The 72,089-nt window shown below is 36.8% G+C and overlaps 3 protein-coding genes across 4 annotated transcripts; 2 read left to right on the top strand and 1 right to left on the bottom strand.

The window, feature by feature from the left end:
• The first annotated feature begins 38,480 nt into the window (after positions 1–38,480).
• Positions 38,481–55,195, top strand: LOC141668420 (uncharacterized). 2 transcript variants are annotated; one of them, XR_012553061.1, is made up of 7 exons: positions 38,481–39,724; positions 39,816–39,975; positions 40,361–40,456; positions 40,905–40,936; positions 41,017–41,092; positions 54,659–54,713; positions 54,975–55,195. XR_012553061.1 is itself a non-coding variant. In XM_074475302.1 (6 exons), the coding sequence occupies exons 1-5, from the start codon at positions 38,921–38,923 to the stop codon at positions 41,083–41,085; spliced, it is 1,161 nt and encodes a 386-aa protein (XP_074331403.1). In that variant the 5' UTR covers positions 38,481–38,920; the 3' UTR covers positions 41,086–41,092; positions 54,975–55,195. The 2 variants fall into 2 exon arrangements, 1 of the variants encoding a protein (XP_074331403.1); XM_074475302.1 differs by lacking the exon at positions 54,659–54,713.
• Positions 45,859–46,966, top strand: LOC141668421 (uncharacterized). The gene is made up of 2 exons (XM_074475304.1): positions 45,859–46,377; positions 46,460–46,966. The coding sequence occupies exons 1-2, from the start codon at positions 45,868–45,870 to the stop codon at positions 46,964–46,966; spliced, it is 1,017 nt and encodes a 338-aa protein (XP_074331405.1). The 5' UTR covers positions 45,859–45,867.
• LOC141665152 (uncharacterized) lies at positions 48,495–54,381 on the bottom strand. Its single transcript, XM_074471134.1, has 5 exons — positions 54,159–54,381; positions 50,786–53,958; positions 50,386–50,665; positions 48,668–49,449; positions 48,495–48,558 (listed from the first exon to the last, which is right to left on the bottom strand). The coding sequence occupies exons 2-5, from the start codon at positions 53,425–53,427 to the stop codon at positions 48,495–48,497; spliced, it is 3,768 nt and encodes a 1,255-aa protein (XP_074327235.1). The 5' UTR covers positions 53,428–53,958; positions 54,159–54,381.
• Positions 55,196–72,089: the final 16,894 nt, after the last annotated feature.

The raw sequence follows: 72,089 nt of genomic DNA, 5'->3' as shown, positions 1-72,089 counted from the left end.
AGCTGGCTAATACTCAGCAAATTATGCTTGAGACCATCCACTAGGGCAACCTCCTCAATGATGACATTGTCTTTAGAAATCAAACCATATCCCACAGTATAACCCTTGTTGTCATCTCCAAAAGTAATACTTGGGACATCTCTCTCCTTGAACTCTGTGAGCAGGGTAGAATCTCCAGTCATGTATCTTGAACTACCACTATCCAAGTACCATAGATTCTTTTTGTTTCCCTGCACACATCAAAACCAAATCAAGTTGATTTTCGTACCCAAGTTTCCTTGGGTCCTGTCTTGTTAGCTTTCTTCTTTTATTTATTAGGTTTTATCTCATTTGACTTGGAGATATCAGATTCATCCTTAGTCATCTGAGTTGGACCTTTGAAACCAGTCATTGAAACAGAATTATCACGCACATTTTGATTAACAGGAAATGGCATGCTATTCGCAAACATGTTATTCCAGTAGGATATGTTAAATGACATTTGAGGCATACTAAATGCAGCATAATAAGAATTAGGTGCAAATGGCATATTAGCAAATTGTGCATTCATATTCTGTGCAGACATTACATTCATAGGCATTGAAGACATAACACTCATGTTTGGAAAAGAAGGTGGAACAGATATGGGAGTATGCATGGCAAGTTTGTAATTAACAGACAAATGATTAGCATTACCACACTTAACACAGATTTTTCTTGGAGCATACTTATCAGGTGTGTAGTTGTTATGTTTGTTAATCCCTACTTTTCCATTTCTATTGTTTTTCCTTTTAGCCTCTATTTTAACCTCAATCTCTTCTAGTCTGTCATTCAATTGCTTGATGGACAGATGACCAACATTCACTTTCTTCTCCTTCTTCACATGACTAGATTCTCCTGAAATAAAGTTTTTGGAAACTGATCCATATTTTTCATTTAACTTGGCAAGTTTGGCTTTACTCACAGGTTTGCTCAAAATCGACGGATGAGGATTTATGTCACTTGATGGATAATCTTTTTGATTATCCGACGGATGACTCTCATCATCCGTCGAGTCTACATCTGTTAGCAATCCTTCAACCAAATTGGATTCCAGCTTCTCTTTACTCTTTTTCCAGGCTGCATCACAGAAGGACTCAATTCCTTGAACTTTGGTGATTTGAGCATGGACATCTTTAGATGATTTCCATGCCTTAATCACCTCCTGCTCTCGTTCAAGCTGCTTCTTCAAAATCTCTTCTTTCTTCAAGGACTTAATTAATTCATCCTTAGCAATCTTACATTCTGTTCTCAATTTTTCAAATTCAATAAACTGAGACTCTAGCACATTATTCCTCTCACTTAAAAACAAATTGTTTTCTTTGATTTTAGCATTTTCCTTAGTGAGGGACTTAAGTGTAACACGCAAATGATATAATTCTGTAGACATGGCATTAATTGCATCATTACACTCAGCTTTAGATAAATGTGCAAGATTAGTGGTGATTACCTGATTACTTAAAGAACTTGTCTCTGTTTCATCAGACTTGGCCATTAAGGCTAGATTGACATAGCTGACATCTTCATCCTCATCCAGACCATCTGCTGCCCAGTCATTTTCTTGTGTAATAAAAGCCCTTTCCTTTTGTTTGAACAATTCAAAATACTTCTGTTTATAATCCACAGGCTCAAACGTCTTCTTGCTGGAATCTGACTTTCTACACTCACTTGCAAAGTGCCCTGCCAAGCCACATTTGAATTTTGATTTATCCGCCATGTTTCCATTTGGCTTAGCTGCTCCAAAGTTCTTTTTGAATTTGAGCTTGGTAAATCTTTTAGAAAGAAATGCAAGATGTTCATCAATATCATCCATATCATCTTGGCTCAAAGAATCTTCATTTTTTGCTGCCAGCCCCTTACCCTTGTTTTCACAGACCTTTGAAGTAGACTCAACAGCTTCTACCTTCACCTCTTTCTCTTTCTCCAACTCAGCAACCAGTGCTATGGACCCTCCTTTCTTCTTTCCTTTCTCCATCCTCTCATCTTGCTCTATTTCAAACTCATAAGTTTTCAGGATGCCATACAGTCTCTCCAAGGTAAACTCCTTGTAATTCTGAGAATTTCTCAGTGAGACTATCATTGGTTTCCATTCCTTTGGAAGAGATCTAAGGAACTTGAGATTGGAGTCTTTTGTCTGATAGACTCTTCCATGCAACTTCAGAGCATATAGTAGTTTTTGAAACCTACTAAAAATGTCAGTGAGAGGCTCAATATCTTCACAATGAAAGTGCTCATATTGCTGAATTAGCAGTTGTATCTTATTTTCCCTTACCTGCTTAGTACGATCACAGATAATTTGAATTGTATCCCCAAACCTCCTTGGCAGTTTTGCAATTAATGATGTTATCAAACATATCACCATCAACTCCATTGAAAAATATATTCACGGCCTTCTTGTCTTCCCTGACTTGCTCAATATCAGGATCTCCTATCCCACTGAATCTAGTGTTGAAACAGACCATTCATGCCTAGGCTTAGGAACAGATGGTTCATTCCCTGTTGCAGCTCTCATTGGTACATGAGGACCTCTCTCTATGCAATCTACATAGTGTGACGGCCTCAACCCTGGGGTCAGGGTTTGACGTCATCAACAACAATATTAATAACATAACATAATCCAACTCAACATTATTATGTAAACATACCCCTTTTTCCAAGATCTTTTCCAGGTTTAAGTATGACTTAAGTTACAACCATCACAAAACCAAATTACTAAAGACAATCCAAACAATAATATCTTTGTTCAGCAACTCAACAGACCCACTTTGGTCCAACTCAACTACCTCAAAGGAGCCTGACACCGAAGGAACTGGAACTCTACCCTGACTACCACGGGAGAATCCCCTAGGCATCTGCAATACATATATAAAACATTTTGCAAGGGTGAACATTCAATTACTCAGCAGTACCACTATATGAATAATAATCAAAACAGTTTATGATAAACAATTATAGGAACATAATTCATAACTTGCTAGAAAACAAGTAAAACATGTATGAGCTGGATATCAAAACTAGCATGCTCTGTAAAACCAAATCATCAGTTGTGTGCTGTACATAAATATCAAATTTCAATTTTAGCATGCTTCTTTCATTTTCAAATCTTCCGTCCCATCGCAGGACCCATAAAACCATTTGTCCTGTTACGGGGACCCAAAATCATTTGTTCTGTTACGGGAACCATAAAACTTATCCCATCACAGGATCTATAAAACTTGTCCCATCATAGGACCTATAAAACCTGTCCCATCACAGGACCTATAAAACTTGTTCCTCTCCGGGAACCTCAAAATCACTTGCTCAGATATAAAAGTATTGGATGATCCCTGGTGAGACAGCTGATCAGGCTATCTCCACAGGATAATTCTAGCCTGGCTATCCTTTGAAAACTTGCTCCGGAACTCAGAGACTAGCTAGGTCCCTGTCACGCTGGGCTGGTGGTTATAATAGGGTGCGCAACCACTTCTCCTCTTATGCTAACTTCTAGGCCGTTACGGGCCCCTTCCGTACACTCATCCAATTATCTGATCAATTTTTATCCAGTTTTTCCAAATCACATACCTATCTCTTTTCAAAACCATTGTATCACAGCACACTTTCCAAAACATTTTCATTTTTATTCAAAATTTAGAGATAGACATTTTCAGAAGTTACTTTTCCCATCAAAACACAAGTTAACAAAACAATTTGAAACCCGGGGGATACATAACTTAAATCGTTCTGTTCCAGTACGTAAATTTAAATCAACAATTATTCATATAGTACTGAACCGTAAAAGATTTGTTCAGGGGTACTTGCCTTGCAGAGCTTTACAAATAGTATCAATTGACCTTGAGCCGACACGGACGCTCAGACTTTAACGTCTAACCACTAGATTACCCTGGATTCGACTCCAACACTCAGGTCCTTCGATTGGAACCTAACTGAGCTCGTCGACTGTCCACTAGGCTATCCAACGCCAACTCTTGGGCTTTCCTACTAGCACCTACAAAGTCGAAACACCCTAACTTAGACCTTCGATTATGTTTGACATATCCTCACTAACAATCTGCCCGAATGTTAACAAAACATGCCCCGTAACATACTTCATATAATAATACACGTATCAATTAGGGTTCACGTCTTCGAAAGTCGGTTCGGTGTTTGTTTTCAGAAAATAGGTATATTTATCCTTTTATGAAATTAGGGTTATCGATTTTCGTAAAGTATTTCATCACAACACATAATCAGATTTCATACAAAATAGTTACACATAACCGATCAACATTCCGATAGTCATTGGGTACGGCCTCGTGTTTCCGTAATTAAATTTTTCGGAAATTGGGAAGCACCTCCTTTAATTATCGGCTAACCCGACGAACATCACGACATCCAAACAAACACAACTACAATCAATCGATATCCAAAACCCAACCACCGATTTCAGCCATCAATATCAGTCCCAAAATTCTTAATTATCAATTGAATACAATTATTAATTATTAGTCATGTTTTTATGTTTTATATCATATTTTGTATTAAATCGTAGGACTCAGATTGAATCATCATAGTACACCGTCGGCTCGCCGATGCTCATTGCCGACGGCGATAAAATTTATGGGTTCCCGTAAATTCTAGGCATCCTACGTAAATTTCATCAATTAATAATTTAATTCTCGCATCAAAAATATTTTATTTCAGAAATCCATCAACTAATTTTTTTCCTGCAGAGAAATTAAAATATAAAATTGTAATTAGCACTGCAACATAATTCGAGCCAAACAGGGCCTTAACGGCCAGAAAAGAAACGCTAACAACAGCCGAGAGTAATCGGAATCACACACTGAGGTGCAAAACAAGGACAATAACAATGTTGCTATCACAGGGAACTACACAAGCAGTACACACAAGTACACCCACACACACAATCACACACGCAGAACACACACACAAAACACACACAGAACATACACAGAACACACACAGCGAGCAACACAGGGGAAGAAGGGGAAGGAAAACGGGGAAGGAAGAGAGGAAGAGAACGGTGGTGGTGGTGCTATACCGGAAAATAAAAAGGCGGAGAGAGTGAGACGAGAGAGAAAGGCGAGACGAGAGAGATAGATTTAGGGGCGCGTGAGAGGAATAGAGGTTGGGGGTGTTTTGTTTGTGTTATATATTATTATTACTATTTTTTTATCTACAACACTTATCTTGAAAGCCCGCAAAACACGAAACTGGTACCTTAACGAGCAAATTACGAGTAAAATAATTCAAAAATTTTACGAAAATAACTTTAGAATTACCACAATAATTAACAACTAACTAAACAAAATTTTCAAAGATTTTCAAATCATTTTTAGAACAAACAACATACCCGCGTTTAATAATTAATGATCCAAGTTGCACTTAAAACAAATTCATAAAATTACGAAAATAGCTTTAAAATGTCATAAATATCCCGAAGTTTACAAAAATATAAATTTCAAAATTTTAAAATAATTTCTGAAATGTAGTTTATATCCGCTTTTATCATTTAAACGAATCAACGAATGAGTGAAATTAATCTCAAAAATTCCCAAAATAATTTTAAAATTTTCGGAATATTCCAAACTTAAAGAAATATGACTTTCATAATTTTTAAAGAATTTTGGAATTAAATACGGATTTAACAAATAATTACAATCAGAAAATCATATGTGGCTAAATAATTAATAAAATGTTGATTTCTCAATTTTAAAAACTCCTAAAAATAATTAATAAAATTATGAAGCCATAAAAATGATTTTAGGGATAACCCAAGTATTTATGGAAATAAATCTTTAATAGAATCACCTTTAAATACAAAAACAAAACAACACAGCTTCACAACTAATTACACAAATCATCCTCGAACACCAATAATCATATATAAGTAATAACAATTTAATATCCAGCTGACGGAACCCACAGACATATTTTGTTTATGTAATTAATTAATAATTTCACATTTAAACAATATAAAAATATACGAGTCGTTATAATCTTCCCCCTTAAAAAGATTCTGTCCTCAGAATCTGATTTTTAACCAAACAAGTGAGGATATTTGTCAAGCATATCTGATTCTAACTCCCAAGTAGACTCTTCTACTCGAGGATTCATTCACTATGCACTATTATGGATATAGACTCATTCCTAAGGACTCGCTCATAACGATCTAGGATCTGGGTACATATATTTAGGGCTCAACTCGCCCCTTCTAACTAAGCCTAACTAATTTCTTTCAAGGTGAAATTTTGTCAATACCCACGATCCTACTTTTATATCCATACTCATTTGATGTAAATCCGTCTTCTTTCTTTGTCCATCCCAAGCTGCGTCAACTCTTTTTCAAATCAACACCACTACGTCCTTGGTGCACTGAATTTACTCAGGATCTAACAATATTTCTACTCCCACTTTCTCTCCATAGAGGGGCACTCACACTTATGCTCACACAGGGCTTCGCAAGGTAGCATTCCCTACTAACATGATAATTATTAACATAGAAGACTCGATCAATGGTAGGTGATTACCACAGTTTCCTTTTAGATTCAAACTATATACTCTCAACATATCTTATATTGCCTAAATCGTCCTTTCACTTTGACCCTTCGTCTACGAATGATAGGCGGTGCTCATTTTCAATTTAGTTTCCAAACATTCGAACACCTCTTGCTTCTCTCCATCAGTTAAGACTGGAAAGTAATCTCATATCTTCACTTCTTCTCACCTTCAGATATTTGAACTTCACAATCCACTTTTTCCCTATTCCTTTATTAACTTCTTAGCGATTTTATTCACATTCAATCCTTTCCTTCTATACAGTGCATCTGTTACTACACCGGCCTTGCTTAAATATTTTTTAATGGAATAATCGGAATCATTTGTTACTCTAAGCCAAAATTCATACTTGAAACATAATATATAGTTGCCTTCCTTCTAATCTTCGTAAGGAAATCCTTGGGCGTTCCACATGGACATCCCTGATCTTTGCATAGCTGAGGATGTTATCAATAAATACAATCATGCTTATCCAAGCACTCCTTATACACCATGTTCCTTGACTGATTTATTTGTTAATCCAAATGACATTACCAAAAATTGTGATGCCCATATTTCATTTTAACTGTAGTCTTTGATACGTTCTCAGGCTGGATCTTAAGTCAATCCCCGAGAAATAACACACTCCTTGAATTAAGTCACCTAAATAATCAATTCTTAGTAGGGTTACTTATTCCTATTCGTCGTTTTGTTAAACTCCCGATAATCATTAAATACTCTCATAATTTCATCCTTCTTTTCAGCAACAACTCTGGTGTAAACCAAGGAACTATATCTGGTATGTTCACTTTCCTTACTAATATCTTTACAATTATCGAACTAATTACTTCGCCCCACTGGCCTTCAAAGAAATTCCAAGGCAATTATATATTACTCAACTTCCTCCAACTTAAGTATTTTCTTCCTCGTATCTTTACACAAGGAGGATCTACTTTATCTCTTTAGCTTATTAACTCCTTTCTTCACACGATAGAAATAGCTTCTTATCTTGCTCCTTCCTTTAGCAACTCACCCTACTACTGGCTTCCATACACTTTACTATTCGCTTCTCCTGAATTAATATTTGCCTTATGAAAGGACAACCAGTTCGTTACTAAAATCATGTCAAACTCCTCTAGCTCAAAGGGTGTCAGATCAGCTGCACTACGTCCGAATTCTAAACGCTTGATCTTTTGGTCACTCTGGAAGTTCTACCTCTAACTGTGCTGGATGTTGGCCCTTGGGATGTAGTATTTTGAGTAATCGCTTCACAACTCCTTGTAATATTCCCAACCTTCCTACAATAGTAACGAATAACTCCTGGATATTCTGGATTACATTCCAACACATAATGACCCTTCTGACCACATTTGAAACATTGAACATTCTTTATTTTCGGATCTGAAAATCACATCAGAATTTAACTTAACCTAATTGGAGCCAACTTCTATCTAAATAACCATTAGCTGGTAAAATTAACCAATTCTTGCTTTTACTTAACCAATTGGAATATCAACCGAAACGCCAATAACACGCAATAGTATACGTTGTATCTTTAAAAGTAGGGTATTTTCCAAAAATTTGGGCAGCATTTCCTCTATATTACTGACTACTAGTCGGACTCAAGCCGACACCAACAATCAACCAAGAACCATATGAATCCATCAACATCAACTAAACCACCAACAAGTATACTTACCATCTTTCACCACTCAACTCCACGGTTCACAATACTGTGACACATAACATGTTAATAACCATATGTATCACTAACCAACATAATAAAACGGGGTTGGCTATTTCAGCCACCATTACGAACAAGCAACCTCGCAAACTATGTCAACTTAAGGACGTCTGTTAGGCCTACTAGTCCAAGTTTCAGCCAACCATTCTTCTAAAGGCGGTTCCCTATCATTTGCCATAGACTCAACAACCACTGAATTAACTTTTCTAAGACAACAACCTTTTCCAGTGGATCACAAATCCTTTCTGTTGCCATCATTCTAAAATAGAAACCGAATACAGAACTTTTATTTCTCCTGACGGTCAATTCTTTGTTTACTTTCCATAACTAGGATGATCTGACCACAGTGGTTACCGAAGGAAATTCATTGCCATAAAATACCAAATAAAATTTTGAGATCAGGATAATTCATTCTAAAAGAAATGTGAAGGAAATGCGGATATGACTGGGAGCAACCATACAAGTACGTAAGATGGCCAATCTTAGTACCATACAGTTTACAACACATAATTCGGTAGCGTCCCACCAGACCCTTTGTCACACAGATAAATAGTCACATCATATGTATTGTTTGCCCCAATCAACCGATAGAACCTCCGAGGAAGGAAATATAAGGGTTCAAGGTATAAACCTCAGTACTAATCCACATTCACTATGAGACTCGGCTGTCATGGCAGCCGCTGACTAGTACCCTTCCACCTGAACTTTCATGGTCAGATTCGCTTGCTCGAGAAAAGAAACTAGAAACCTCAACTAGACATTGCCAATGATACCTATATATAAGGGAGACTTACTAAAATCTAGGGCAGTTCCAGCCAATCCCCAACAAATATCAGGGTTACGCCTTCGAACCCTTGACTAAACTCACAGACTCGCTCCTCTGGTTGAGTTGCTGACTCATATCTATATAGAATAAACCTTCTTGCACTCTTCTGACTCCATTCCTAACCTAAATCAGCGACTCAAACCTGTAGCTCTGATACCAACTGTGACGGCCTCAACCCCGGGGTCAGGGTTTGACATCATCAATAACAATATTAATAACATAACATAATCCAACTCAATATTATTATATAAATATACCCCTTTTTCCAAGATCTTTTCCAGGTTTAAGTATGACTTAGATTACAACCATCACAAAACCAAATTACTAAAGACAATCCAAACAATACTATCTTTGTTCAGCAATTCAACAGACCCACTTTGGTCCAACACAACTACCTCAGAGGAGCCTGACACGGAAGGAACTGGAACTCTGCCCTGACTACCACAGGAGAATCCCTTAGGCATCTGCAATACATATATAAAACATTTTGCAAGGGTGAGCATTCAATTGCTCAGCAGTACCACTATATGAATAATAATCAAAATAGTTTATGATAAACAATTATAGGAACATAATTCATAACTTGCTAGAAAACAAGTAAAACATGTATGAACTGGATATCAAAACTAGCATGTTCTGTAAAACCAAATCATCAGTTGTGTGCTGTGCATAAATACCAAATTTCAATTTTAGCATGCTTCTTTCATTTTCAAATCTTCCGTCCCATCGCAGGACCCATAAAACCATGTGTCCTGTTACGGGGACCCAAAATCATTTGTTCCATTACGGGAACCATAAAACTTATCCCATCACAGGATCTATAAAACTTGTCCCATCACAGGACCTATAAACTTGTCCCATCACAGGACCTATAAAACTTGTTCCTCTGCGGGAACCTCAAAATCACTTGCTCAGATATAAAAGTATTGGATGATCCCTGGTGAGACAGCTGATCAGGCTATCTCTAGCCTGGCTATCTTATGAAAACTTGTTCCGGAACTCAGAGACTAGCTAGGTCCCTGTCACGCTGGGCTGGTGGTTATAATAGGGTGCGCAACCACTTCGCCTCTTACGCTAACTTCCAGGCCGTTACGGGCCCCTTGCGCACACTCATCCAATTATCTGATCAATTTTTATCCAGTTTTTCCATATCACTTACCTATCTCTTTTCAAAACCATTGTATCACAGCACACTTTCGAAAACATTTTCATTTTTATTCAAAATTTAGAGATAGGCATTTTCAGAAGTTACTTTTCCCCCAAAACACAAGTTAACAAAACAATTTGAAACCTAGGGGATACGTAACTTAAATCGTTCTGTTCCAGTACGTAAATTTAAATTAATAATTATTCATATAGTACTGAACGTAAAAGATTTGTTCAGGGGTACTTGCCTTACAGAGCTTTACAAATAGTATTGATTGACCTTGAGCCGACACGGACGCTCAGGCTTTAACGTCTAACCACTAGATTACCCTGGATTCGACTCCAACACTCAAGTCCTTCGATTGGAACCTTACTGAGATCGTCGACTGTCCACTAGGCTATCCAACGCCAACTCTTGGGCTTTCCCACTAGCACATATAAAGTCGAAACACCCTAACTTAGACCTTCGATTATGCTTGACATATCCTCACTAACAATCTACCTGAACGTTAACAAACCCTGACTCGTAACATACTTCATATAATAATACACGTATCAATTAGGGTTCACGTCTTCAAAAGTCGGTTCGGTATTCGTTTTCAGAAAATAGGTTTATTTATCCTTTTACGAAATTAAGGTTATCGATTTTCGTAAAGTATTTCATCACAACACATAATCAGATTTCGTACAAAATAGTTACACATAATCGATCAACGTTCCGATAGTCATTGGGTATGGCCTCGTGTTTCCGTAATTAAATTTTTTGGAAATCGGGCAGCACCTCCTTTAATTATCGGCTAACCCGTCGAACATCCCGACGTCCAAATAAACACAACTACAATCAATCGCAATCCAAAACCCAACCATCGATTTCAGCCATCAATATCAGTCCCAAAATTCTTAATTATCAATTGAATACAATTATTAATTATTAGTCATGTTTTTATGTTTTATATCGTATTTTGTATTAAATTATTGGACTCAGATTGAATCATCACAGTCCACCGTCGGCTCGCCGATGCTCATTGCCGACGGCGATAAAGTTTACGGGTTCCCGTAAATTCCGGGCATCCTACATAAATTTCATCGATTAATAATTTAATTCTCGCATCAAAAATATTTTATTTCACAAATCCATCAACCAATTTTTTTTCCTGCAGAGAAAATAAAATTTAAAATTGTAATTAGCACTGCAACATAATTCGAGCCAAACAGGGCCTTAACGGCCGGAAAAGAAACGCTAACAACAGCCGAGAGTAATCGGAATCACGCACTGAGGTACAAAACAAGGATAACAACAATGTTGATATCACAGGGAACTACACAAGCAGTACACACACGTACACCCACACACACAATCGCACACGCAGAACACACACACAGAACACACACAGCAAGCAACACAGGGGAAGAAGGGGAGGGGAAACGGGGAAGGAAGAGAGGAAGAGAACGGTGGTGGTGGTGCTATACCGGAAAATAAAAAGGCGGAGAGAGCGAGATGAGAAAGAAAGGCGAGACGAGAGAGATAGATTTAGGGGCGCGTGAGAGGAATAGAGGTTGGGGGAGTTTGTTTATGTAATATATTATTATTACTATTTTTTATCTACAACACTTATCTTGAAAGCCCGCAAAATACGAAACTGGTACCTTCACGAGCAAATTACGAGTAAAATAATTCTAAAATTTTACGAAAATAACTTTAGAATTGCCACAATAATTAACAACTAACTAAACAAAATTTTTAAAGATTTTTAAATCATTTTTAAAACGCACAACATACCCGCATTTAACAATTAACGATCCATGTTGCACTTAAAACAAATTCAGAAAATTACGAAAATAGACTTAAAATGTCATAAATATCCCGAAGTTTACAAAAACATAAATTTTGAAATTTTAAAATAATTTCTGAAAAGTAGTTTATATCCGCTTTTATCATTTAAACGAATCAACGAACGAGTGAAATTAATCTCAAAAATTCCCAAAATAATTTTAAAATTCTCGGAATATTCCAAACTTATAGAAATATGAGTTTCATAATTTTTAAAGAATTTTGGAATTAAATACGGATTTAACAAATAATTACAATCAGAAAATCATATTTAGCTAAATAATTGAAGAAATGTTGATTTCTCAATTTTAAAAACTCCTAAAAATAATTAATAAAATTATGAAGCCATAAAAATGATTTTAGGGATAACCCAAGTATTTATGGAAATAAATTTTGAATATAATCACCTTTAAATACAAAAACAAAACAACACAGCTTCACAACTAATTACACAAATCATCCTCGAACATCAATAATCATATATAAGTAATAACAATTTAATATCCAGCTGACAGAACCCACAGACATATTTTGTTTATGTAATTATTTAATAATTGCACATTTAAACAATAAAAAAATATAAAAATATACGAGTCCTTATACATAGGCCTCATCTTGAGAAAGAAGATGTAGGTGCATTTTCACCTTCCAATGGTGATAATTGTCTTAGTCCAGAAATGGAATTTTGACTCCAACATCCTTCTTGCTCATCTTGTTGTTTTGTTGTGATCTTTAAACTCTTTGTACTTCAAGAGCTTGCTCTGATACCAATTGTTATTCCCTAACAATACAACAAGAATTACATAAGGGGGGTTAAATGTAATTCTGGCTTCTTTTTAAGATATACGAAAACTGGTTTTAACTCAATAATATATATGTGGTTGATTTGCAAAGTGCGGAATGAAAGAATTATATAAATCAAAACACAAGTAATAAAAACACAAGTCTTTAAAACTTTCTGGTGGATTTGAATGTATCCACCAGATATATATATATATATATATATATATATATATATATATATATATATATATCAAGAGAACTCTGTGTAGCTCAAATAAGCTCACAGCTGCTTACAAGTATGAACAACTAAAACTTGCAGAAAAATGCTAAAGGATACAGCTGACAAATGTTTCTCTGAGAATGTATTTTCTTAGTCTAATTAGTTGTTGTTCTACTTGCTACACTTGGTTTATATATTACCAAGTTTACATAGCAAAATGACAAGATAATAAAATAAATCTATCAAGTCTAACTCTATGCTTCTTCATTACTCTATTCTAGCATCTTTGAAAACCTTCATAGCTTGCATGAAAATGGTAATGCTTCTTTGTTCTCATTTTCCTGCTAAACAGGCTACCACATTCCTTTTGCAAACACCCAACGCATGTGACTGTGTTGTCACTGTCAACAGATGTTTGAATTGATCATCCGTCGGGTACATGCTTGTTATCTGTCGGGTTGCCTTGTTGATCATCCGTCGGCTAATCATCCGTCGGGTAGCCATTTATCACTTGACTCCATTTTATTTGTACAGAATTACAAGACATCTTATATATACATTTAATCAACTTATTATGCACATCTACGAGCAGTCTCCATGACTCATAAGCTACTACAGAAACTATACATAGTTGTTTGTAGAAATGTGCTACATGACTTATTGTTACATAAGCTACTCACCCGATGGATATCAATTAGTCATCCGTCGGGACTATATTGAATCATCCGTCGGGACTATAATTGATCATCCGTCGGGTGCTACAAAATTCACTAAGTTAAATCTTCTAAGGTATTTTATTTATCTTATCATCAAGTACACAACATATTCCTAACAGAAAGATCACCCTCCTCGGGTGGACAATCAGGTGGCCAATCAACCTCGACACCAGTGGCTCAGAAAACAGTACCCAAAGCCTGTGTCAAATCTGAAACAAAATGACTGTGAATGTCGTGCATGGCCTCCATACGCCTAGTCACTTGCTTGTACTACTCATCACCAACACCAGTCTTATCAACTGCCTGCTGCACATGAGAAAAAACCTCTATAGGAACGGGAGGATCTATTCGGCCACCCTTTACATCATCAAAAATATATCCCAACCCCTTATCATGGGGTGCACCTAAGAATGCATAACTTAAGTGATCTGGTAGTGGGTTGAGGTCAAGTGTGGGAGCTTCTTCAATCGACGGTTTGAGACGCTCCTGAGAAATTTTCAGCTCTGCTAACCCAAGAGAATCGAAAGGCATATCCAACTTCCTCTTCCACGGGGGTGCATTCAAAACCTGCAGTTACTCTGCTCATTCTTCATCTTCAATAATTGATTCCCCTATTAAAGCTCTCTCTAAGGTATCTGACTGTGGAAATTGCTCAAGCTCCAAATTCACGACAGAGTCTACCAACTCTATGTTAAAGCACTTTTAAAGCACTGCTCTTTATCTGTGGGTAACTTTATTGCCTTGAACACACTAAAAGTGACCTTCTGATCTTGAACCTTCATCATAAGCTCTCCTTTTTGCACATCAAACATAGTTCGGCCTATAGCCAAGAATGGTCTTCCCAAGATAATGGGAATCTTCTTATCTTCCTCAAAATCAAGAATTACAAAATCAGCAGAGAAGATGAGTTTGTCCACCTTGACCAAGACATCCTCCACTATACCTCATGGATAAGTGATGGAACGATCATCTAGTTGCAATGACATGTATGTTGGTTTTGGATCAGGTAGACCAAGCTTCTTGAAGATAGACAAGGGCATCAGATTGATGCTAGCTCCCAAATCACATAAACACTTGTTGAACGACAAGTTTTCGATGGTACAAGGAATAGTGAAGCTTCCAGGATCCTTAAGCTTCAGAGAGGCAACTCCTGTTGTAGCACAACACTGCATTCCTCCGTAAGAGCAAGTATACACGCTAAAATTACACACAAGTATACGCGTTCGCAAGTAATATAGAATTCTTTCTAGTTCATTCCCACAGAGACTGGTTTAGGTTAAGTTCAATCTATGCACTTATGCAACAATGATAAGGCTATTGTTCAATGCTAAGACAAATAACAAATTGTTTTTTATTAACTAAGAGATTATACTAAATAACATTAACTAAGAGAATTGAGGTTGAAATAATTATATGAGACAAACATGGAATTCTAACATCATTACTACTTCATTCAAATTGTTCTTAACCTTAGCATGCAATGGTGAAGACAACTAATCAGACAACACGAAACTAGTAAACGCCAACTCTCATTGTACTAATACCCTACTACCAGACATTCACAAAAGAGATAGAAGCTGAATAGACACCAATTATGTTGAGACCCTATATGTCTATAGAATTTAACAATATAAAGTTTTAATGCGCAAGTTATCTATCGTGATTACACATGGCAAGTAAGATGGTTAAAATTACCTATGAATCATGCATAATAAATACATGAACCTATGCTAGCATGGCAAGTTCTAAACCTCTATATTCACTTTCTCTTCAATAGAGATTAACACGCTATCTTATATGTTAGCTACGCACATAAGATGAATAAGCACAACCAATATTAGGATATCAATCAATCACCACACATCAAGATATTGAAACAAATTAACTATAGAAATCCATAAGTAAATATGTTAGAACTCCACGACAATGATTAGTTCATAACCAAACTCATCACCACTATAGGTTCCAATGAAAATATAATATAAAACAAGATAAGAGTATAAGGGTTCAAAGAAAAATCAAAAACAAGTATCCAAGTATCAACTATAATGAAGAGTACAAAAGTCTTCTTCTCCATAGCCGTCTCGTGCTCTCTAGGTCTTCTTATTGCTCTCCCCTCGCTCCTTGTTATTAAAAATGTCTTTTTTATATATATAGGCTCCAGGACTCTCAAAATCTTCAATTTCGACTAAAATCAGGATTCTGGTGCAGAAATAGGGCGCGGGCGTGCTACTTTCGGGCGCAGCCACGCTGGAATAGTGATTTATGGAGTGCGGACACGCTGGTTTTGGCGCGGTTGCGCTGGCCTTCTGGAAATTTTCTAACAATTCTTCTTTTGGTCGTACCTTGAGTTATGCTCGTCAAAATTAGGCGATTCAACTGCCCACGCGAAGCTCACGAGATTCTCTACAACTTGAGAATGGCCTAGGCTTCCAATTCTAATTTCTTTTCAGTATATTTCGTTGAAAAGCTTCTTTCTTCCTCCAACTCCTGCCTGTAATGCAATAACAAAAAAACACATCAAAAATACCAATAACTTGAGTCCAAAATACCAACTTAAGCCTGTAATGAAGCGTTCTAAGTAGATATAAAATCCACTCATCACAGATGATCTTAATAACCTGGACTCAATCTCCCACTTAGGCTTGTTAGCAGGCAAGATGAGAGGTGTAGGGATTTCAAGCCTAATAGCCTCTGGAAGTGCAGACAAAGGGATGTTGAGTGCACCCATGAATGCTCCCAATGAGACTGAATTCTGCACGTGTAGATGCTTATGGGAGTCCATCAAGGTTTGTATATTAGCTTGTTGACTTTGGACCATCGCTATTAGTTGTGATACTTGAGTTGTCAATGACTCATTCGCTGACTTCAAGGTGGAGACTTGGGATTGGAGAGCTTGAATTTGCAAGTTGGTTAAAGTTGATAGTGGTTGTTGAAATGTTAAAGATAAAGAAGTGCCAAATGTGGCTTGCACAGGTTTCTTGATTCCTTCCATTAAGAGAGAAGATGGCTTATATCTAGCCTGATGGAGTTAATCCAATTTGACCCTAATGTCTTTAGTATTGGTGATTTATTGTTGAACAACTTTATGAAGAGATAGAAATGACTCCCTGAGATTCTTGATGCTCTTGTCTACAGATAATAAATTAAAGTTGACCATTTGATCAATAAATCTAGAGAATTTTTATTTGATTTCCACCTGAGAAGGAATATCTAGCTTGTCCTTGACCAGTTTCCTTGTTTTGTCCTAATGACCAGTCAATTGTAGTGTGAGAACTTTACCAAAGAGGTGAAAATCTTTAAGTTGAGCTTTGTAGACCTCAGTGACCGCATCATAGACTTCTTGTGGAGTTAGAGATTTGGAATTTCTCCCAAGAATGGTCAAGTACTCCTTTCTGAACCTTGCTAACACAACATCCATCTCTAAGCTAAAACCTTTATCCAGCCAGGCATCACAGTTTCCATCTTTTTCAGCTTTATATATAATTTTGGCTTGCTGTTCTTAAACCGCTGTCTGATAGGAAAGCATGATAGCTTGGTAATCTTGATTAGACATGTCTGAGGTGAGAAATTGTTGTGAAATTTGAGCAAGTCCAGACAATTGATCAACTAATAGATCATTGATAGTTGTAGGTTGAGCTTCTGTCTCCTGTAGCCATTGAGAGATCAGTGAGGTTGTGTTTGAGAAGGGTTGTAGGTGGATGGTTGATCTGTTGGGTTTTAAGTGGAAGGTAGAGATTCAATAGGACAATCTGTGACAGATGTCATGGTTTGACTCACAGGTTGAGCTATGGTTATGACAGTTTATTTTTCTCCACTTGTGGTGGGAACCTCCACTAGAATTGGAGGGGAGTTGATTAGGTTAATGTTATGTACTCTAGCCTCAAACCCTTGTACTTCTTTTAAAGTACTATCACTTGAATGTGATGTACTTGCCTCCCCCATAGCAGGATCATTGGCAATTGAACTCCTAGCTTCATTTGTAAGTGCAATTTCAGCAAGGGTTTTGAGGGGAGTTGTTCCTGCAAGAGGAACCTCCAATTGAATTGGAGAGGATTTAGATATCTCCCCCCGAGAGAACTACCCTAAAACCTTACAACCTGTGAAGGTTAATTTGCACATGAAGGTGCATTTGGAACCACCACAGGGTCTTCAGTAAAAACTGATGAAACCCATGTATTTGTGTTGGTGTCATCAAGGTCTACCCCAGAATATAGCCTCTCACCAACTAAATTTTGATCTTGGGTGGTGAGCACGGTTTGTTGAACCATGTCACTTGATGTTTGCAACACTTGAAAATTAAATTCAAGTGTTTGATTAAATGAAGAAGAAATTTTAGAAATTAGATTTTGAATTTCAGAGTTGAGTGTTGGAAGCTCCTCTGGGTTGAAGAGGGAGCTTCAAAAGATGTGCTCTCTTTGTGTGTGCCATCCTTATTTCTTCTTTCATACACTTAAATTTGTTCAAGTGTTGGTGCAGGCTCTTGACATGATGCATTTGGGTGAATGCTTTGTTCAATAGAGACACCCTGTTGAGAGGATGCCTCTAGAGACTGTTTAATTCACTGTTTTACAACTGCATCCTGTTGGGAGGGTGTAAAGGTAGCTTGAGTGGTCAACTCATTTTGTTTGCCTTCTTTGGTCTTCTAAACAGGTGAGAATCAAGTTCTGTATTATCCTCACTACTCTCACTAACAACTTTTAAGGGTGTCTCCCTCCTCTTATTTTTACCCACTTCAGCCTTTTGAGAGGATGAAGTGGTTGGTTTCCTAACTTCTAGTGGTACTGAAGAAAGGATCTCAGCTTGGGAAGGCCCCTGTTGGTTGTCCTGTATTTGTACTTCCACAGGGATATGAGCCATTGCTGCACTAGATTCAATATTAGACCTCATGGCAGGCATAGGGTAAGGGTAAGTCCTGAATCTCTCCATCATAAATGGAGTGATTTTAAGACTTACAAGTACCTTATTTTTAGTAATAAGTGAACCAAATAAAACTTTGGACACTTGCTTACAGTTGTCTATTTTAGTTCTATCTATACCATTAAGCATATGAATGTCATGCACTTTATGATTTAAAGAAGACATTATAAATCCAGGAAGAAAAATTTCTTTACCTCTTGTTGTCAAAGGCATTATGTGCCCGGTGCTTAGCTCCTCCATGATGAGATGACCTACATTGAGGTGTCTGCTATGGGCCATTGAGAACACCAGCTTCTGGGTAACACTTGAGATGTTGTCATACCCTATCTTTCTGCAAGTGAAGGCCCCCACAATAGAATCAAATAGAAAGACCATTCCCTCCTGAGGTACTTCTTGTTTAGGCTAGCCAGGTTGATTCTTGCACTATAGTTAATGAAGTCCATGAACTTAGCTAGCTCATCCAGTGTTGGAACATCCACCAAATTTTAGTTGGGATTCCCAAAGCTACATTAACATCATCTTCAGAAAATTTCACTTATTGGCATCTACTGGAGCAATTAACCACAACAGATACATTCTGGTTTTCATGCACCACAGTCCTTACCACATACGTGTTCCAAAAATCCCCTAGAACATCCAAGTACAGAACTGAATTTGCTGTTAGAGCACCTGCAAAGTAAGTTTCAGAAAGAAACTTCACAAAACTCTTAAAACTGTCACAGGCTTGATTGACATCAGTAAAAGCAAGATAATTGGTACCCTCTTTTGGGATGAAAGGTGTAACTGTGTTTTATGCCATTGGAGTAGTTTGAATTAGAGTGGGTAAGAAAAATTAGAGAGAAAGTGCTTGAAATGAGAGAAAACGGTTTGGATTTGGAAAAATTAGGTCACTTAGAGATCTCGAAGGCGTAAAGAGGTGTATGTCGAGATGTCTGGGTATATATAGTAAAGGGTAAATGACTTATCGAGAACTAAAAATGGATGTTTGGAATTTGCTTATCGAGAAGTCATATTGAGAGAATAGATACATATCGATATGTCATTTTCCTGACTCTTATCGAGAACTAGAAAATGACTTGTCAAGATGTTAAATGAATACCCAGTTTGTCCTGAATGGACTGAATTGTTTCCAATTTTTATTTGAATAAATCAAAATAAAATCAGAATGATTTTGTCAATAGTATTTTACCAGAATAATTTATTAAATTAAATTATCTCAGTTCTAAGTTGTGAATAAATCTAAGAATTACACTTGTAGAGAATTTTGTTAACACTTATAGAGAACCCTATAATGACTTATTGATAAGTCATAATAAGGCTAGTCGAGAAGTCCTTTGAGAAGTCAGAAAAATGACTTATCGAGAACTCACTCGAGATGACTTAAAATGGCTTGTCAAGAAGTCAATTAGACTTATCGAGAACTCAGTTCTCTATATACTTTTGTTCTTGTTGATTCTGTCTTGTGCTAATATCACATATTAAAAATGTGAATTAACACTTAGACAGTTTTCTTAGAATTGAAAATTTCCAAGCTAAGTTTTGAATTTAGAAAAATTAATATACAAAGATTTCTGAAATATTTATAACTCATATTCCAGTTAATTTCCAATTAAATCAAATTAATTTTGATTAATTAGAAATCAATCTGCTGCAAAACATTTATTGAGTTCTTGCCTTTAGGATGAAGATTTAGCATTTTAATTTCACCTACAAGTCTAGTGAAAGTTGCTTTATCCAAAGGTTTAGTAAAAATGCCAGCTAACTATTTTTCTGTTGGAACAAAAATGAGCTCAATGGTACCATTTGTAGCATGTTCTCTAATAAAATGGTACCTTACATCAATGTGCTTTGTTCTAGAATGATTAACTGGGTTAGCCACAATAGATATAGCACTAATATTGTCACACATAATTGGAAATTTGTGTAACACTAGGCCATAATCCATTAGTTGATTTCTAATCCAAAGCACTTGAGCACAACAACTACCAGCAGCTATATATTCAGCCTATTTGTCCAAGAAACTGACAGCTTCCACTAGTACTTTTTATGTCAACCTTGCATTCAGCAAAATCTGCATTTGTGTATCCAATAGCTTCAAAACTTGTTCCTTTAGGATACCATAATCCCAAGTTTGGAGTCCCCTTTAGGTATCTGAAACTTCTCTTCACAGCCATGAAATGCGATTCCTTTAGATTTGCTTGAAATCTTGACACGGACATGTTACAAACATAATGTCTGGTGTACTAGCAGTTAAATACAACAAAGATCCAATCATTCCTCTATAACCTGAAATGTCTACACTTTTCCCTTTCTTATCTTCATCCAACTTAGTAGCTGTAGACATAGGTGTAGATGCAGGTGAATAATCAACCATACTAAATTTCTTCAATAAATACTTGATATAGTTAGTTTGGCTGATGAAGATTCCAACACTCCCTTTACTGACTTGAAGTCCAAGAAAGTAACTTAATTCTCCCATCATACTCATTTCATATTCACTTTGCATGAGTTTTGAGAATCTTTGACATAGCTTTTCATTAGTAGAACCATAAATTATATCATATATATAGATCTGAACTAGGATCATATCATCACCATACTGTTTTTAGATGAGAGTCTTGTCGATTATACCTCTAGTGAATCATGTTTAAGTAAGAATTCTGACAATATGTCATACCATGCTCTAGGTGCTTGCTTTAGTCCATATAGAGCCTTGAGTAGCTTGTACACAAAGTTTGGAAATTCTGGATTTTCAAAGCCAGGTGGTTGTTGCACATAAACTTCTTCTTCGAACTCACCATTAAGAAATGCACTATTCACATCCATTTTATACACCTTAAAATTTGAGTGTGCAACAAATGCAATAAAGATTCTTATTATTTCAAGTCTTGTAATTGGAGAAAAAATTTCATCATAATCAATTCCTTCCTCCTGTGAGTAGCCTTTTGCAAACCAACCTTGCTTTATTTCTAGTGACAATTCCATTTTCGTCCATTTTGTTCATGAACACCCACTTTATTCCAATTACATTTTTGTTCTTTGGTGCAGGAACCAACTGTGACACCCCCAAATCTGGGGTCGGGGATTCGGGTTGTCACGAGTTCCATTTCCCTTAATAATACTTAATCTTAACAATCAACCAACTACTGCATACTGTGACCCCATGATATACACATACACCACACAAGTTATAGTCTCAGAGATGAATACCAAAAATAACACAAGTCATTTTATTCCACAATTATAAACCATTACACCTTAAAAGGGTTTCTAAATAATTTACATATTCCTTGCCATTATTACAATTCATAATATACATAAGTCTGGTACATCAAAAGTTGAAAGCCTAGCCTATTGGTAGATCCTACCTCAGCTACAGCGTCATCATCGCCTACAGGAAACTGCGGAACGTTTCCTATCCGCTTGCGAATTGGGAGCTTAGTCCTGTTCATTTTTTCTATCTATTGTTGTGTGATGAAAGAAGAAAGCAAGGGTGAGCAACAAGCCCACCAAAATAATATGTATAATGATTAACAATATATGAGCATTCTCATCATAATACTCATGAAAGTCTTGGTCAAGCAGATATGAACCAAGTTTGATACCTTAACGCGACCAAGTCACAAAATATTCAGTATATAAGTATATATACTTTTTAAAATCTTGGAATCATCTTCCATGCATAATATACATAGAGTTCCAGTTTATAACTGTATAAAAATATCGTTGCAAGGTGATCTCATATAACTAACCTTGTCTCCACATTTTTCTGAAAATCTTTGTCATGCATAAGATAATCATTAACTAGATATAAGTTGAAAAGATGAAGTTACAAGATACTCCAATATACTTATATCTTTTCCGAATACTACTTGAACTACCACCGTTCAAGATATAATCAATTTCAAAAGTTCATCACATAAATGAGACTACAAGATAAGATTTGAATAGATTCAATCTTTGAAATATCATTCAAAAGAAATGAAGTTACGAGATACTTCATTAAGTCCCGATATATATATCCATATATATCTCTCATACATTTCCTGAAAACCTCTGTCATATAAAGTGTGAACAGAGTTGTAATATCCAATGAATTTGGAAAGAAAAGAATTTTGGCATAAACCTGATATCTTGATGATCAGGCAAATATACCAATTAGTAACCTTTTCTACTGTAGATGGATGAATTCCTCGCCGGTCATCACCCTGGCCGCATTAGGACCTCGCGCTAGACCGTTACTCGGCCACTCACGCGTGGATGGACTGTCACCCAGCCTCTTACACCTTCATATACCGTACCCCGGCATGTTGCTTATGCCGACTCAATTAGATGGACTTACTTCCCGAACAATGGGCAAGTAATCAAATTGTTTTCTCAAAACAGCAACCACATTGCGAATATAAAATACACCACAGAGCCGGATCCCTTAGATTTTTGAGCGAGTATTCAAGTCCCCTTCGAAAGGAAGATCTTAAATTTGAAAACGAGTTTTGGGATCCGCTCTAACTTTTAAAAACATTTTGAAGACTCGAAAACATTTTTGAGAATGTTTGGAGTAATGCTGATTTAATAAAATAAATCAGTCCTGATATGTTGGAGGATATCTGAATATTATTATTTAAATAATATTACCATAAGGATAATCTTTATAAAAATAATTGAAGTGGAAGTTTTAAAACTCATACTTGAAATGAATAATAAATAACCAAAGATATACTTATACAAAAGTACGATCTTTATTTGAATAATCGAAAATAAGTTTGATTATCGAAACATTATTCTTTAATAAAATAAAGAATATTATTTAATAAAATAAGCGGAGTCATAAGTCCTCGAATAAATATTCAAAATAATATTTAATTAAATAAAATAAATTTATCGAATAAACCTTATTCGATTAATAGTTTTGAAAACTATATCCATTTATATTTATATATAAATATATATTATACTCGGGAACATCGACTCCCGGTTTAGAAAATGTTCACCTTTGGGTCCCTTATACTAAGGGTATACGCAACTACTGCTTATCTCTAGCATAGGTATTATGCAACTTATAAGCATTTGAATCAAAAATTAGATATCAAGATTACGAAACAGGCATGCATATAAATATCATATCACATGCTCCAATATATCGCAAGACTTTGCTAATAATAATCATGCACTTATCACAAGATAATGCATATACATATATACATCACAACAACAGTATAACGGGTAGAAAACTTGCCTGAGTGTTCCCGGATAGACTTAAGCTTAGAGTGGGTCCGATAACCTATGAACAACAACATAAGTCGGAATTAAACCCCGGTCGCTTAAGAAACTAGACTTTAACCAATTGAACCCTAACGTTCGCTTATAGTCATTTCTACGCTTTACAAATCACATAAGTCGTTCGAGTACCCTTGCCTCCACCATTTTTAATAAATTAACCGTTATAAATTTTAAGGAGACGCTTTCACGAATACCCTACCAACTGCCTAATCCACTTTACATAATTGTTTCATACTCCAATTAATCATTTAAGGGCCTTAACCAAGGTTTCAAAGTAAGGCGAGGGGTAATGGTTCGTTCGCGAAATACCGTTACTTAAAACAGTCATTTCTCCTAAACCGTACATCGGATTCAAGCGAACCACATATCAAAATGAAGCTCGTAACATGAACTATCTAAACATGGTAATGGTCGGTTCATGGCAGTGAGTTTTCGGGTGCAAAAGTTAAGCACAAAACAGTCTATGGTAAATCGGGCATTCCGACGGCTATATTTACGCGATTACGAAAGTTTAAACTACTCCAATCGACCACAAATCAACCACAAATCAACCCATAACCACCAATACCACCAACATTCATCCAAAACTTACTAACTCAGTCCATAACCTCATGATTTTTCTAACTTATTCAATCTCAAACAAGAGCTACTAACTATACTTAAGGTTCATCAACCAACAACCAAGATTTATAACTCAAAATCATTACAATTCCAACCAAACTCTAAACATACAAGAATCATGCTCTCATGAACTATAACAAACAAAACCAAACCTAATACTCAAAGTAAAGTTAGGGTTTGGAGGGGTTATACCTTTCTTGGAGTGATTAGAGTAGCTAGGAAGTCTTAAGAAGTCTTGAGATAGCTTAGGAATGCTTGGATCTTAAAGGAAATCAAAGAAAATAAAGTTATAAATCTTGAAAACACTATTCATCATCTTCTTCCTTGATTTATTGGAAGAGATTCATGAAGAAATAGAAGCTTAAACTCCTAGGATATGTTTATCTAATCATAAGGGACCTTGGGTAATTACCTTGAAAATTAACAAAGCTTGGATCTTGAGTTTTGGAATTTTTCTCCTTGAAATGATGAAGAAGCCGAGAGTAGATGTTCTTGGGAGAGTTCTTTCTTTGTTGAATGTGTTTGTGGTGGAAAATGAAGTGAATGGGATGTTTGGGTGATTTGTTGGTTGGTTAAAGTGAGTGGAGTATGACTAAGCATGACATCACCTTGGTGACTTCACCATTTGCCACTTGTCACCACTTGGTGGTGGAAGCATCTTCTTATGATAATCCTTGCTTAAATGCTTGATTAACATCCTTAATCCTTGCACTAAACTCTCTTGCATTACTTGTCGTTTAATTGTTTTATGACTCGTTTATCGTTCGTTCTTGCTAATCGTTTGAGGGATCATATCTGGGATCTCATTACTTGGGTTCCCCTAAACCTTTCTCAATATTTTATATTCCTTTTATGATCCTCTCTTATAATCCTTGAATTTAAATCCTTTTAATCATGTTACCTTATACTCAATTCTTTCGGTATCTGGTGGTTTTTTGGGAAAAATCAAAGTGTTCGAATTTGGATTCTGACGATCTTTACATACAATTATATACCATATGGAGTACTAATAAGATCTCAGAATATCAATAAAAGAACTCCTACATAGTGTGGCATGAAAAGTTTTCTTAATCAGCATAATCAGCAAAATCACTATTCATCAGTGTTTCAAAGATTCCAAAAATTGGGGTTATTACAGTCTGCCCTCCTTAAAAGGATTCCGTCCCGGAATCAGATAGAAAATGAATAGGGATACTTTCTTAGCATTGCACTTTCTAACTCTCAAGTCAATTTTCCCACATTGTGGTTCTACCACCAACTATTACTAGTTTGATAACCCTTCTCCTAAGCACTTGTCCCTTTTCGATCTATAACCCTTCCTGGTTGCTCCATATAGGTTACGTCTGGTTGCATGTCTATGCGCTCATACGCCCCTATTTGTCTGGCATCCGAATTACACTTCCTTAACATTGATAAGTGGAACACGTTATGAACTTGCTACATGTTCGGGGGTAGGGCTAGCTCATATACTAACTTCCCAATACGTCTTAATATATCCAAGGGTCCAACAATTCGTGGGCTTAGCTTTCCTTTCTTTCTGAACCTCATCCATCCTTTCCAAAGGAATACCTATAACAGCACTAGGTCCCCTACTTCCTATTCTTTGTCCTTTCGTTGTCAAATCAGCATACTTCTTATGTCCATCTTGGGTTATTACCAGCCGCCCTTTGATAGATCTATTATATCCTTTGTCCTTTGGACCACTGCTGGTCTGAGCATCTTGCGCTCTGCAACATTATCCTACCATAAGGGAGATTGACATTGTGTTCTCTCAAGGATTTCATAAGGCGAAATCTCGATACTGACATACGATCTATTATCGTAAGAAAACTCAATCCGCGTTAAGTGATCATTCCAAATTCTTTCAAGTCTATTGCACAGACTCTCATCATAGCTTCCAGCATTATAGCTTTTGCTTCTCAATACTCCTTCTTTTCTTGTTCGTAGTCATTACTATCTTCCGTACATAATACTATACTGGTTACACTTTTGCTCGTTATCATTCTATAACCTTTTAATAAATGCGTCAACCTTAGTATCACGAACGCGTTTCCATTCCGAATACCACCATACCTTTACTACTCCTTTTTCAGCTGTTTCTATTTTCCAAAGTTTGATCAATCACATAGAATTAAGGGAATTTGTTGAGAGATCACTATGATCATGAACACTTGTTCAATTGCATAGTTAGTACAGAAGGTGGCCAGCCTTTAGTACTTGACAAACAATTAAACAACATGTGGTATCCTACTAGGCTTCTATCATACAGATAGATAGTCATTCGATAATACCTCCCCTTTTTGGAAGGGTTGTTCTTCTCAGCTTACATGAAATGAAAATGAGAGAAAAGAACAAATTGAAGAGAATTGTATATATAAAAAAATATACTGCCACAAAATATCTGGCTTGGAATCTACCTCTGAACTATAGAGCTTTGTCATAGGAGAACAAAACATATATAGATATCAACATCAACTATTATAGCATCGCAATTCATGTTCCTGAATCTTTCACTATTCCGTCCATCATTCTATGGACCCATGCTCTTGCTCGAGCTTATAAACAATCACCATTGAAACTCCCTCGACAGCAAAAATCGAATCTGGGATTTCATTTTAGACATCATCGTTACTAGAATTATATGATTGCACTGCAACCTTCCTCGTATAGTAATACGACTCTCTATTCATAAGAAGGAATAAATATTCAATAGGTAGATAATCGACTTAATTAGTCTATCAATGATAACTTATACATCACCACAACCCGATTAGTGGTACCCAATCTCAACATCCATTACACTACAACTCTCACAGTTGTAATCGGCTCATTATTCAAAGAATCGTTGATGTATTACTGTAGTCCACCACGGACCTACTTTAGTCATTCGTTTTTCTTGGATCTTAATAGTTAATCATACGGAGTCCATTCCAGCCGTACCGAAATCTTCTAGAGAGGAAACATAATCGCCAATCCATGATTCATGAAGAACACTCCTGAACTTGGCGTACATATGACATGAAACAGATAAAATTACAGAAGAGTTTCAATAAAAGCAATGATAGCAAGTTAATACCATTCTTAATCATATGCCTTCAATAGAAGACTTAACTCAAAGGTTCGTTTAGTCCTTTTTGAAACATGGTCCTGGCTTATTCTCAAGATAAGACCTTCTAAGATAGATAGCCCGCTCACGGCGATTACATGAATTAAATCTTTACCAAACTACTATTACGGTTGAGTATCGCACAATCATCAGAAGGAATGTCAATCTTTCAAACCATAATACAGCCTTCACGACTTTAACCATTGTCACTGTATTCCTCTGGCATGAGCGCCTATAATTGCTCTCTTACACTTAGAGTGTCGGCCACCTCTTTGGCCTTTCCTGATAGTAAAATTTCCTTAAAATCAATGTCATTTTAACCACCTCCAACTAAATTTTCTACCTCATTTCAATCACTGCTTATGTGAAAATGCTTTTCTTAAGTCCTGGTGAGAAAAAAAAATCACCATTTTTCCATAAGTCATTGCCTTAGTCTTTAGAAGTGAACATTGTCACGACTGACTCTCGATCATACTTAGGACGTCTCTTACCTTGGGTCCTTCTCGTTTTCACCAATCTCGACCTTCATTGGGTCGATTTATAGTTTCGTATGGTTTAACACGTGCCCACCTGGCATTATTATAATTACGCCATATTTTCTTTATCAACATTTCTATTCTTCAGAACTTTGAATATTACATTTCTCATTGTAAAATCTCTAAGGTTATCCTTGAATCGTTCCTCCTGTATTCCCTAGATACAGGGCACATCAAAATACCATTTACTAATACTAGAACCATTGTCAATGTATTTCTGAAAAATTTCTCTACTGATCTTTAAAGGTTGTTGTTACCTTAATCCTTTCCAATTCATATTGTCAAAACTCATGATGTCCCTACTAAGGGCGAAATGCCAACCCTTATACATTCCCCTAGGGTTCATCTCAAGTTATTGAGGTTATATCCTTAATTCCACCTTTAAAAAGGTACTTGAATCCTTACATGGATAAATAAAGTCATATATCCCTGATAAGGGTATCTTATTCAATAATTTCCACCTCGATAGTCTATACCAAATTTCACAATAGCATCCTTATTCAAGTTGAGGTCAATCCATATGGCCTCCAAAAGATAGAAATGGTTATCCGCTTTTCTTTCCTGATTTGGTAATGATCACATGGATGTTCTGGAAGATATTGGTCGTGTTCAACGTGAACTTCTTCTTAATAAATCCTTATTTACTTTTGTTGTTTATCTCAACAGTCATCTCAATGTTTGGATATCTTTCATACCCGGCGTCTCCCTTTCTGGGTATCATGCCCCCGGTCTTACACTTCACATTCTTGAAGGTCACTTTCTTCATCCAATTTTTCTAATTTCTTACTTTCTTGTCTCCTCAGTCTATCTGCATCTCATTGTTTATCCTTCGATCTATCTCAAGGTTTCCTCGAATCCTCCCAACTTAAAGGGGGTACAATATATATATATATATATATATATATATATCTCTTATGCCTTCAAGCATCAACTTTAACTCATGGTGAATCACCCTCATCCTGATGATTACATACTTTTCTCTTTCTATTGCTACGAGTCTTTAGGGTTTCCTCATACACAACTCCCTTATCATTCCTCAAACTCTATTGCCTTTATATTCCTTTCCACTTCAGTTTCTTTTTATTTACCTCTCTCTTACAATCATTTCACGAACCCACTAATCATTGACTTCAAACATCACGTCATTCTGAGATTCTAGTCCTCAGAACAAATTTTGACAACTTTTACAATCTTAGATTCATAATTTATCACACTCGTCCGCCTTTGTTTCGGCTCTAAAGCTTTTACACTATCTCCATAACCTTGGGAAGTACTTTCCCGAAAACAATTGACTGAACTTTAATCAGTTTATTATAACCTCGTAACCACAAATCAACCACAAATCAACCCATAACCACCAATACCACCAAACTTCATCCAAACCTTACTAACTCAGTCCATAACCTCATGATTTTTCTAACTTATTCAATCTCAAACAAGAGCTACTAACTATACTTAAGGTTCATCAACCAACAACCAAGATTTATAACCCAAAATCATTACAATTCCAACAAAACTCTAAACATACAAGAATCATGCTCTCATGAACTATAACAAACAAAACCAAACCTAATACTCAAAGTAAAGTTAGGGTTTGGAGGGGTTATACCTTCCTTGGAGTGATTAGAGTAGCTAGGAAGTCTTAAGAACCCTTAAGATAGCTTAGGAATGCTTGGATCTTAAAGGAAATCAAAGAAAATAAAGTTAGAAATCTTGAAAACATTATTCATCATCTTCTTCCTTGATTTATTGGAAGAGATTCATGAAGAAATAGAAGCTTAAACTTCTAGGATATGCTTATCTAATCATAAGGGACCTTGGGTAATTACCTTGCAAATTAACAAAGCTTGGATCTTGATTTTTGGAATTTTTCTCCTTGAAATGATGAAGAAGCCGAGAGTAGATGTTCTTGGGAGAGTTCTTTCTTTGTTGAATGTGTTTGTGGTGGAAAATGAAGTGAATGGGATGTTTGGGTGATTTGTTGGTTGGTTAAAGTGAGTGGAGTATGACTAAGCATGACATCACCTTGGTGACTCCACCATTTGCCACTTGTCACCACTTGGTGGTGGAAGCATCTTCTTATGCTAATCCTTGCTTAAATGCTTGATTAACATCCTTAATCCTTGTACTAAACTCTCTTGCATTACTTGTCGTTTAATTGTTTTACGACTCGTTTATCGTTCGTTCTTGCTAATCGTTTGAGGGATCATATCTGGGATCTCATTACTTGGGTTCCCCTAAACCTTTCTCAATATTTTATATTCCTTTTATGATCCTCTCTTATAATCCTCAAATTTAAATCCTTTAAATCATGTTACCTTATACTCAATTCTTTCGGTATCTGGTGGATTTTCGGGAAAAATCAAAGTGTTGGAATTTGGATTCTGACGATCTTTACATACACTCATATACCATATGGAGTACTAATAAGATCTCAGAATATCAATAAAAGAACTCCTACATAGTGTGGCATAAAAATTTTTCTTAATCAGCATAATCAGCAAAATCACTATTCATCAGTGTTTCAAAGATTCCAAAAATTGGGGTTATTACACCAACTCCCAAACTTTGTTTCTTTTAAACTGATTTAACTCCTCTTGCATAGCAGATATCCAATCAGGATTAAGTAGAGCTTCCTCAATTTTCTTCGGTTCAACTTGTGAAAGAAAGCATGCATGAAGACATTCATCTGCAGTTGCACTTCTAGGCCTCACTTCAACAGTTGGATCACCAATAATTGCTTCTCTTGTGTGAATCCTATCCCATTTCCTGGTGTGAGTTTGTTGACTTAAGTTTTCTATATTTTCTTCACTATTGGCATGACTTGCAGAACTTTCTCCTCTTTTTCCCCTTGAGTTTGTGCTATCAAATTCAGGTTTTTGAGATGAGCTTCCATTTTTATTATTCACTTGTTCAGTTGACTCTTCATCTGTTCTGTGATTTGTGTTGACTTCAGCTTCATCCTCAAAATCACTATCAATATTGATATTTTCAAATTTCAGGGCCTAAGCTTCATTTTTATCAAGGCATTCCAAGCCTGGACACTTGTCATCATCAAATATTACATCTGTGCTTTCCATAATTTTCTTTTGTTCAAGCACATAGACTTTGTAGGCAGTTCTCTCCAATGAATATCCCAGAAAAATTGCTTTAAAAATCTTAGAGTCAAATTTTCTCACATATTCAGAGTTTTCTTTTAAAACATAACACTTGCTTCCAAACACATGAAGATGCTTCATAGTAGGCTTTCTTTTAGATAAGATTAAGTAGGGTGATTTTCCAAGATTCTTGTTAATGAGATATATGTTTTGAGTATAACATGTAGTGTTGACAGCTTCTTCCCAAAAACTTGTTGGCAGTTTGGCATCTTGCAGCATTATTCCAGCAGCCTCTAATAGTGTTATATTCTTTCTCTCAACTACCCCATTTTGATGAGGTGTTCAAGCAGCTGAGAATTCTTGAACAATGCCCTTGTCTTTGCAGAATTCTGTTAAAGTTGTATTTCTGAATTCTGTGTCATTGTCACTCCTCAATCTTTTCACACATTCCTGTTCTTCAGCCTGCTTCTCAATCTTCTTGATGTATTCAATTATGATGTGTGGAGTCTCATCCTTGGAATGCATAAATTCTACCATGTGTACCTTGAGTAGTCATCCACCATCACAAGTGCATATTTCTTACTTGAAACTGATAAGACATTTACTGGTCCAAATAAGTCCATGTGAATAAGTTACAAAGGTGCACTTATAGAAGTCACAGTTTTACTCTTGTGACTTGATTTCTTCATTTTTCCTTTTTGACAAGCCTCATAAACCTCATTTTGAGCAAACTCCAGATTTGACATGTCTCTCACTAACTCCTTTTTGACTAAAGTATTGATTGCCTTGTAATTCAAGTGAGAGAACTTTTTATGCCACAACGTGTTTTGTTCTTCAGATACTTTGGTGTAGAAGTAATAAATTCCATCCTCATTTACTGAGTCCAGGTCTGCAACAAATAATCTTCTCTTCCTTGCTCCTTTTAAAGCAGTCCCACCAGTCTTTTTGCTGATAATTAGGCATTTTCCTTTGTCAAATAAAAAATTGAATCCTCTATCTTTAAATTGGCTGACACTCAGAAGATTCACCTCAAGACCAACTACCAGTGCTACATCTTCAATGACAACATTTCCAGAAATTATTTTGCCATATCCCATTGTGAAACCTTTATTGTTGTCTCCAAAAGTCACTAATGGCCCAGCCATCTCCTCAAATTGTGATAGTAAGGCCATACCACCTGTCATATGTCTTGAGCATCCACTTTCTATGATCCATATGACCTTCTTTACTTTTCCCTGCACACAATGAGGATTAACTGTGTTTAGCAACCCAAGCAGTGTTAGGTACTTTCTTCTTGTTAATAGATTTGGTAGAAGTAGAATTTGATGATTCAGAAAGAATAGAGTTTATTGATTGATGTGCATTTTCCTTTTTAGCTGAGGACTCGATATTGACTTCCTTAAGGTCTACTATCAGTTTGTGGCAACTTGTCATTACTTTCATGTTACAGGATATGCAATCAAACTTGTCACAGAATGAGTAGGGATCATCAACCTTTGCTTCATTATAATTGCATGCTCCCAATCTTGGCTCACTAACAGCCTGTTTACAAAGGTGAGTTAGATGATTTGTAGAGCCAAATTTCTGAAACTATTTCCTAGGAGCATCTGCAATAAATGTAAAGTTATTGCTTTTTTTTATTCCAACCTTCCCATTTCTATTTTTCTTCTTCTTTCCTGCATTCTCAGTCTTAACGTCCTTGATTGGTTTCTTGGGAGTTTGGTTTACCATGGGCTTCTTCTCAGCTTTAGGAGTTGGAGTTATTTCAATGCATTTCTTCTCATTGTCTTCATCAGCAAGTTCTTGCTTATGATCAACTCCTCTTCACTAAAATTTACTTCACATGTTTTTAATAGTGGTGAATCAACCTTTCTTAGCATAGCTGGGACATTTTCATTTACAGTAGCCTTTCCCTTGTCACCTTCAACTTTCTTGTTGATGTTCAATGCATCATAATCCAAGCTAATAGCTATGTTAACACATGGATTGTTCTTCTCATGGTACTGACCAACTAGCTGAGATGCATTCCTGAATGACTTCAGTTTTATCCCATTTTTCTCTATCTTTTCTCTTAACACAGCTTCTATTTCACTAGCACACTTGAGCTTGTTCTTTAAATATTCATTTTCTTGCTTGACTGTCTCAAGCTCCACATGCAATAGCTCAAACTTTTTTTTCTCACTCTCAAGCTTCTCATTAGCTTTTGATAACCTACTCACCTCCTCAGTAGCTGCTACCATGCTAGTATGAATGTGGAACATTTCTATGCTCATCTTTTCAACAATCTCCATATATTGACTTTTATTTAAATCAATAGTGGTAAGAGTTGGTACCTGTTTTTTTTATGAGGATGACTCTCCTTGCTCCAAGGCCATGAGTGCATAGTTTTCTACTTCCTCCTCATCATCATCATCTGAATTATCCCAACTCTTTCCTTCTGCAATATAAGCTTTATCATGTTACTTTCTTAGAAGAGCCTCATACTTTACCTCCAATTCAAGATAGGCCTTGTCCTTTTTCACTTTCTTTGGCTTCCTACATTCTGTAGCAAAATGGCCCAATTCATCACAACTGAAGCACCTGATCTTTGACCTGTCAATCAGATTATGTTTTGTAGCCATGTTTGCTTTCATAGGTGTACTTTGTCTTTGCCTTCCAGCTGATGTCCTTGTTGGATGTTTGTCCCTTATTTTTGAAGAACTTTGAATTCTTTACTCTAATGTTAGAGAACTTCCTTGCTAAGTAAGCCATGGATGGATCTAACTCATCTAGTTCATCTAAGGTATATAATTCATCCTCTTCAAGTTCAAGAATAACTTGTTTCTGTGGTTCTTTATTCTTTTGCTCATTACTTGAAACAACTGGAGTCTGGAATTCTAGTTCATCATTAGATGACTGGATGTCATTAACAACTAGAGCACTTGATCCATCGACAATGTGCCATTGACCAGCTCTTAAAGATTTTCTTTGGATTATTACCAATTCATAGGTTTTTAAAATACCATATAAAACCTCTAGTTTCATTCTGCTCAATCTCTCCCTTCTCTTATAGCTGAAATCTTCTGTTCTAGATGAGCAGGAAGGGTGAGCAAAAACTTCAAGTTAACCTCTTCAGCTTCATAGTATTTTTCATGAAGCCGCAAGTCATTAATCGGCTTGTTGAATCTTTCAAAGACATCAGTTATACTTTCCTTACTATGAAGCTGCAAGTCATTAATCGGCTTATTGAATCTTTCAAAGACATCAGTTGTACTTTCCTTAGGTTTAGCCATGAAACCCTCATACTGAGACACCTGTATTATCCTTTGGTTGGATCTAAATTCCTCTGTATCATCACACATAATCTCTATTTTCTCCAAGATTTGTTTAGATGTGTCATAGTTGACAATGTTATTATATATGACATTGTCAAGTGACTCTATCAGAATTAATTGTAGACCATTGTCAAGAGAAACTTTTTCCTTCTCAATGTCTGTGTATTTTGATGGATCTTTAGGACCATAGTAAGCTGGGATGACCATGTCTCCTTCTGTAGACTCTTCAATCCTTTCCATAGGAATAAAAGGTCCATTCTTCAGAATCTGGATGTACAAGGGGTTGGCCATCCTTAGAGACAACATCATCTTTTTCTTTCATAGTGTGTAGTTAGTCTTATCAAAAGCTGGTATCTTTATACTGGTAATCTTCTGTGTATTCATTCTTCCTTGATCTTTAATCTATTTGCTTTCAGATTTTGCTCTTATACCAATTGTTAGGTAATGAATACAACATAGAGGGGGATGAATGTGTTTTGGATATTTTTAAGGCTTTTTGAATGTTTGTTACTTGGTTAACAAAGCAGATTAGAAATGTAGTAATATTATGTTAGCTGAAATAAAACAGTGCACGCAATATTTCAAAACTCACTTAATTTTGTATTAAAATCAAGCTAGTATTTTTCTACAAATCATGGGTTCTTTGTAAGTAAAGAACCCAGCTTCTTCCTTGAGAGAGTTATAAGAAAAACTAAATCTGTTTGATACACTTTAAAAGCAAAAGATCAGTGTTTACTTTATAGATTAGTAAACACAGATTTACACAGCATGCAATAAGATGTACTAAACTCTACTTTAAGTTATCTCTAAAGCTTTCTAATTCTGGCTTAGTGAATCCTTGCATATCCTGGAGATATGTGACTTTTCTTTGTTAGTTAATCTTAACCTTTGATCTTGTACTCTTCAAGCTACTTTTGTAGACTTTTCAATCTAAGTGATTAGATCATTTGTTGATTGATAATCTTAGATATTTAACTAGCCTGCATTCTGTACTTGAGGTTCATATCGAGATCTCCGGTTTGTTCCATAGAGAACTGACATCTTGATAAGTATAATGGCTTATCGAGATCTTTTAGTTCTCTATAAGTGTCTTTGACTTGTCGAGGTCTCTGAGTTCTCTATAAGTGAACTTGGCTTGTCGAGGTCTCCAAATTTCTACAAGTAGGAATGACTTGTCGATATCTCAAAGATCTCTATATATATTTTGACTTGTAGACATCTCTGAGATCTCTAATGATAATTTGACTTGTAGATATCTCCAATCTTCATGTCTTCATTTTAAATTATCGATATCTCTGAGTTCTTTAATGCATGAATGACTTGTCGATATCTTAGAAATCTCTGTAAGCATTTTGACTTGTCGATATCTCTGAGATCTCTAATGAGAAAATTGACTTGTCGATATCTCCAATCTTCATGTCTTCATTTGGCTTATCGATATCTCTGAGACTTCTCTATAAGCTATGTTGGACTTCTCGATAAGTCATTCTGGATTTTTCGAATGACTTCTCTATATGACTTGATCTGTGACTTGTAGATATCTTGACTTGAAACATTTTTCCTAAAACAGATTTATTCAACTCCAAACTTCTTCACAATTTCTCTGAGCCATGATCTTCTTTCAGAGTTTATTCTTAGGCACTGTTTACAGAAAAATACTCCAGTCTAATCTTTGACATTTTTACAGACTCAAGTAATACAATACAAAATACAAATTTAGATACTTACAACTAATTCTTAGGGCTGTCAATTTGACTTAATCTTGTTACGATATAAGTATGTCTTGTACAGTAAAGATCATAAATCGAATTTCGAGTAATTAAATCAAAATATTTTACTATTAATTAATATAAATAATTTTAAAATTGGTACAATTAAAATTGAGTTGAGTTTTTTGAATGGTGATGTAGTCATAATAAAAATTTAATCACAATTAGTAATACACAAAAAATAAATTTAAATTGGACAAAGAAAGTAAAAAAAAAGATTATAAAGTTAACTTTATTCCTTGTATATTTAAAAATTACAAAAGTGTCATCTCTTTTTTATTTATGCAAAATTAGATGAATTTGTATTAGGAGAATATCGTATCACCGATTTCTTTCTTAGAATTTTATGTCATAACTGCTGTGGTATATTGAGTTTTAAGTTTATTTTAAAATTTTATTAATTTATTATTTGTATGACTCAATTTTGTTGAGGTTTTGTAATTTTATGTACCGAGGTAACGAAATTGACCCTCTTTTGATAGATTAAACGGCTTAAAAAATAGACACGTGGTTGAATTTAAAAATATATATTGAATTTAAAATATTGGTAAGGCGTTCGATGTTTTTTAGCCAAACCAACTCGATTTATATTTTATATTTTCTTGATTATTAAATATTTACTTATATGTTATATGAAACTAATATATTTTACTTTTATTTGCAACTTTATAATTACATATTATACGTGTGAATATTAGTTACAATATAATAAATTAAATTGTTACTCACAACTAAATATTAGAAATAAAATTATAAATTATAAGTCTCTTAATTTTCAAGCATACGATAATATTTAAACTTCCTAAAATTATTGAAGTTATTAAAGCTAACTCAACCCAACATAAACCGAAAAAAGATGAGTAGGATTGGGTTATCAGTTTATTTTTCATTGTTTGGTTTGAAAATTATCAAATTAATTCAGCTAGGCCTGATTGTAAAAACGCTTTCAACCCGATCCACCCGACCCATGGACACATGATCTATATTTACGCAATTATGAATTAATCAATCACACACTATATTTACAAAATAATTATCATTTTAGGTATGGCAAGGGATCGGGTTCGGCTCGGGTATTATAAAATCCAAATTCAAAAATTTTTAGGTTATCCAAATTCAAATTTGTCGGGTTTTAGATTGGATCGGGTATTTTTCAAGTATTCAAAATTAAGAATAATGTAGTTAAATTTTATATCATTGATACATATAGACTCCATTAATTACATTTATATAATAACCAAAATTGAGATAAATATATTATTATATAGTCAGACGCATTATATTGCCAAGGGTTTACCTGATGGGTAAATTTAAGATATGTAAACAACATAATATTTAGTATTTCATCATAAATGAATACATTTTTTTGTAAATAAATAAATAATACATCTTAAACAATAAAAGTTGAGATTTAAAAAAAAAGTTATAATTACCTATGTTATGTTTGTTTTTTTAGTTCTAATCGAATAAAAGTGTTAACTGCAGAAAAGTTTAATCAATTCACGCCATGCAATAAATCATTGCTAAGACAAACCGAAATTGTTATTAATTCATTGCATAAGGCGTAAATTGATTAAACTTTTTTGTAGCTAACAGTTTTATTCGATTAAAAATAAAAAAATACACATACGATTTTCTGTAGTTAGGAATTGAGGGTAAAAAAGCGATTTTGATCTTTTCATGGTAAATCTTTATTGAAGACCCCATTCCGCAATGAGTAATAGCGGAATAATTTAATCCTAACCGTTTAATTTAAAAATAAAAGACCCAAATAGGTTGTGACTCAAAAATAAACCAAAGAGCACCAATTAATAAATTTGTAAGTCTAATTAGTTATCCAGAAAAATAATAATTTATGAACAATTTTCTTACGAAAAAATACCTTGAATTGGATTACTCAGGAGTAATCGATCCGCTAAATTCATAAACAATTTATGACCGGCTAAATTTGGAAATTAACTCCCTCAAATATTTATACTCCAACATTATAGCCGTTACATATCCTGGTAAATTCAAGCACATTCACAATCTCAGCTCTCTCAATCTTTCTTCTCCTTCTTCCTGCTATGTTCAAGTAATCAATTAAAAAACCCAGATTCTTGTTTCCACTCAATTTCAAAGACGAACCCAAATTGTTCAACTTGTTTATTTCTCATAAAAACCCCAACTAGTGCTTCCGTTCCTATTCTTAATCCATTTACGGGTTGTACTTACCGTGCTTCAAAATCTATAGGAAAAAGAATCACCAACTCTGGTGATTTTCTCACCATGTATAAGGCACGCAAAGTTCCTCCGTTGTTCATAGAAAACTGATGTAGCATTAGAAATCGGACCCTATAAAGAATCGTTCGAAGCGAAGAGGTGCAAAAACTTAGAGGTAAATCACGAAAACATCCTTAAACTTGAAACTGATTTTCTTGATTCCGAAAATGTGTATGTTGGTGAATATCAGTTAATGCATACATCATTTAGGGGTTTGCTTAATGAATGCTATATTAATGGGATGGGAGAAGCAATGGTTGCTGTGACTCTTAGAGAGGTTTTAAAAGCAATAAATCATTTACATGAAGAACAAGGACAATTTGTTTATTCCATTTGCCCAGATTCTGTTTATATAAGATTTAAAGAACCCGCTATCAAAATCGGCTATGCATCTTCCATTTATTTACACACTACGGAACCTCACATGAAGCTCCACAAAAATCATCTACCACCTGCTCAAATTTGCGAATGGGGCTGTGCCCCCGAGATTGTTGAAGATTTGAAAGAGTATACGAAAAAGGCGGAGATTTGGTTGGTAGAAGTTTTTGGAATTGAACTGTTGTTGGGCGGAATTAGAGCGCAAAGTAGGGATGATTTGTTGGAATTAATGGGAAGAGTTTTGGGTACAAAGAATCAACTTAGTGCCAAAGGAAGGAGGCAGAAGAGGCAGGATACGGGGTTCAATTTTTCTGAGGCTTGCCGAGAGTTTTTGAAATTGTGTTTGAAACCAAGTCCGTTTCAAAGACCATTATCTGATGATCTTCTAAAGCACGATTTCATCACTTGCTGTGGAGATGTAAGGGATTTGATGCAAAACGTGCAAGGTGCAATTTATGCTAGGAAACAACAAAAAGCTGAGAGTGCTGTTACGAAGGTGAAACAGTACAGTGAGATAGAGAGTAATGAAGAGAAGGAGCAGAAGTTGGTGTTACAGAGAAAGATCAGTGAAACTAAAGACGTCATGAAGCGCAAAGCTAGAGAAATTGATAAAATCAAGGTAAGTATTTTGTCTCGATTTTTCCTTTTCCTGCATAGTTCAGTTCTGTTTAAGATTTATAGTTTTCATATTGCTTCTTGACTCTCTGCAGATTGAGAAGAGCAGAGGCGAGAAAGGAGGGTCTCTTCAGTCACTGGGTTCTGGAAGAATGGACAGTTTCTTTGGTCGCAATATGAATATATCTAGCAGTGCAAGTGGTTCAGGGTGTGGATTTTCTACGGATGTAGAAACCTTCTCTAGCAGATCCAAAGGTGTTCTTTCATTGAGTTTTCTGATTAAATTATGGTTCCTCTGTAATAAACTGAAGTTACTTCCAGTTCTACTTAGAAACGATTGCAGATATAAAATTTAAACTGATATTTTGAAATCATTTCTTATATTTAATTCTACTATTGTGTTATTATTCTTGTCTTATTCCTTACATTCATGTCTTCACGTGGTATATGTTTTCCGAATGTATTTCTAGCCTAGTTAGTGTATGTCAAGTAATGTGAAGTGAATGTTTGTGTGCTTAGGTGAAGTCTGTTCTTTAACGTAGACAGCACTAATCTTTTTCCTTTCTATGTGAAATATATTAGAATAATACAAGTGATAAACATTTCTAACATTTTTATTATTTATCATATAAATCTGCAGGAGCCCATTATAACCCTGCCGGCAAAGAGCATGGTGCCCCTGAAGATGAAAAACGCCATGCTGGTGATCTCGGGAATGTAACAGTTGGTGAAGATGGTAAGCGTGAATATGTCATTACTAATATCAAGCTAGTTGTTACTTCTAGTCACATCTTACTCGGTTGCATAAACTATTTTTTTTGTGTTGGAGATGAGTTTCCTCTTATTTGTAAAAATATGTTGTCATGTCAAAATATTATGGGTATTAGACAGTTGTTGTGCACTTTCAAATGAAGGAAAAAAGGCTTAAAACATTGATATTTCGATCATGTGTTACAGGGTTATAGTATTAATATGAACATTCTAGGATGATTTATTCTTTATAAGTTATTAGGATTATTTTCGGTTAATATAAATCTATACTTGTAACTGTTGTGTCTTTCAACAATGCACTGCTCCAAAAAGTCCACATTATGCAAATATTTCTCGGGTCAATTTTTTCATTGAAATTTTGATTACCTTTACGTTGTGATAAGGTTTTGTTTTCTTGCTTTGTGAAAATTCAGGTACTGCCAGATTCACTATTGGTGACAAGCAGGTACTGGTTTCTAGTATGATTTTCTGCCTTTTGTGTAACCTATGGTTTCCCCAGAGTTTTTTTAATGCTTTTTGTTGCAGATTGCTCTCACTGGACCAGGCTCCATCATTGGAAGGGAGGTTGTCGTCCATGTCAATCCTGATGACTAGGGAAAGGGTAAAAACTGTCTTTTTTGTAGCCTTTATTGACTGTGCTTATGTTTTACCTTGATATGCTGTAGCTATGTGTACTGCCAAAGTAGAATCACGAGTTTAACTAATGCTGCTACTTTTGATATCTTTCATTTCTTGCACATACAAATTTCATTTCCCAATTGCCGTGCGCGATTGGTCATTTAAGCTTCTAATTCTCTGATGCAGAAGTCTCATGTCCTGATTTTAAATGAAAGAACAAAAACAATTAAACTGTGATGCCATTGTTATAGGACAAAATTGCACATACCTAAATATTTTCTTTGTTCCTTTTAGTGGAATTATGGATAGATGATGTCATATCTCTATCTTTAAATAGGACAAAATTGCACATACCTAAATATTGTCTTTGTTCTTTTTAGTGGAATTATGTTTAGATGATGTCATATCTCTATCTCTAAATATGTGGTTATTGATAAATCTCGCGGTTTGACTCCTAAATATATGGTTTCTTACTGAATTCTAAGCACTTAGTAGTTTCTAATGATGTTTGTAGACGGTGATTCATATGAACAAACTGATTTTGTAAAGGGAAGTATTCTGCATAGGATATCTCGACTCCTACAGTTATTTAGGGTACAGGCTTATTAACATATGCATAGCCTCAATATGACAATGTGAGTAATCTGTAGTATTTATTCCCCCCAGTCTATATTACTACTTGTCTTTGAAATTTTTTTTTATGACTTGTCTTGTGTTCTCACATTTAAAAAAACAGAATGTTTTTTAGCAAAAAAAAAATTTAAAAAAATAAAAACAGAATGTTACTATTTACCATGTTTTAAAAACAGAAGTTACTATGTTGCTTCGTTTTACCCCTCAGTTTTCAGCTTTCCATATATCCCCAAGGGGAGGGGGATGTAGGGCTGGTATGCACACACAATACACATACTCTTTTAGGTTGTACAAAATACATTGTACTGGTTTGATAAATGAGGTTTGTATAAACAATGAGACATCAATCATCATAGAGAAATCTGGAACTATTTTCGTGCTCTGTGATTGGTCACATGACTATTCTCAGTCTGAGTTCTTACTTAAGTAGAAGTTGATGGACTATACCAGACGTCCAGCATGTACATCGAGTAACATATGCAAGTGTTTTTAGCGCATAATGTGATAACTCCTGGTGGCGGGGCTGCTCCTTCGACGCTGTCCTGGATCCTTCGCCGCTGTAGAGGTGTAGCTGTGGTTGGGTTCCTACAAAACAACACCGGAAGGGGGTTGGAGTCCCGCGGCGCCTCCGGCGTGAGAATAAGAACTGGCTTTTTGGGAAGATGAGGATGAATATGAACGTAGGGTGGCTGTGTGTGTATATGAGTGTGAAAGAATGATTAACCCCAAAACCTCACCTCTTTGGGCTATTTATAGCCCAAGGATAGGGTTTTAGGGTTGGTACCTTTGAATCATAGCCATTGGTTCTGGGAGCGGAGGACACCTGGCGGGAGTGGATGCTTTACACGTGTCAGCGCGGGACTGGTTGAGGAATGTTTTGAGGATCCTCTGACACGTGCCCTGATTATTTCCATGATTGATGTGTGACAGTTGTCCCCATCACGTGCTCGGGCCAACGTCTCACGTGCTGGGGTTTATCAGGGTTCTGCTTGCGGGACTGAGCTTGTTAGGAGTGGTGCCGTGCGGGACTACTCCTCCCAAGAGCCGCGTGGAGTTAGGGGCCTAAGAGAAGGCCTCCTAGGAGCTGTATGGAGTTAGAGCTTAGGAGCAGGCCTCCCAGGAGCTGTATGGAGTTAGAGCTTAGGAGCAGGCCTCCCAGGAGCTGTATGGAGTTAGGACTTAGGAGCAGGCCTCCCAGGAGCTGTATGTACTATCAGTATGTACTATCATGTGCCCCCCACTCCCTTATGCAGATTTTCTGGATGGGGGAGTGTTTTTGGGTTTATTTTTAGAACATGAGTTTTTTGTTGTTTTGTTGGAAGGAGTTGAGCTTTTCTTGCCCCCCAGTCCGGATTGCGCTGAGTTCGGCGAATCAGGACTAAACTTGTCCTTGTCTGGAGTTGAGCTTTTCTTGCCCCCAGTCCGGATTGCGCTGAGTTCGGCGAATCAGGACTAAGGTGGTTGTCCTTAGCCGGAGTTGAGCTTTTCTTGCCCCCCAGTCCGGATTGCGTTGAGTTCGGCGGATCAGGACTAAGGTGATTGTCCTTGTCAGGAGTTGAGCTTTTCTTGCCCCCCAGTCCGGATTGCGCTGAGTTCGGCGAATCAGGACTAAAGTGGTTGTCCTTGTCAGGTGTTGAGCTTTTCTTGCCTCCCAGTCCGGAGTTCGTTGAGTTCAGCGAATCAGGACTAAGGTTGTTGTCTTTAGTAGGAGTTGAGCTTTTCTTGCCCCCCAGTCCGGATTGCGTTGAGTTCGGCGGATCAGGACTAAGGTGGTTGTCCTTGTCAGGAGTTGAGCTTTTCTTGCCCCCCAGTCCGTATTGCGCTGAGTTCGGCGAATCAGGACTAAGGTGGTTGTCCTTGTCAGGAGTTGAGCTTTTCTTGCCCCCCAGTCCGGATTGCGGTGAGTTCGGCGGATCAGGACTAAGGTGGTTGTCCTTGTCAGGAGTTGAGCTTTTCTTGCCCCCCAGTCCGTATTGCGCTGGGTTCGGCGAATCAGGACTAAGGTGGTTGTCCTTGTCAGGAGTTGAGCTTTTCTTGCCCCCCAGTCCGGATTGCGGTGAGTTCGGCGGATCAGGACTAAGGTGGTTGTCCTTGTCAGGAGTTGAGCTTTTCTTGCCCCTAGTCCGGATTAAATTGATTTGTGTAGTCCGGACTTGGAAGTTGAAACGGTTTTGGGGAGTTTCCCCCCAATTATTTGAATTGTTACAGTTGTCTTTTTCAAAAGACGTGCTGTAATAATGACTCTTCAATAATGATCGCTCGTGATGGGCGGCTGGGATCGTGCCACGTGGCATGGTTATTTTGTTTTTAACCCCCTATAAAAGAGGCGCTGCCTTCTTTGTTTTCTTTTTATTGCTTCTTCAATTGTTCCTCTTTGTTTTTATTTCTTTCTCTCGAGTTCTTTCTTTGCTGCTCTTGCCGTCGATATCTGTCGCTGTAGCTTGGCCTGTGGTTGATTATTTGTCGTCCCCAGTCGCTCCGTTGTATCAATCTCGTAAGTGTTGCTCTATTTCCCTGTTTGTGTCTTTACTTTGATTCTTCTGCGGCCCTCATTGTTTGGTTGTATTGTTTATGTGTTCTTGCATTTTGTTGTTGTTGTTTTGCTGTATGTGTATATATATATGTGTTTGTGGGCATGTTTTGGTGTTTGATTCATGTTAATTGTGTTTCTGGAATTAGGGTTTTATGTTGGGGTCCGGATTGGGATACGTGGTCCGGACTCACAGGTTAGGATTTGTGTTTTTGTGTTTCTGTGTCGTTTGAGTTCGGAGTAATATGGTAGTTTTGGTTGCTTAGTTTCGGGGTTTTTGCAGTCCGGAGCTCATGTTTAGTGATGTATTTTCCATTGGGCCTCCGGACTGTTGCTTTTAATTCGTAATAAAAATGAATCGTAGGGTAGTCCGGACCATGTAGCTTTCAAGATAAATAATCTGTAGGAGTTTTAGACTAACCTTGGTCACTTGTTTTAGGTTTATGGTCCGGACTAAAGCTCTTGCCAAGGCATTCATAACTTGTTATCCGGGGCCATCTAGTTCAGATTCTGAGTCTTCTGCTGATTCTGAACGGGTTGAGATGGGGAAGAGGACTTCCACTTCGGATTCTGAGGCGATAACGAAGCTTACAGTTGCTAAAATATCTTCGAGAAAGGTACCCTGTAGTCCGGAGGGGCTGTGGGTGGAGAATCTTGGTTATTTTGTTACTAAGAGCGAGGAGATAGAAAACAGTTTTTATTTTAGGAGCATTAGGTCCGGGTATGCTAGGCAGGAGAATGCTGGCCCAGGGCCCTATGATAGGGAAGCTTTTGATAGGAAGTTTGCGAACAACATAGTTGCTAAGGAGCACTATAAGTTGAAGGATGAGTATTCTGAGCTAGATAATGAAGCCCAGGATTTGGCGGTCCGGGCTGCTTTTCAGTTGGATCTCCGGATTGAGTGGAGGTGGCCGACTCCGGACGAGAGGGCTCATCATAGGCCGGCTGATGGCTTCGTTCCCGTGTGGTTGGAGCATCTCCGGTCTGGGTGGAATCCACACTGGCATTTGTTTCTAAAACATTTGTGCAAATATGTGTACAAGATCTCTCCAATGCAGATAACTCCCAATGGAATAAAGTGGATGACTTGGTTCATTGCCACCTGCAATCAGTTTAAAGTTCAGCCCACTTTCAAGTTGTGGCATCACATCTTTCATTTAGTCCGGTCTAGCCAGTTCCCGTTGTACGAGCTTCGGTTCCGGGCTCCGGAGTGTGGATATGGTGGCTCTTATAGGCCCGTTATTCAGCAGTCTTCGCTGAAGTTTTGGAATGGGGAGTTGATCATGCTCCGGGGTTTGGACTTGCACTATCTACCCCATATAGCTTCGGAAGGAGTCCGGACTCGCTTTTGCAGGGATGTGCTCCGGGGTGAAGCTCTCCGGTTAATTTTTGCATTTTGTGAATGTCTGGGTTTCCAGATGACCCGAGACACCTTTATGAATCATAGAACTTTGCATAGGCTGGGCTGTAAGTAGTTTTATTTCTTGTCCGGACCTTTTAAATGTTTCTTATCTGCTCCCCTTTTTTGTTGCTTCTTGTTTTTGACTTGTGTTTTTTGCTTGCTTCCTGTAGGTTTACCACATTATAATCCGGACATGTCGTCCTCCGCTTATAGTGATGCTCTGAAAGGTCTGGGCAAGGCTTTCAAGTTGCCAAAAAAGAATGCTGTTGGTGGATCCGGATCGAACGCCTCGGCCGAGGAGGGGTCACAGAGCAATGCCGTCCCCAATCCGGAGCCTGAAGTTCATGTGAATCAATCCACTCCGGAGCATAATGTTGAGTTGGATATGGGTAATGAGTTTGACAATCTTGAGGATCTGGGTCCTATCGGGGAGGTTCCGGGTGCTGATTCTGGGCGGAGGAGGAAGAGGCTCCGGACTCTTGGGTCGAAACCTCCTAGGGCTGAAAATTTTGAAGCTGGCTCTGGGTCCGGGGGTGGCAAAGGGAAAGCAGTTGATGTGGATAGTCCGGATGAAGATGGTCCGGCGCTGGAGGAGAAGGTGGCTCGCTTCATGGCTGGGATTCCGACTCAAGCTCAGTGGAGGAAGATGAATGAGTCCGGATTTGATGCCACAATGAAGGAGTGTTCCCGGCTCTGGGGTCAGGTATTTTCTTTCATTTCTTGCTTCTTGTTTGTTGTGTTATTTTGACTTAGAACCTTTTTCTAAGTTTATCTGTATTTTGTAGCTTGGTGGATATATGGCCGGATCCGCCTCTCTTGCTTATAATGAGATTAAAGGTTTCCGGAGCGCTGCTGTTGATAAGGATGCTGAGATCAGTCGGCTCCGGGACCAAATCATTGAGAAGGATAACTCTTTGACTGGGTTGAACAAAAATCTGAATGAAGTGACTATCCGGGCTGATAACGCGGAGAGGGAGGTTTCTGATTTAAAATCCGAGTTGGCTGAGCTCCGGAGGCAAATGTCGGCTGTTCGTCCGGAGGCTGAGGTTATTGAAGAATTTAAAAGATCTGAGGAGTATGATAGAGCTCTTGCCAATGCTGGTGCTCCGGAGATAGCTCGATGCTGGTTGGTTGCTGAGAAGCATATCAAGACGAATCCGGAGGCTGATTGGGATAGTTTCGTATCTGAGTTTATCAAAGCCAAGGAAGATATTGAACTTGGACTAGGTGAACCAGAGCCGTTCGACGGTCCTTGCCCCAGTTTCCTGCCTCTCAATGCTCCGGGGTCCTGATCTATATTTTATTTGTAAAACTGCTACTGCTACTGATTTGAGACTTGATAATATTTGGTTCTTGTCATACTTTTTGTACTTTGGTCCGGGCTTGTTTGAGGCCGTTGAATTCGTAATGAATGCTTTCCTTGACGCTGTTTTACTTTGTTTCTGTAGTTTGTTTTTGCCTTGGAATATTTTTCCAAGTAGATTTTTGCTCTAGGCCTGACTAATCCTCTTGTCCGGACTAGTGGAGGACTTTTAGTTAGAAAATTAATTCTAAGTAAAAGTAGTTGCTCTAGTCCTGACTAGTAGCTTGTCCGGACTAGTGGCTGCTTTTAGTTAGAAAATTAATTCTAAGTAAAAATTGGTTGCTCTAGTCCTGACTAATAGCTTGTCCGGACTAGTGGCTGCTTTTAGTTAGAAAATTAATTCTAAGTAAAAATTGGTTGCTCTAGTCCTGACCAACAGGTTGTCCGGACTAGTGATAAGTTGATTGCTCTAGTCCTGACTGATAGCTTGTCCGGACTAGTGGTTGCTTTTGGAGAATATTCAAGTTAAAAAGAAAGCTTTTCATTGATCATTCATACAATATAGAAGGAGAAACATTTTGGTTGCTTGCCATATTGGCTACAAGTTTTTTGGTTGCTTTGTTTGCTTTACTACTGATAGTATTTCCTTAGCCTTAGTCCATGCCAAGTGTTTGGCACTTCTGAGCCATCCATGTTGAGGAGCTTGTAGGTTCCTGGCCTGAGGACTTCTTTGATTTTGTATGGTCCTTCCCATTTGGGCATTAACTTTCCGGTGTTTGTGGGATCTGATGCTTCAGTGTCTCGAAGTACTAGGTCTCCAATTTGGAAGTTTTTAACTCTTGACTTCTTACTGAAATGTTCTCTTGTTTTCTCCTTGTATTTCTCCATTTTTACCACAGCTTGGTCCCGGACCTCATCAATTAGTTCCATGTTTGTTTTGAGTCCTTCTTTATTTGCTTCTTCTTCAAAGTTTATTGCTCTGTGGGAAGGAGAGCCCACTTCAATAGGTAGCATTGCTTCTGTTCCATAAGCTAGTTTGAATGGAGTTTCTCCTGTGCTTGTTCTTGGGCTTGTCCTGTAGGACCAAAGTACGCTTGGTAGTTCTTCTGGCCACTTGCTTTTGCTTTCTTTGAGTCTTTTCTCGATACCTCGGAGCAGGATTCTATTCGTTACTTCTACTTGGCCATTTCCTTGGGGATATGCCACTGATGATTTTTTGTGCTTGATCCCGCGCTCTTGGAGGTAAGACTCGAACTCTGATCCAATGAATTGAGGTCCATTGTCTGATACTAGGACTCGTGGTATCCCGAACCTCATCAAAATGTTGTCCATAAACTTTATGCAGTCTTGCTGATTTATTGTCCTCATTGCTTTTGCTTCAACCCATTTTGTCATGTAATCAATAGAGACTAGTAGGTACCTTAGATCTCCTTTTGCTCGAGGGAATGGTCCCATGATATCAATGCCCCAAACAGCGAAGGGGATCGGTGACAGGACTGAGGATGGTAGGACTGGGCTTATTCGGGATACATTGCTGAAGAGTTGGCACTCCTTGCACTTCTTAACGAATTGTACTGCATCCTGATGAATTGTTGGCCAGTAGTAGCCTTGTCTTATGATCTTATGAGCTAGGGCTTTTGCAGACATGTGGTCTCCGCATATTCCTTCATGCACTTCTGCCAAGCAGTACTTTGCTTCTTCTGGGCCAATGCACTTTATGGTAGGAGATGAGAAGGTCCTGCGGTAGAGTACTCCTTCTTCGAAGAAGAACTTGGCTGCTTTTGCTTTCAATCTTTGAGCTTTTCCTTTATCTTCTGGGAGGTCCCCTTTGTCCAAGTAGTCTATGAAGGGAGTCATCCAATTTTGAGTGCTTTCTATTTCCAAGACCTCTCCGGATTCAATGGATGGTTTGTGGAGCTCTTCGAAGTAGACTGAACAGTCTAGGTCTGATGAATTCCGGACTAATTTGGATAGGATATCCGCTTCTTCATTTTCTTCTCGGCATATTTGGAGGATTTGGTGGGTTGGGATTGAGGCTAAGTAGCTCTGAACCAGTGCTTGGTACTTCGCCAGAGTAGGGTCTTTTGCTATGTATTCTCCGTTTGTTTGCTTGACCACTATCTGGGAGTCGCTGTAGATTTTTAGGTCCTGGACCATTAGAGTCCGGGAGAGCTTTAGTCCTGCGATCAGCGCCTCATATTCTGCTTGATTGTTTGTTGCCGGGAAGTTGAAGGATATAGCTGTTTGAATCTTGAATCCTTCTGGACTCCTGAGTATGAGGCCGGCTCCTGACCTCTCGGTTGTTGAAGAACCATCTACTTTTAAGGTCCAGGCTCCCGGACTGATTTCCTTTTTTGGCTCCTGATCCATGTCCATTGGTTCTTTGTCTTCTTCTGGGAAGTTGCATTCGATTATGAAGTCAGCAAGAACTTGAGCTTTGATTGCGGTCCTGGGAATGAAGCTTAGGTTGAACTGGCTCAATTCCACAGCCCAATTAACAAGTCTTCCCGAGATATCTGGCTTGTGGAGTACTTTCCTTAGTGGTTGATTTGTTACTACTTTGATCTCTCTCCCTTGGAAGTAGTGTCTGAGTTTTCTTCATGTTGTAACCAAAGCAAAAGCAAACTTCTCCAATTTTGGGTATCTTGTTTCTGCATCTTTTAGGACTTGGCTTACGTAGTAGACTGGTTGTTGTGTTCCATTTTCTTCCCTGATCAAGGCAGCTCCTACGGCTTGTGCTCCTGCTGATAAGTATAAGTAGAGAGGCTCTTCTGGCTTGGGTTTAGTTAGGACTGGTGGCTGAGAGAGGTAAGTTTTGATTTCCTCGAATGCTTTCTGGCACTCTGAGCTCCAGTTTACCTCTTTCTTGTTGGTTGCTCCTTTGAGTAGATCAAAGAAAGGTAAGCACCTCTCTGCTAGTCTTGAGACAAATCTCCTGAGTGCTGCTAGTGATCCTGCTAGCTTCTGCACATCTTTTTGTGTCCTGGGAGCTTTCATCTCCTGGATTGCTTTTATTTTCTCCGGATTGGCTTCTATGCCTCTGCTGCTGATCATGAACCCTAGGAACTTCCCTGCTCCTACTCCGAAGGTGCATTTTTCCGGGTTTAGCTTGAGTTGGTTCTTCCTTAGATTTTCAAAGCATTCCTTCAGATCTTCCACATGCCCTTCTATAGTTGTTGATTTAGAAATCATGTCATCGACATAGCATTCCAAGTTTCTCCCAATCTGGGACTTGAATACCTTATTCATGGCTCTTTGGTAAGTGGATCCTGCGCTGGTAAGCCCGAAGGGTAGCATCACATAAGCGTAGACTGCTCTGTGAGTTATGAATGCTGTCTTAGGGATGTCCTTCGGGTTCATCTTTATTTGGTTGTATCCGGAGAAGGCGTCCATGAAACTTAGCATTACATGTCCTGAGGTGGCATCTATCAGCTGATCAATGTTTGGAAGGGGATACGGGTCCTTCGGGCATGCATTATTTAGGTCGGTGTAGTCCACGCACATTCTCCATTTGCCGTTGGACTTCTTAACCATGACCACGTTAGCTAGCCACTCCGGATATTTGATCTCTTTGATTATTCCTGCTTTGAGTAGCTTTTCTACTTCTTCGTCGATGGCTTTCTGCCTCTCTGGAGCAAAGTTTCTTCTCTTCTGCTTTACTGGTTTTTTGTTGGGGTTGACATCCAAGCTGTGCATTGCTATGGACTCATGTAGTCCTGGAATGTCTCTTGGACTCCAGGCAAAAACATCTTTATACTCCCGGAGCAGGGATACTAATCTCTCCTTGAAGGACTCCTCGAGTCCTGACCCAATCCTCACTTTTTTGCTTGAATTGGTTTCATCCACCTCGATTTCTTCTGTTTCGACTGCTGCTTCAATTTTTGCTTGTTCTTTGTTTGAGATCATTTGATGAATCCGGGCTTCAGAGTTCTTCTTTAGATAGTTGTTTCCTTTTTCAGGTTCTTCGGTTGCTTGCATGGTAGGACGAGGTTGGTCTAGGACTCGATTTGTCTTGTCCACTACCATGACTTGGTTGCTTGCCAGTTCTTCTGGACTTGTTTTGCTTGGTTCTTCCCTTGTCCGGGGTCGGTGCTTCTTGGTGCTTTGTTGCTTGCGAAGGACCGTAGCCTTCCTCTTGTTATCTTGATGGGTTTCTGCCATAACTAACCCCTGGTTGTAGCATGTTTCAGCAACTCCGTAATCTCCTTTAATCTCCCCGACTCCCGTCGGGGTTGGGAACTTAATCTTGAGATGGGAGATTGAAGTTATTGCTTGCATCATGGTTAGAGCTGATCTGCCAATAATTCCGTTGTATGAAGAAGGAGCGTTGATCACATAAAACTTGATGACATGAGTCACTTGGTTAGGAGCAGATCCAAAGATCACTGGCAGATACAAAGTTCCTTGGATCGGGACTAAGTTGTGGCCGAAGCCATAGAGTGGGTCTTCTCGACATTCATTTGAGCGGACGCTCCCTAACTGCATTCTATCCACTGTGTGCTTGAAGAGAATATTTACTGAGGAGCCATTGTCTATGAGCATTCTTCTTACTTCATTATCAAAGATGTCCAGAGTGACAACCAAAGCTGCATTGTGATGAGGGTTGACTCCTTCATAGTCCTTGCTGCTGAAGGATATCACCAGGTCTGGGAGTGATTGGATTGAAAGTACTTCTTCGCCGAAGTCCGGGTTCCGGGGTGGGGAGTATGATCCTCCTAGGACCACATTGACTACATTCTTTCCTTTCTTCTGCGCTTCCTCTCTGCTGTTGCCCCGAACTAAGTACTTGTTCATATTTCCCTTTTTCACTTGGTCCTCAATGAAGTACTTGAGTGATAAGCAATTCTCGGTCTTGTGGCCATGGGTCTCGTGATAATCACACTGCCTATTGTAGGGCCTGCTCTCCGGAGGAGTTTGCATTGGCTTCGGAGGATAATAGAAAGGCTTGTCTTTGACTTCTTTCAAGATTTCTTCCCGGGTCATGTTGAGAGGAGTCCAGTCCGGCTCCTGCTTCGGCTCCCGAGCTTGCTTCACGGGTCCTGGGTCGCTGTTCGACTCCTGCTTAGGACCAAGTCTTTGGAAAACCGGGTTTGCTTGTCTTTCTTGGCTTTGGTTGCTTTGCTTGAATTTCTTGTCTTGATGGTAACCTCCTTTCGGTCGGTCATCAGTGTTTTTATTCCTGGACCCTCCATTCCGAGTCATTCTCATTGCTTGGAGAACGTCTGTTTCCTTAATGAATCTGGCAGCCATGGAATAAGCTGCTGCCAGACTTTGTGGCTCCTTATTGATTAGCTCCACAATATACCTTTCGTTGTGCTCTGGGTCCAGATTTCTTCTAAAAATGCTTAAAGCTTCCCTTTCATCCAGATTTGAAACTTTATTGATTGCTTCCTGGAACCGGCGCATGTATGCAGAGAGGGACTCATTGTCGTGCTGCCGGATCGTCTCCAGGTGACACATGTGCATTTCGTGCGTTTTGTTCGCTCGAAATCTCCTAAGGAAAGAGGCTCGAAATTCCTTCCAGGAGTGGATGCTGCGGGAGGGGATTCTGCTGAACCATCTCTGGGCCCCTCCCTTAAGGGTTGAAGCGAAGAACCTTGATTTCGTCAAGTCATTGTAGTAGTATATCTGCGCTATCTGCTCAAAGTAGTTCAAGTGCTCCTCCGGGTCTCCCAGACCATCAAAGGAGTCAAAGTTGTAATGCTTCAAGTTCCGCTGCCGGGGGATGGCTTCTAAGGAGTGGCTGAAAGGAGTTAGTGTTTCTCCAATCTCCACTCCTGATTCTCTGTCCATCTTCCTCTGCAATTCATAGATCATGTCTTTTAGGTCCTTCTGCTTCTCTTCTTCTTCATTATCAGAAATCAGCTCCGGAGTAGGGTCTCTCCGGGTTCTTTTGCTCCTAGACTTGGTCAACAGCTTCTCTTCTTCTAATTGTATTCTCTTTTGGATTTTTAGCTCGAGCTTTGCTTCTTCTTCTTTCCTGATTTGCTCCCGGACTTCTTCCAACTTTCTCTGTTTAGCAGCTTTTGCTTCTTTTTTGCCTTGATCTTTTTTGCTTTTCTTCCCCTTGGCTCCAATGCGGTCGAACACAGACCTTTTTGATTGCTGGGAGTCCCCGGATTCCTCCGGCTCCTCCTCTAGTTCTGCCTCTTCTTGGAGGCGGGTCTGCTCCTGTCTGTATAGTCTGATTGCTTCTGCTAGTTCATCACTTGTGAGGTTAGCCATGTGCTCTTCGGCTACCGGGACATTTGTGTACTTGTACTGATTGAGCTCTATGAGGGTCCTGGCGTCCCTGGTGCTTACAATTCTCTCCACTACGGGAGTGTGTGGTGGTTGCTCCTGGAACGTTTCTCTCTCGGCTCCTGGGTCAAGGGCCTGGGAGTGGTCCGGCTCCTGGACCTGAGCACTAGCAGACGGTCTTCCAGAGGTATTCTTTCTTGGCCTTGCCATTTCTCAACAATACCAACAACGAATAACAGCAATATGCCACAGAGAATATCGGTCTATGGTTGCTTTATGAAATCTGTAAAAACTAACCAGAATAACAAGAAAAACTAACAAATAGCTTCTTGGGAGCAGCTCAAACAATCTTATGTCACTATTCAACGATGAAGTACAACGCAAATTCCGTATTCAAACTAAAGCAATAACGATTAAAATCAACGATAGCTCACTCAAACGTGGCTTGAATCAACAAAACGGGCTCACACAAACGTGGCCTAAAATAACAAGCGCACACAAACATGGTCGAAATAAACAACATTCCTGCTTATGGAAAAGGTGGGTTGCTTGAATTCTTACAAGTTTGAATAAATGGACTCTTGAAGAGTTTGTTGATGAAGACGAATCCAGGGGCACCGAGACCCAAGGATGGAGAGCCCCTCCTTCTAGCGCCAAATGATAACTCCTGGTGGCGGGGCTGCTCCTTCGACGCTGTCCTGGATCCTTCGCCGCTGTAGAGGTGTAGCTGTGGTTGGGTTCCTACAAAACAACACCGGAAGGGGGGTTGGAGTCCCGCGGCGCCTCCGGCGTGAGAATAAGAACTGGCTTTTTGGGAAGATGAGGATGAATATGAACGTAGGGTGGCTGTGTGTGTATATGAGTGTGAAAGAATGATTAACCCCAAAACCTCACCTCCTTGGGCTATTTATAGCCCAAGGATAGGGTTTTAGGGTTGGTACCTTTGAATCATAGCCATTGGTTCTGGGAGCGGAGGACACCTGGCGGGAGTGGATGCTTTACACGTGTCAGCGCGGGACTGGTTGAGGAATGTTTTGAGGATCCTCTGACACGTGCCCTGATTATTCCCATGATTGATGTGTGACAGTTGTCCCCATCACGTGCTCGGGCCAACGTCTCACGTGCTGGGGTTTATCAGGGTTCTGCTTGCGGGACTGAGCTTGTTAGGAGTGGTGCCGTGCGGGACTACTCCTCCCAAGAGCCGCGTGGAGTTAGGGGCCTAAGAGAAGGCCTCCTAGGAGCTGTATGGAGTTAGAGCTTAGGAGCAGGCCTCCCAGGAGCTGTATGGAGTTAGAGCTTAGGAGCAGGCCTCACAGGAGCTGTATGGAGTTAGGACTTAGGAGCAGGCCTCCCAGGAGCTGTATGTACTATCAGTATGTACTATCATAATGTATTACATCTGTAAATTATAGTGATTGACTTGCGCTAGTTCATTGTTCAGGTGGTCATGAACTTAGCAAAAGCACTGGAAATGCCGGTGGAAGGGTTTGCCTGTGGTAAGTCTTTGACTTGAAATAAGAAAAGCCCAAATATGAAATATCCACTACATAATGATTTCCCAAAATCTTGCTGAAGATAAATGAATGGTATTGATGCCTTGTTGACTTTCTTTACCACATGAATTTTAGGGCTATCCAGTTGTTGATAGCGATATGGGCATATCATTTTAGCAAGTTGCTATAATATTAGGTTCTTAGCACTTATATCAGATACTGGTTTACTCTGATATTGATTTGTTATGTTTGTATTTGGTGCAGGTATAATTACTCTGCAAGGTTAATTTTGCTTCTCAGTCTAGAAGCATGTGACATTTTACAACTCTGCTATTTCTAAATTTCCTTTATACAAGTATGTGACATATTACAACTTTCCTGCCTCTAAATAAAAGAATTATGGTACTGATGAGCAATAAATGTAACTTTGTTGTAATTGGTTCATTTACAGTGAACTGAATTTGCCATCCTGCAACAGTTTTAGTTTGTCTAATTAAGTAATTTTTCACGCCAAGAAACAAGAAATTTTACATCATCGGCTTTAAAGAGTTGTCCGTAAAATGAAAGTAAAACTATTCTTGACAAGAAAAAAATAGTAAAAACTATTGTTACATAGTAACTATTTAAAGCTAGACATAATCATTTTCTACATCTCTGGAACACAAGTATGATTGTAATTCAAATTGAATTAGTCTTGAACTCTCTATAAAATGTGTTTGAGTTAAACTCTAATTCGAAAAACATTCAGAGTTTGACAATAATTTAAAAGATCTGAAGTTTTGAGCTTACCGATCTTCATTTATTTGGTTTAGACTTGATTTTGAACAAGGGATTTGGCTCAAATTCGACTCAAAATCAATCCATTTTTCAATTATATAGAACTCGATTTGTTCCAACTTCCTGGGTAAAAGAGACAATCTTTGAAAAATTCAAGATAAAAGTAAAATTACAAAATTAAACGAAATTCATTAATAAAAATTACTTTCGTACATTGCTACGAAACCTAAAACAGTGAATTTTCTAAAAAAGATGTGACTTCAAATTTTTATACTTAATGAATAAACGAGGTAAATTATTCTCAAACGGGGCCCATTTATCCAAACGGGCCCAAATAAAGGTTGCCAAATTAAACGCCACAGGTTTAACGGGCCAGGTCACTTCCTTTATCCATCAACCTAATATATCAACGAACTCACCAAACTTCCCTACATATCATGAATAACAAATACTCCCTCAGTCCGGTATTGTTATGAGAGAGTGTTCAGCACATATTTTAAAATGAATATAAATTATAGTTTTATAATTTTTTTTTATAATTTTCTTTTTCTGAATAAAAATCGAATGTTTAAACTTTTATTCAGAAAAATAATTTTTTTTTAAAAAGTTATAGAACTATACTTTCTATCCATCTTAAAATGCGTGTTGGGCACTCTTTTAAAAACGATAACAATTGGGAGGGACGGAGGGAGTACTAGTATATAATTTCTGCGAAACACGGGTTGATTATAATATTATATTATTATTTATATAATAATATTTGTAAAAATAAAAAATAAAAGGTAACAAATAAAATATAATATTTATGTATTATTGAAATTAATGATACATATATTTTTTATATATACTTTTGACGGATTCAAATTTTGATATTTAAAATATTAAGATTTAGAATATTATTCCTATTGAATATAACGATTCTCATATATTTATTTTAAAATTTAATAATACCATCACATATCAATATTATGTTAATAAAATCGAAAGATATTAAAAAGATGACATGTCTCGTCATATTTTAATACTTACACCATAATTTTTTTTTATTTTTAACTAAATTTTAGTGTACAAACCCTAAATTCAAATTTTCTTTTTATTTCGAAAACATTCTTTTTTTAGCTATTAGTGTTTCTTAAACATAAGGAATAAATAATCATATTTAGCCATTAAATTAGTGGGATGGAAGGGGTGAAGTTAATAACTTATCCTAGCTAACATTTTCAACAAATGCACGTTAGTCATGTAGTTTCATTATTTTTAATATTTTTATTTTGTATGTTTTTCATATTATATATGATATACATTCTAAATTTAAGTTTTTAATTGTTGATTTTAAAGTTGTTTATAAATATTATATGTTGAGTATCTTTAGCATTTTTCATATTAAATATTTTAAAAAAAAATTCTTCAAAAATATGATTTAATTTATAGTACAGAATTCCAATTGATTTTTTAAGATATTAAATCATGCTTAAATATTTTTGGAATCTTTCCTTTTACCAAATTTTGTTGTAATTTGTTTTTCTTGAAATGAGATGTGTATTTCGTAGATTAAGGATTTTTCATAAATTTATTTTTTAAAAGTGAATAAAAAAATATGTGCATCATAAATTTTATTCCATTAAAATCAATATTTAATATAAAATATTTTATGTGATCCAATTTTATAAAACTCAATAATTTTATTTTTTTAATAAAAAAAATTCAAATTGATACTAACAGTATATTTTATAAAACAGAAAAAGACATATTTATGGAAAAAAATTGAAGTTGAAAAATATTTTATGTGCTCTATAAAAATATTTATAAGTTATTATACAGAACACTAAGCATAAAAATTACAGTACATAGGTTAAGATAATTATAGAATTCATAAAATTTACAATTCAAAAATACAGAATACTAAGCATAAAAATTACGGTACATAGGTTAAAAATATAGTACATTAGGTTAAAAATACATAATATTGAGCATAAAAGAATACTCAAACAATAATTAAAACAATTGTAAAACATATAAATATAAAATACTAGTAAAAGATAGTGTTACAAAAAAAGTAAGAATATATTTCACACAAAAAAATAATAATTAATAGTATACTTATAATAAAATTTAATAAAAAACATATTAAATTTTTTATATTAATATGAAGTTTAATTTTTATTGTATAATAAAAAAAAGGAGGATATAAGAAAACTATAAAAAAATGCAAAACTGCAAAGTGTACACATTCAAAAAAATACAAATTCAAAAAACTTTGAAAGTTAAAAACCTAGCCGCCTCCCTCCTCTCCTCTCCTCTCCTAGGGTTTGTTTATTTTCAAGTAAATCAAGGGGCTTCCACGGGTTTTCTCCTGTGGAAAGCCCCAACCCTTCATTCTCTTTTGTCCTTATTAATTTTCCTTCAATAAAACCCAATTTTTTGGGTGTTTGTGTGTCTCTCCTTTTGGAGTGTGTGTTTTGTCTCTCCTTTTGGAGTGCTTTGTTATGTTTTTGTTTAATTATGGTTGGGTTTATTTCGTGTTGAATCGGTTGAGAACGAGTTTATTGATATTTTTGGTGATCTGCAAAGCCTGCGTCGAATCTGGAGCGGTGTTGATTATTGCAAGAGCTCACCTTTCACAACCAAAGATTGTTCATCTTTCACGTGTTTACACTTTCGGCATGTCTATAGCTGGTATCCGGCATGTAGATAGCTGGGGTGTTTTCGGCATGTAGATAGCTGGGGTGTTTTCGGCATGTCTATAGCCGGTGTCCGGCAAGTAGATAGCTGTGGTGTCGTTTCTCCAATCTCAGTGATTGGTGTTTTTGAACATTGGGCTAACAATGGTTTTTATGTGATATGGTCAATTGCGATGTTGCTATTTTCAGAGATGTTGGTATAATTTGGATTGTTCGGGATGTCTTTGATTTTGTTTTTAATTTCAAGAATTTTTAAATTTTATGTGTTAAACGATCAGGAAACAAATCATCTAATTGTTTTTAGTATGATATTTGTTTTACTACCTGGTTGTATCGACAGTTGGGGGTTTGTCCCGACTGTATTATATTGAAGTTAATGAAAGTTTTCTGCATTTGTCAAAAAAAAAAATACAAATTCTCAGTAGAAAACAATGTATTTTACACAGTTAAGAGTTACTAAGTTATCCAATTAAGAGGGTTACCCACAAAACTTAACCCGGTTACAGCTGTAATCCTAAGAAGATTTAAGTTTTGTGTTTTTTTTAATTTCATGTATTTTTAATTTAATTTTTAAATATAGTATTTGTGTTCATCTAATGTGTATTAACTATTAAGAATCAATTATTTATGAGATTATTTGGTCTCCGACTCAGAGAGAATTATTATTTGAATTAATTTTAGAAGAGTCAATGATTTATATTTTTTCTTATTTTTAATATTAATAATGTTTTTGAAAGTTGTGTTAAGTATTTTCTAGGAAGGTATTAGTCAGTCATAATCTATTACACTTAAAATAACATATAATCTCTGTGATGCATATATTTAATTTTAATATTATTGTCATATTATTATTATTATTATTATTATATTTACTCGAAATGTGTTTTTTGGAGAAGCATACATTCAATCAGCTTACTCTGCAGCTAAGATTTTTTTACCAAACAAAATCATGTTTTGCTTAGATGGATTGATATTTTTTTTTTAAAATATATTTTTTTTTATTTTTTCTTAATTTATTAATTATATTGTTATATAATAATTTAAGTTACTAAAATTAATTTTGACAGTGTTTGATTTCCTACGAAAGAGGTAAAATGTAACGACTCGTATACTTTTGTATTTAATCAAAGTGTAATTATGGAATTATTAAATGAATAATATATGTGTATATCTTCTGTCAGCTATGTGTTGTTTTACTTTTATCTATGTGTGTGAATTATGGTGTCCAGGGTGGTTCGTGTAATTAATTATGGACTTGTATTGAATTGTTTTCACTTTTAAAAGTGGATTTAATACAAGTTTATTTGTGTAAATATGTGAATTATCTCTAAAATTGTTTTTATGACTTTATAATTTTAATATTTATTTTTGGGATTTTATAAAATTTTGAAATCAATATTTTATCAATTATTTAGCCCTGTATGATTTTCTGATTGCATTTATTCGTAAAATCTGTATTTAATCCCCGAATTCTTCAAAAATTATGAAACTCATATTTATTTAAGTTGGGAATATTCCGGAAATTTTAAAATTATTTTGGGGATTTTTGAGATTAATTTCTCCCGCGTGTTGATTCGTTTGTTTGTTAACAGCGGGAATAAATTGCATTTCAAAAATTATTTTAAAATTACAAAATTTATGTTTTTATAAACTTCGGGATATTTTTAATATTTTAAGACTATTTTTGTAATTTTCTGAATTTGGTTTAAGTGCATCTCGGTTCGTTAATCGTCAAATGTGGGTACGAGTTGCGCTTTAAAAATATTTTAAAAATTTTGAAAATTTTATATTATTAGTCTTAAATTGTTTCAAGAATTTTAAAGCAATTCTCGTAAATTTCCGGAATATTTTTTTCCCTAAATTACGCGTTAAGTTATTAATTGCAGGATAAAATTTAATTTCTGAGAGTATTACACAGCAGATATATCTATAACCGGATAAAGATGGTTAACCTTATCCCCTCTCTCATCCCATCTCTTCTCTGTTTAATCTCTACTTCGATCTCTTTCATTTTTAATCTCCTCCATCTCTACTCTCTTTCTCCTCTCGATATCCTCGTTTTCTTCTCAATTAATTCCCTGCCATTTTCTCTGTTGCCGTTACCGGATTCTAGCAATTCGCCGCCATTTTCTTAATTTTCGGCGACTGGACTATTCCGGCCGTATGGCCCTGGTTCAGTTATAATTGTAGGTAATTTTATATATACACAGGTGTGTGTGTATACCTTCGTGTATGGTGTTGTAATTGTGCGAGTTCGATACCTTGTTTTATTTTCCCGGCGAATCGCTGCCTGCTCCTTGTTTCCGCGGTATGTATGTATATGCATGTGTATATACACGCGCGTGGTGTTTGTGCTGTTGTGTTATCATGGTTGCCTTGCTTTACTTCCGGCTGCCTTATTTCTTTCCAATTACCTTAATCTCTGTATTGTTTCGGTTTTTGTGATAATTTATCGAAACTGGTATTTTCTGCAGAGAATTCATTGAGTAATTTCGTGATATAATTATTCTTCGTACGGAATATTTATTTTATCGGTGAAATTATGTTGGAAACCCGAAATTAATCGGGTGCCCGTAAATTTTGCCGCCGTCGACGGTGAACTTCGGTGAGTTGACGGTAGACTGTGATGATTTATTCTGAGTCCTAATATTTTAAAATAAATAAAAATAAAATATGAATAATAATTAATAATTGTAATTAAGTTGAAACTTGGAAATGTGTGGAATTTTAAGTGTTATGATTGGATTGAATCGAAGGTTGGGAATTGTATTTGGATTAATTGTGGGTTGTTTGTTGTTGATTTGACGTCGAATTGCTTCAACGGGTAGTCCGATAAACAAAGGAGACGCTGCCCGATTTCCGGGAAATTGACCTACGGGAATACGGGAGCGTATCTGATGATTATCGGAACGTCAAGTGGCTATATAAATACATATGTGTTTTATACGAAACTTGATTGTAAGATGTGATGAAATATTTTGTCAATACCAATAACCCTAATTTTTTAAAATGACGAGTATACATATTTTCTGAAAACGAACACCGAACCGATTTTTGAGATTGTGAACCCTAATTATTGTGTGTGTTACTATAATATACATAATTACGAGTCGGGTTTGAATATCGTTGCGTAGAATTGGTATCGAGGATATGTCAAGCATACCTAGACATCTAACATAGAATAGTTTGACTCTATAGGTGCTAGTCGAAGGACTCGAGAATCGATGTTGGACTAAAGATAACCTAGTGGACAGTCGATGAGTTCAGTAGGGTTCTAATCGAAGAACCTGAGTGTTGAAGTCGAATGCAAGGTGATCTAGTGGTTAGACGATAAAGCCTGAGCGTCCGAGTCGGCTCAGAGTTGATCAGTAATAGTTGTAAAGCTCTGCAAGGCAAGTACCCCTGACCATTCTTTTATGGTTCAGTATATATGAATAACTAAATATTTTATTTTCGTAATGGAACAGAAATGTTTTAAGTTATGTATCCCCTGTAGTTATAAATCACTGTTTTAAAATTGTTTTTGGGGAAAAGTAACTTCGAAAGGTACCTATCTCGAATGGTACCTATCTCGAATGGAATGATTTGTGAACTGGATTTTATATGTGTGCTGGTTAAATAAATGATTTTAAAAATGAGATAGGTACAAGTGTTTTGAAAACTGGATAAAACGGTCAGATATGGGATACATTGGGGCCAGAGTAGGCCTATTGAGGTGGCGTAAGAGGCTAATTCGGTTGCGCGCACTATATAACCGATTAGTCCAGTAGGTCAGAGACCTAGCTAGTCTCTGAGTTCCGGAACAGGTATATGGGATGGCAGTGGGAGCCTTCCGGTGTTAATAGCCTGATCAGCTGTCTTCACATATCCGTAAGTATCTGATTTGGCTTTGTGATTCTCGTAACGGAACAAGTGAGTTATACAGTGGATTTGGAAAGGAAAATGGCATGCTAGAATTAAACTTTGGTATTTGTACACAGCACACTACTACGTTTGTTTTGTTGAAAGCATGCTAGTTTTGAGTATCTAGTTTATGAATGTTTTACATGTTTTGCAAGTGAGCTATAATCTCTATTCCTATCACTGTTTTATCATAGACGGTTTTATTGTTATTCATATAGTGGTACTGTTGAGCAATTGATTGCTCACCCTTGCAGAATATTTTACATATGTATTGCAGATGCCTATGAGATTCTTCTGCGGTAGTCAGGGCAGAGTTCCGGTGCCTTCTGTGTCAGGCTCCTCTGAGGTAGTTGTGTTGGACCAAAAATGGTCTGTTGAGTTGCTGCTTTAGGTTAGTTATGTCAGGAGTGTGTGTAATTAGTTGGATTTTAATAGTTCTAACCTAAGTCATACTTAAACCTGGAAAAGGTCTTGGTAAAGGGGTCGTAGTTATGTATTATTAATGATTTGGATTGAATTATGACTGTTATTATTGTTGTTGGTGACGTCAACTCCTGACCCCGGGGTTGAGGCCGTCACAGTTGGTATCATAGCTACAGGTTTGAGTCCTTGATTTAGGTTAAGAGTAGAGTCTAAAGAGTGCAGAAAGGTTTATATATAGATGTAAGTCAGCAACTCAATCAGAGGAGCGAGTCTAAGAGTTCAGTCAAGGGTTTCTAAGGTGTAACCCTGACGTTTGTTGAGGACTGACTGGAACTACCCTAACCTAGAGTATGTTTCCTTCGCATATGTATTATTAGTAATGTTCGATAGAGATTTCTAGTTTTTCCCTCAAGGAAACGAGTCTGATTGCGAGGATTTAGCATTGAGCGGCCCCTTATTGTGTCAGTTGAAGAGACACCAACGTTATTCCTCAATAACGCATTTCCTAGGTTAAGGAGTGTTGCTGGAACGAGTGTGCGACGTCGGTGAGTTTAGATGGAATGAAAATAGTCATTGGCTGCTATGACTGACCAGTTTTATAATGAATGCAGATCAGAACAAGAGGTGGTATCTTTGAACCCTTATACTTCTTTCTTGAAATGTATTTTGTTTCCAGAGTCATTGTTTCTTATCCTATAAGTTGCTTACTTTTCCTATGAAAAAGTTGAGAACTCGGAGTACGTCACTTAGGGTTTTGTTGTTTCAATTATAAATTGGATTTTCTCCCTCCTTATTTGTAAATCTCCATTTAAACATTGTTTTTTTTCTCGGAGATTCTATTGGTTGATTAGGGCAAACAATGCATATGAGTTGACCATTTGTCTGTGTGGCAAAAAGGGTCTGGTGGGACGCCACCGAAGTATGTGTTGTGAGCTATGCGGTACTAAGACTGACCATCTTATGTACTTGTATGGTTGCTCTCAGCCATACCTATATCTTCATCTCTGTTTCTTTTTATTTGATTCCCTTGAGTTTAAAATTTCATTTAATATTCTATGGTGATGAACTTCTGCGATTAGATGGTCCTCGTTACTGAAAATAAGGTGTAATTCGTGTTATGCACTGATATGGTTTGTATAAAATAAGAATGGATGTGCGATGTTAAGTATTGATTATCAGAAGCTGGAGAAGTTGATAAAAAGAAATAAGTGATCCCTGAATTAAAAGAACGAGAGTCCTATATCAGGATATTATTTAAGAATAATAGAAATCGCGAGAGTTCAGGACCTAATGATGGAATTATAGCCTCGAGAAAAGTAAATCAGTGGTTGATCAATAGTTTGTGGGTGATAAGAAATCATCTCTAGAGGAATGGTTGGTTAAAATTTGGACTATGGTGCCTGGAAGAGTCTAGTGTTCCTTAAAATTGACCTGATTTATTAGTTGTACCATGAAGGTGGGTGATATAGCCAGGCAAGTCTTGTGGTATAATAAAGTTGATATGGTAATTGAGTAATGGCAGGAAGTTAGTCGGTTGTTGTTATATTGAGGAGTCGTGCGGCAGTGCTTAGTTTCCTTGTATTTTTCCTGAAATGTTATTGATTCTGCTACTGTCATTGTTGCTATGATTTCTAGTGCTATTAATCTAGATTTCTTTTGCAAATGGACCCCGATATCAAGGACATGGGTATTTTATTGGGCAGCATTTTCCTGATACAGGTGCATCGTTTAAACGGTGACATTTTGTTAAACATTTTATTATGTTTTGAATAAACCCATTTATATATCTCAGGAAGATGCTACCTAAGAAAGCTACCCAGTCTAAAGAAAATAGTAGTAGTTTTGTGGAGGGTCCAACTATGAATGAAATTCTAGATTTGTTGCGCCAACAATAGCGACAACAGTTGCAGTTAATCTAACAGGTTCAGCAGTGGTACTGTTGCAACAGCAACAACAAGGAGTGAACCCAAGTGTTTGTTTCAAATCTTTTCAGAATGTTAACCCTTTTGAGTTTAAAGGTGAACCTAATCCAGTAGTTGCTGGAGCATGGTTAAAAGAGATGGAGAAAGCTTTCGACTCTGTCCAAGTAAGTGATAATTTTAAGATTGAATGTGCAAGTTAACTTTTGGAAAATGAAGCGAATCATTGGTGGGAGTCAACTAGAGCGTTAGAAGGAGAAGGCCCTGTTTCATGGGCTAGGTTTACTGAGTTGTATTTGGAAAAGTATTTTCCAGATTTTATGTTGGAGTGTGAGGCCAAATTTATAGAATTGGCCCGATTAGTTCCTGAGTATGTGAGTGTGGAGATATAGAAAGTAAGGAGGTTCCAACAAGGGTTAAAGCCTGAAATTCGCAGAGGAGTTGTGATATTGCAACTCAATACATACTCCTCTATGGATCAACCCACCCTGGTAATGGAAGGTGACCAAAGGTTGACTGTTAAGGAAGGAAGTGATAAGAAAAGGAAGTCGGAAGGTGTTATGGACATGGCAGACCAAGGAGAATCCAGTCAGAGATTTGAGAATCGGTTTGGCCGAAGCAGGAGTTATGTATCACAATTATGGAAGAGTGGCCATATTGCAAGGAGTTGTAGAACGGTTATTCAAGATATTACATCCCAAGGGCCAACATCCAGCTCATCTAGAGATAGAACTTTCAAAAGAACCAAGAAATCAAGCGTTTAGAAGTTGGACGTAGTTGCAGTTAATCTGACACCCTTTAAGCTAGAGGGGTTTGGTGTGATTTTAGGATTGAGTTGGTTGTCCTGTATTATGGCAAGGAGTGGTTTTTATAAGACGTATCCTTCTGTAGTTAAAGCCGCCTTAGTAACTGAATTTGATCAAAAGTTAGCCGCTAGAGAAAAAGAAGATAAGAAGTGAAAGATAGATGATATGGAAGAAGCATCAGCTTAAGAGGGATCCATCCAGAAGTCTCAGAAAAAGGTTGGAAGGAGTGAGAATTAAGAATTCAGAGGAAAAAAGTATTTCTTTAAAAAGGATTAGTAACACCTCAGTCAGCTCTAATCGCGCCAAGTTGGTTAAGTGCCTATATCGGAGTGTAAGCAATGTGGTAAAAGGCATGATGGAAGGTGTAAGGCAAACACTGAATGTTTCAAGTGTGAACAGAAAGGACACTACACGTCAGAATACAAGGTGGAAAAAAATCCAGGAGTCACCTATTATAACTATGGCAAGGTGGGGCATGTTGCCAAGAACTATAGAAGTACTTCTCGAGATAGCACGGAAGGTAGTGCATCAAAAGGTTTGACGTCCAGTACAACCAAGGCTAAGACTTGTAATATGATTAAAAGTTCAGCTGCTCAAGACCTTGATGCAGAACCAGGACAATGATTGATTACCAGAAGAAGCAAATAATAATATCTACGGAAGCTAATATAAGGATAATTATCCAAGGGCACAACCAAGAATATAAGGTGTAATTAGCGTATGTAAGGGATATTAAGAAGAAAGCACCTAAGTTAAAAGAGATCTAAATAGCAAGTGAAGTCCCAAAATTTTTATAGGATGGCTTACTAGGATTACGTCGAGGAATGGGATATAATCTCTCATTGCTTGCTGTACCGAGTTGGCTGGTGTCAAAAGCCCGAAACGTATGGCTAGTAAGAATCAATAACTAATTAAGGAAACTTCAGGATTGGGAGATGAAAGAATAATGATACAATGTGTATTCTGTGTTGTATGGATGTATGATGATTATGTGCTTATTATCAGAAGTTGAAAAGTTTGAGTAATAAATAAATGCCTTGGAGTCTTTGGAGGTCAGTGGAATGAAATAATTAGTTCGAAATTGTAAAAGTTGTTGGAAAAAGAAGTGAATATACCAGATTTAGTCCCTTGAGGTGCATCAGTGATGTTATTAGAGAAGAGGGACGAAATTATGAGGTTGTGTACTGATTATCGGGAGTCTAACAAAATAACGAATAAGAATAAGTGACCCCTATTAAGAATTAAATACTTATATAACTTAATTCAAGGAGTGTGCTAGTTCTCGAGGATTGACTTAAGATACATCCCGAGGACATATCAAAGATTGCGATTAGAATGAGTTATGAGTATTGCAAGTTCTGGTGAAAATATATGGAATAACAAATTATCAGTTGTCTATAAGGATTTAAGGAACATGGTGTACAAGGAGTGCTTGGATAAGTAAATTGTATTTATCGATAACACCCTCATCTATTCAAAGACTAAAGAAGTCCCTGTAGAATGCCCAAGGATTTCCCTACAAAGATTAGAAGGGAAGCAATTATACGTTATGTTTCAAGCATGAATTTTGGTTGAAAATAACAAAAGGATTTGAGTATTCAACTAACAACCATCTAAGCAAAGCCAGTGTAGTAGCTTATGCCTCGTGCAGAGAAAAATGATTAAATGTAGTTAAGAATGCTAAGGAATTGGAAATTGTGGGAGTTGAAGTTGAGTATCTAAGGGTAATAAGAAGTGAGTATATGAGATTATTTTCCAGCCTTAACTGATGGAAATGAGTAGGAGGTGTTTGAATGTTTGGGAACTAAGTTGAAAATGAGTACCCCCTATCGTCCGTAGACGAAGGGTCAACGTGAAAAGATGACTCAGACAATACAAGATATGTTGAGAGTATATATTCCGGGTCTAAAAAGGGAACTGCGGTAATCACCTACCATAGATTGAGTTTTCTATGATAATAGTTATCATGTTAGTAAGAGAATGCTACTTTACGAAGTGTTGTATGGACATAAGCGTGGGTCCTCACTCTATTCAGATAAAGTGGGAGTAGAGATATTGTTAAGTCCTGAACTAATACAGTACATCCAGAGTGTGGTGGTGTTGACTCAGAAAAGAGTTGAAACATCTCGGGATAGATGAAGAGAGAAAGTGGATTTGCATCGAAAGAATATGAATATATAGAATTAGAGTCGTGGTACAGGAAAAAGTTTCACCTTGAAAGAGATTGGTTAAGTTTGAATAGAAGGGATAAGTAGAGTCCTAAATGTATTGAACCTTTCGAGGTATAAAGAAATATAGGTAAAGTTGTTTATGAGTTGGTATTACGGCCGCAGTTGCAGTATATACATATAAATAATATGTTATACATGTCAATATTAAGGAGATATGTACCTGATTCGAACCAAGTCATTGATTGGGAGCCAAGGGGCTCTCATCCGAATTTGTTCAGCGTAGAATTATCGATCCAAATCCTAGATCGTTAAGAGCGAGTCCTTAGTAATGAATTTATGTCTATAGTGAGTATGCCTTGAATAAATCCTTGAGTCGAAGAGTCTACCTGGAAGTTAGAGTCGGAATTGCTTGACAAATATCCTCACTTATTTAGTTAAGTCAGATTCTAAGGACAGAATCTTTTTAAGGGGGGAAGGATGTAACGACTCGTATACTTTTATATTTAATCAAAGTGTAATTATGGAATTATTAAATAAATAATATATGTGTATAGCTTCTGTCAGCTATGTGTTGTTTTACTTTTATCTATGTGTGTGAATTATGGTGTCCAGGGTGGTTCTTGTAATTAATTATGGACTTGTATTGAATTGTTTTCACTTTTAAAAGTGGATTTAATACAAGTTTATTTGTGTAAATATGTGGATTATCTCTAAAATTGTTTTTATGACTTTATAATTTCAATATTTATTTTTGGGATTTTATAAAATTTAGAAATCAATATTTTATCAATTATTTAGCCCTGTATGATTTTCTGATTGCATTTATTCGTAAAATATGTATTTAACCCCCGAATTCTTCAAAAATTATGAAACTCATATTTATTTAAGTTGGGAATATTCCGGGAATTTTAAAATTATTTTGGGGATTTTTGAGATTAATTTCTCCCGCGTGTTGATTCGTTTATTTGTTAAAAGCGGGAATAAATTATATTTCAAAAATTATTTTAAAATTACAAAATTTATGTTTTTATAAACTTCGGGATATTTGTAACATTTTAAGACTATTTTCTTGATTTTCTGAATTTGTTTTAAGTGTAGCTCGGTTCGTTAATCGTCAAATGTGGCTACGAGTTGCGCTTTAAAAATGTTTTAAAATTTTGAAAATTTTATATTATTAGTCTAAAATTGTTTCGAGAATTTTAAAGCTATTCTCGTAAATTTCCGGAATATTTTTCTTCCCTAAATTACGCGTTAAGTTATTAATTCCAGGACAAAATTTAATTTCTGAAAGTATTACACAACAGATATATCTATAACCGGATAAAGATGGTTAACCTTATCCCCTCTCTCATCCCATATCTTCTCTGTTTAATCTCTATTTCGATCTCTTTCATTTTTAATCTCCTCCATCTCTACTCTCTTTCTCCTCTCGCTATCCTCGTTTTCTTCTCAATTAATTCCCTGCCATTTTCTCTGTTGCCGTTATCGGATTCTAGCAATTCGCCGCCATTTTCTTAATTTCCGGCGACTTGACTATTCTGGCCGTATGGCCCTGGTTCAGTTATAGTTGTAGGTAATTTTATATATACACAGGTGTGTGTGTATATCTTTGTGTATGGTGTTGTAATTGTGCGAGTTCGATACCTTGTTTTATTTTCCCGGCGAATCGCTGCCTGCTCCTTGTTTCCGCGGTATGTATATATATATGCGTGTATATACACGCGCGTGTATGTGCAGTCAAGTGTTTGTGCTGTTGTGTTATCATGGTTGCCTTGCTTTACTTTTGGCTGCCTTATTTCTTTCCGATTACCTTAATCTCTATATTGTTTCGGTTTTTGTGATTATTAATCGAAACTGGTATTTTCTGCAGAGAATTTATTAAGTAATTTCGTGATATAATTATTCTTCGTGCGGATTATTTATTTTATCGGTGAAATTATGTTGGAAACCCGAAATTAATCGGGTACCCGTAAATTTTGCCGCCGTCGACGGTGAACTTCGGTGAGTTGCGGTGGACTGTGATGATTTATTCTGAGTCCTAATATTTTAAAAGAAATAAAAATAAAATATGAATAATAATTAATAATTGTAATTAAGTTGAAACTTGGAAATGTGTGGAATTTTAAGTGTTATGATTGGATTGAATCGAAGGTTGGGAATTGTATTTGGATTAATTGTGTGTTGTTTGTTGTTGATTTGACGTCGAATTGCTTCCACGGGTAGTCCGATAAACAAAGGAGACGCTGCCCGATTTCCGAGAAATTGACCTACGGGAATACGAGAGCGTATCTGATGATTATCGGAACGTCAAGTGGCTATATAAATACATATGTGTTTTATACGAAACTTGATTGTAAGATGTGATGAAATATTTTGTCAATACCAATAACCCTAATTTCTTAAAATAACGAGTATACGTATTTTCTGAAAACGAACACCGAACCGATTTTCGAGATTGTGAACCCTAATTGTTGCGTGTGTTATTATAATATACATAATTACGAGTCGGGTTTGAATATCGTTGGGTAGAATTGGTATCGACGATATGTCAAGCATACTTAGACATCTAACATAGAATAGTTCGACTCTGTAGGTGCTAGTCGAAGGACTCGAGAATCGATGTTGGACTAAAGATAACCTAGTGGACAGTCGATGAGTTCAGTAGGGTTCCAATCAAAGAACCTGAGTGTTGAAGTCGAATGCAAGGTGATCTAGTGGTTAGACGATAAAACCTGAGCGTCCGAGTCGGCTCAGAGTTGACCAGTAATAGTTGTAAAGCTCTGCAAGGCAAGTACCCCTGACCATTCTTTTATGGTTCAGTATGTATGAATAGCTAAATATTTTATTTTCGTAATGGAATAGAAATGTTTTAAGTTACGTATCCCCTGTAGTTATAAATCACTGTTTTCAAATTGTTTTTGGGGAAAAGTAACTTCGAAAGGTACCTATCTCGAATGGAATGATTTGCGAACTGGATTTTATATGTGTGCTGGTTAAATAAATGATTTTAAAAATGAGATAGGTACAAGTGTTTTGAAAACTGGATAAAACGGTCAGATATGGGATACATTGGGGCCAGAGTAGGCCTATTGAGGTGGCATAAGAGGCTAATTCGGTTGCGCGCACTATATAACCGATTAGTCCAGCAGGTCAGAGACCTAGCTAGTCTCTGAGTTCCGGAACTGGTATATGGGATGGCAGTGGGAGCCGTCCGGTGTTGATAGCCTGATCAGCTGTCTTCACATATCCGTAAGTATCTGATTTGGCTTGTGATTCTCGTAACGGAACAAGTGAGTTATACAGTGGATTTGGAAAGGAAAATGGCATGCTAGAATTAAACTTTGGTATTTGTACATAGCACACTACTACGTTTGTTTTGTTGAAAGCATGCTAGTTTTGAGTATCCAGTTTATGAATGTTTTACATGTTTTGCAAGTGAGCTATAATCTCTGTTCCTATCACTGTTTTATCGTAGACGGTTTTATTGTTATTCATATAGTGGTACTGTTGAGCAATTGATTGCTCACCCTTGCAGAATATTTTACATATGTATTGCAGATGCCTATGAGATTCTTCCGCGGTAGTCAAGGCAGAGTTCCAGTGCCTTCCGTGTCAGGCTCCTCTGAGGTAGTTGTGTTGGACCAAAAATGGTCTGTTGAGTTGCTGCTTTAGGTTAGTTATGTCAGGATTGTGTGTAATTAGTTGGATTTTAATAGTTCTAACCTAAGTCATACTTAAACCTAGAAAAGATCTTGGTAAAGGGGCCATAGTTATGTATTATTAATGATTTGGATTGAATTATGACTGTTATTATTGTTGTTGGTGACGTCAACTTCTGACCCCGGGGTTGAGGCCGTCACATAAAAAATAAGTTGAGTGCAATTAGATATTAAGTTGAATAAGAATGCAAAGAGTTTGTAGTTATATTAGATACTTAATTTATTTTTTTAATAAAATTATATTTGTTTAAACTTTTATTTTGGAAGGTAATAGCCTATTTTTTAGGAAAGTGTTAATCAACCGACCAAACAAAATCATGTTTTACTTATAATAGTATAGTATAGATACACCATTTGCCCAAAATGGTGATGTGGTTTAGTTTTGTCTTTAGGTCATAGGTGGACGTTAAGAGTTGGACTCTAAAAGCATCTCCAATAGTAAAATACAAAATGGTCGGCTATAATGGTTGGCTATTGCCATTTTGTAAAATTTTAGCTAAGGGGTTTGAAATACACTCCAATGATATTATTTATGTTACGATTATGTAAAGTTATACCTAAGGGTTTTCTTGATTGGCCAAATATAGCCAACTAAAAATGATTGTCTATAATTTTTGCTAAGGGGATACATGGTTGGAGTGTAATTTTTTTTACATATTATCTAAATATGTCACATACTTGACAACTAGATGACAACTAGATTATTTAACTAAGGGCTTTGTAGCATTGGAGATGCTCTAATGTTATGTTTTGTTTGGGTGTATAAAATTTAATGAAATGAGATTTTGAAGAATGAAATAATTAAATTTTTAAAATTTTCATTTTTTAACTCATTTTATTCTTAACCACCTAAAATATAATCAAACATTCTAAATTTAAGAATGCTTTATTCTTGACTAACATCATTTTTTTCAAAAAAATTATTATAACAATTTTGAATGCCTAATTTGTGTTTTCAAATATTTCCTCCGACTCCTATT

This window comes from Apium graveolens, chromosome 6, assembly GCF_009905375.1.
Source record: "Apium graveolens cultivar Ventura chromosome 6, ASM990537v1, whole genome shotgun sequence".
Taxonomy (NCBI): domain Eukaryota; kingdom Viridiplantae; phylum Streptophyta; class Magnoliopsida; order Apiales; family Apiaceae; genus Apium; species Apium graveolens.
This window is presented reverse-complemented; position numbering and strand designations above follow the sequence as displayed.

What these genes read in the sequence shown, in the direction of transcription:
- LOC141665152 (XM_074471134.1), bottom strand. Translation starts at nt 53,427, where the DNA reads ATGGCAAGGCCAAGAAAGAATACCTCTGGAAGACCGTCTGCTAGTGCT. An exon ending in TAGATGCCACCTCAGGACAT is followed by an intron (nt 49,450 to 50,385) that starts GTAATGCTAAGT and finishes GAATTGAGCCAG; the next exon opens with TTCAACCTAAGCTTCATTCC. An exon ending in ATTGGCCCAGAAGAAGCAAA is followed by an intron (nt 48,559 to 48,667) that starts GTACTGCTTGGC and finishes ACAATTCATCAG; the next exon opens with GATGCAGTACAATTCGTTAA.
- LOC141668421 (XM_074475304.1), top strand. Translation starts at nt 45,868, where the DNA reads ATGTCGTCCTCCGCTTATAGTGATGCTCTGAAAGGTCTGGGCAAGGCT. An exon ending in GTTCCCGGCTCTGGGGTCAG is followed by an intron (nt 46,378 to 46,459) that starts GTATTTTCTTTC and finishes TGTATTTTGTAG; the next exon opens with CTTGGTGGATATATGGCCGG.
- LOC141668420 (XM_074475302.1), top strand. Translation starts at nt 38,921, where the DNA reads ATGCATACATCATTTAGGGGTTTGCTTAATGAATGCTATATTAATGGG. An exon ending in GAGAAATTGATAAAATCAAG is followed by an intron (nt 39,725 to 39,815) that starts GTAAGTATTTTG and finishes GACTCTCTGCAG; the next exon opens with ATTGAGAAGAGCAGAGGCGA. An exon ending in TCACTATTGGTGACAAGCAG is followed by an intron (nt 40,937 to 41,016) that starts GTACTGGTTTCT and finishes TTTTTGTTGCAG; the next exon opens with ATTGCTCTCACTGGACCAGG.